Source organism: Perca fluviatilis, chromosome 20 (genome assembly GCF_010015445.1).
Source record: "Perca fluviatilis chromosome 20, GENO_Pfluv_1.0, whole genome shotgun sequence".
NCBI lineage: Eukaryota > Metazoa > Chordata > Actinopteri > Perciformes > Percidae > Perca > Perca fluviatilis.
The window spans coordinates 2,050,221-2,122,309 of record NC_053131.1 but is presented as its reverse complement, the minus strand read 5'-3'; the positions used below and the strand labels follow the sequence as shown (position 1 = coordinate 2,122,309).

Genomic DNA, 72,089 nt, shown 5'->3' with positions numbered 1-72,089 from the left:
TGGATGTGGTGAGCGTGCTGCACAGGGGATTTTGTGATCTCTGTATGTATTAAAATCTCGACTTGTTTCCTGTTGTCATCACTGCTTGTGAGTCTGTTGTTTTTGTTAATGTCTCCTCTGAAAGAGTCTGTCCGTTTTCTGTGTCAGGCAGAGATGGGAGTAAGTCACACATGGGCAAGTCGCAAGCAAGTCTCAAGTCTTAACCTTCAAGTCTCAAGCAAGTCCAAGTCATTTTTTGTGACAATCAAGCAAGTCAAGTCAAGTCATAGCTTTGGTCAAGCAAGTCACAAGTCAAGTCATACAAAAGTTTCCATTTTTAAACAAGCTAAAGACAGTGATTATGAACTGCTGGAGTTTTATTTGCATTTTTTACTCAAAAGACATTGCGTCCACATACATTGAAGAGTTTAAATTAACACAGATAAAAAAAATCACAGCCTAAAACTGATATTAGGCCAACAATAAATCAACATTGTTCAATATGCCTCAAACATGACATTAAATCATGAAATTCCTTCAAACAATTAAAGTATAATGGTTCCTAAGTCAAATAATATTCTTCAAACATGGCTCACTTTTATGAGACGAAACACATCCTTTAACCTTTCCTTCTCTTAAGAACAAAACATATTCTTTAGGAGTAGCTGAATCCCACCACCTTTGCTTATCACATGGAATGGAAAGTATATGGTGATATTTGTCAGTGTATTTGTGAGTGAATGTGTGCGTGTTTGAGAAAGAGAGAGTGAAAAGTTATTAATATTGGTGAGTGAATGTGCGTGTGTGAGAATGCAGAGTGCGTTGCATGTGTGCCTAGCTTTAATTATTCACATACTTACGTCTGCATGTGTGTGTGTTTATGAGAGAGAGAGAGAGAGAGAGAGAGAGAGAGAGAGAGAGAGAGAGAGCAGTTTGTGTTGTGTGTGTGTATGTGTGCCTAGTTTTATTCGCTCAACAAAGAGGGGAGGGTGTGCTTATTCATGGCCAAAAACTGAAGGGACTTCTGTCCATCACAAACGTCCAAATAGTGGTTCAGCTGAATATGGGGACTGGAACCCGAATCTCTCCCGATTTGAAGTGTCTGATGAAATTCGACGTCGGAAATAAGTACTGCAGACCTCGCAAACTGCCATATGTTTTCTCTTTGCCTGGTCAGATGTGTAATCCTTATAGCCAAACTTTATTATTTTCTGTGCAGAGGGATAGGCGCCGATTTATGGTTTCTCCCGTGGTGTCTGACACGCCGCACACCCTTTACAAAAAAAGTGTTGCATTTCAGAACCTTACGGACAGCGGCCGACACAAACACACACACCGTAATAAAGCCAGGACAGCGCCACTTCTCACAAATACAGATAGGATTGGAGATAAAAAGTTTAACTGGCACGTAACCGCGATCAGCTTCGTGGGAAATGCCACCGACATAACCAATCACACTATGACAGACGCTCCACAACTGCAGTGTTTAATTTTAGATTAACGTAAAAATGAACTGGCAGTCTGGCACTCGTGGGCGGTCAGTATTTTCCGTGGGTGCTCCGGAGCTCGAGCACCCACGGTATCTGCGCCCATGAGAGGGATCCATGACGTTAAGTTAGCCTGCTAGCCATAGCCAGTGTTGTTTACTGACGGTCATATCAACGGTTCCTGCGCATGCAACAGCACTAAAATTGTAAAATTAACTCCTCCTCAATATCAGAAGGAAAAAATATTAAACAGAAAATCAAGTCATTTCAAGTCATTTGACTCAAGTCTAAGTCAAGTCTCAAGTCATGAATATCAAGTCAAAGTCAAGTCGAGTCTTTTATGAATGTTAATCAAGCAAGTCTCAAGTCCTAAAATTTGCGACTCGAGTCTAACTCGAGTCAAGTCATGTGACTCGAGTCCCCCATGTCTGGTGTCAGGGAATACAAGACTCTTGGAGACTGACGAGTTTCTGGAGAGGTGTCTGGAGCTGCAGGCAGCCAGCAAGCCACCAAACTGTTTTTTTTCACGGCTGGATTCATGCTGGATTTCATTAACTAATAACTAATTAATCTTCATTCAACTCTGCTGGCTTAACAGTAGCAATATTTTCTCTTCTACTGTTTTAAGGCCAAGAACAACCTGCCTGCTGAGCAGCGGACGATGGTGGCCACCTTGATGTGCAACAACACGGCCACAGCTGACTGCTTCTACGCCCTCAGCCTGAACGTGGCCCAGTCAAAGAGGATGAGTGGCATTTCCACCAGGCCGTCACCCACACCATGCCATCACCAGAGTCACCAGAAGCCTCCTCCTCCTCCTCCACCACCAGGAAGAGGTCCTGCAAGCCTGAGTCCTCCTCCAGTTCCAAGGACGAAACCCCTGTCCCCTACCAGGAGTCAGGGACCTCGGGACTGGAGGAGCAGAGGGAGTTAATGCGAGGCTGCAAAATGTAAGTAAAACTCTAAGATATGGACTTTAAAGACTCCATTTTATCTGTTACACCAGACCTCACTCTGTGTTTTGTGTTTTCCTCAACAGACACCAGAGAAGGCCCTCAGGACGAGCCAGTACGGCAGGCTTATGTTGCCGCTGGCTCCCCTAGAGGCTCAACCCCAAGGGCAGCATATCGCGTGGCACAACAGACTTGCAGCCCCCCCCACACACACACGTAAATAGTTGTTTTATTGTGTTTTTATAGATTGGTTAAGATTTATTTTGTATAATTAGATGTTCTATTTTAGTAAATGTTAAGATTAATTTTCTTTTAGTGTGTTTTTAAATGTTGTTCAATATTGGTATGTGTTTATACAAGTTCCTTTTTTACTTAAAATGACACAACTATAATACTGAGCACGGTTAGCCTAAACATGAAGCTATGAACACCAAATTGGTCAGGTATTCTTAACACAGGCTCACCTTTGAGTTTGAAAAGGTTCAAAGTATCTCGCTTTATTAAATTACATAGATATCCAGTGCAATACTTAACAACTGTCATAGAGTGAATGGGAACTTCCCCAGTTTCCTCACTGTCATTTCTTTTAGGGACAGACTACTACTATCTACTATCTGGAACCAGCTTGGTTTAGTAGAGCACTCTCCACTGTACAACACATCCAAATTTCATGTACTGAGAGCGGCTGAGAGCGTCTGCCACTATGTTCTTGGTTCCTGCAATGTGCTTTAGATTGAAGGTGTATGGAGCGAGCTTGGTGACCCAGCGCTGTTCGCAGGCATCAAGCTTGGGCTTGGTCATTATACAGTACAGGCCAAAAGTTTGGACACACCTTCTCATTCAATGCGTTTCCTTTATTTTCATGACTATTTACATTGTAGATTCTCACTGAAGGCATCAAAACTATGAATGAACACGTGGAATTATGTACTTAACAAAAAAGTGTGAAATAACTGAAATCATGTCTTATATTCTAGTTTCTTCAAAGTAGCCACCCTTTGCTCGGATTACTGCTTTGCACACTCTTGGCATTCTCTTGAGCTTCAAGAGGTAGTCACCTGAAATGGTTTTCCAACAGTCTTGAAGGAGTTCCCAGAGATGCTTAGCACTTTTTGGCCCTTTTACCTTCACTCTGCGGTCCAGCTCACCCCAAACCATCTCGATTGGGTTCAGGTCCGGTGACTGTGGAGGCCAGGTCATCTGGCGCAGCACTCCATCACTCTCCTTCTTGGTCAAATAGCCCTTACACAGCCTGGAGGTGTGTTTGGGGTCATTTTCCTGTTGAAAAATAAATGATGGTCCAACTAAACGCAAACCGGATGGGATGGCATGTCGCTGCTAGATGCTGTGGTAGCCATGCTGGTTCAGTATGCCTTCAATTTTGAATAAATCCCCAACAGTGTCACTAGCAAGCAAAGCCCCCCACACCATCACACCTCCTCCTCCATGTTCACGCTGGAAACCAGCGCGTAGAATCCATCCGTTCACCTTTTCTGCGTCGCACAAAGACACAGCGGTTGGAACCAAAGATCTCAAATTTGGACTCATCAGACCAAAGCACAGATTTCCCCTGGTCTAATGTCCATTCCTTGTGTTTCTTGGCCCAAACAAATCTCTTCTGCTTGTTGCCTCTCCTTAGCAGTGGTTTCCTAGCAGCTACTTGACCATGAAGGCCTGATTCGCGCAGTCTCCTTTAACAGTTCTAGAGATGTGTCTGCTGCTAGAACTCTGTGTGGCATTCATCTGGTCTCTAATCTGAGCTGCTGTTAACTTGCAATTTCTGAGGCTGGTGACTCGGATGAACTTATCCTCAGCAGCAGAGGTGACTCTTGGTCTTCCTTTCCTGGGGCGGTCCTCATGTGAACCAGTTTCGTTGTAGCGCTTGGTGGTTTTTGCGACTGCACTTGGGGACACATTCAAAGTTTTCTCGTTTCTCTTTACTTAGCTGATTGGTTCTTGCCATAGTATGAATTCTAACAGTTGTCCAATAGGGCTGTCGGCTGTGTATCAACCTGAATTCTGCACAACACAACTGATGGTCCCAACCCCATTAATAAGGGGGAAAATTCCACTAATTAACCCTGACAAGGCACACCTGTGAAGTGAAAACCATTTCATGTGACTACCTCACGAAGCTCATTGAGAGAACACCAAGGGTTTGCAGCGCTGCCGCTATCAAAAAAGCAAAGGGTGGCTACTTTGAGGAATCTAAAATATAAGACATGTTTTCAGTTATTTCACACTTTTTTGTTAAGTACATAATTCCATATGTGTTCATTCATAGTTTTGATGCCTTCGGTGAGAATCTACAATGTAAATAGTCATGAAAATAAATAAAACGCATTGAATGAGAAGGTGTGTCCAAACTTTTGGCCTGTACTGTATATGTGAGTGGATTGTTGTCTGTCCACACTGTGAACGAGTTGCCCTTCAGCCAATGACTGAACTTTTTATACACACTCCACTTTAACGCCAAGAACTCAAGCCTGTGTGCTGGATACCTCTTTTGTGAACCGCTCAAGGTCTTACTTGCAATGGGTCGTACCTTACCCTCACCAACTGGTATCTGTGATAAGACTCCTCCAAGCCCATCCAAGGAAGCATCTATTGACAGGATCAGTGGACGTGAAAAACAGTTCAGTAGACTCTCTATCAGACTGACAAGGGCTTCGTCACATGCTGGACTCCAGTCATCAGATTTAAGTTTCCTGTATATCCCTGCATTTTCCTTTACTTTCACTTTTCCTCTTCTCTTCTGTCCAGCAAAGAGTGGTTTAGTGATGGAAGAGCAGTTGGGGATAAAGTGCTGATAGTAGAAGATCATCCCCAAAAAGGATTTAATCCTCCGCACCGAGGGCGTACATCCATCATTTTCCATGAGATCAGTTTTGGACATTTTGGATATGACTTTGACCTTTGCCGGATCCACAGCCAACCCACTGCCATCGATGATATGGCCTAAAAACTTGACAGACGCTTGCATCAAATGGCACTTCTTAGGACTTAACTTGAGATTGTGGTCTCGCAGTCGTTGAAAAACAATCTCCAGCCTCTGTAAGGCCTCCTCTTTAGTTCGTGCGAAAACGAGCAGGTCATCCAAGTAGCATAACAAGCTGCTGAAGTTAAGATCACCAAATATACTCAACATCATGCGCATGAATGATGCAGGACTATTGCACAGTCCCTGCGGCATCTGGTTATACTCATGTAGGCCTAGTGGCGTAGTGAATGCTGTGTATTTCTTGTCCTCTTCAGCCAAGGGGACATTATAGAAGCCGGATGTCAAATCCATCGTGCTGAAAAAGGTGTTTCCCCCCAAAGCAGCCAAACAGTCTGATTGGTGTGGAGCGGGTGGCGGCCTTGAGCCGTTCGCATTCAGCCAACGGAAATCTGTGCAGATCCTCAAACTTCCATCTTTCTTCCATACCAACACCAATGGTGAGGCATAGTCACTCACAGACTTCCGTATTATCCCTTGTTCCTCCATTTCTGTCAGGGTTTGTCGTAGTTTCTGAGCAGGTGGAACTCTCCGATAAGGAAGGCGGAATGGACGATCATCGGTAAGTTGGATGCGATGGACAAAGCCCTTTGTCTCGCCACAGTCCAATGCATGCTTTGAGAAAACATCATTATAGCACTCAATCAACTGCACTAACTTTTCTGTCCCCTTGTGGTCAGTGTGACAAGATTTTAGGTCAAGGTCACTGAGGCCAACATCTCGCAGTCTCTGTTCAAGTTCTGAAAGGTTGGTGGGTGTGGCATGTTCCTCAGGAATAGTTTTCTCAACCTCACAAGAGCCTTGGAAGATCTCAAAATCCTCTATAGCCAAGCAGGGGGATACATCAGCCAGTTTACAGTTCCTTTTCAGCGTAATGGGTTTATCAGACAGATTAGTGACCTTCATGGGGACCCACCTGTCACCCCACAGCGGTGTCACTACACGGCCAACCATTATGTTACGCAGCATTGACTTAGATGAGGTAGGTTCAACAATGGCTGTACTTCCTGGTGACATGGGTGCATTTTTAGGAAGCTTACCCCATACAAGATGTTGTTGTCTGGCCAGGAGAGTGGCAGCCTGCCTGAGCTTGACTGTGCCGATTTTGGTTGGTAGCTCGCCACCCCTCCAACAGGATGTATTCGCCATAAGGTCCAAAAACTGCTCACACTCCGGAGAGGAAGAGAAACTGTCATTAGTGATGAGCCGCCAATAATCGGGCAGTGGTGGCCTAAAGGTTAGAGAAGCGAGCTTGTGACCGGGAGGTCGTCGATTCAATCCCCAGACCGAATCTGGGTGGGTAAAGTGAAAGAGCAGCGCTTGTCCCTCCCTCATTACCACCACTGAGGTGCCCTTGATCAAGGCCCTCCAACCGCTCCAGTGGAGCTGCTCAGTGGCCAGCAGATCAGACTGTGGTTGAACCGTGCGGCTTCCAGGTATGAATGTGGAACTGTGTGAATGTGATCAGGGTGTTCCTGCAAAAGAGAGGCTGCCTCTCAGTGAACCTTCCCTGAATAAATAAAGGTTAAAAAAAAAAAAGATCATCAATGCTTTTAAACTGGTGCATGAGAAACTTAATCACATTTGTGCCAATGATTAGGTCATCTCGTTGACCTGGTACCACAAGGACTGGAACAATGCAACTCTCCCTATACACCTTCAGTTCAACCTCATAAATGCACTTTGGTTTTGTGAGTTTCCCTCCACACCCCACTAAAACCACTTCTTCATCCATTTGTTTTCGGTGAAAGTGAAGGCCATGGAGCCTGAATCGAGCATTCCTCTCAACTGATATTTGTTATTCACACTGACCGGAGCATAGAACAGTTCATCGTATGGTTCAACTCTTTGTGTGTTCTGTGCTATTACTTTCACCCCAACTGGTCATTTTTGAGGGTTTGTTTATCATCACCCACACATCCCCTCCCCGAATGCAGGTCTATTAGTTTAAAGGCTGCTGCTCTGGGGGTGAGTTTGTAGCCAGATGCTCTTGTCTGAAATTGTTATTCGGACAGTTTCTCTTGATGTGACCAGGCTTGAAGCAAGACAAGCACAAGCGCTCATGTCTACAGTGAGCCAGGGTGGAGTGTTCAACAGACTTGCAAACCTTTTTTGCTAAATTTTCAAAATCTGATGACACCAGTGTGTTCACCATCCCAAAAAAACCTAGTGTGTATCCAGAATTCTACACTGCCAACCTTTACTTACAAAAAAAATATACCAAGGTATTTTTCAAACTACAACTCCCATTAGAGACCCGCCACAGAACATGTTACAATGCTAGTATACTTTATAAGAACTCTTTCAGGGTGGGTGAGTGGACTCGTTTGCCTCCTGGTCTGTCATGGATAGACATCATTCCATTTCAGATTGCCGCCCAACAATCTGAATCATATAGGCCTACAGTAGCCTACATAATACAAATATATGAAACTGTATTTTTATGATTATCCTTATTGTATAAACCCTCACACCCAATGTGTGACCAAAGCAAAAATATTACGTAGCATACATTGTTTTCTTTTGGAATTAGGACGATATGCTGTTTCCCATGCCCAGGACATTGCCTCAACTTTCTACCAGATGGCAAAAGGATGGATGAGATCGACCTGCGTGTCTCCGTGTCTATGACACACGCACACAATGTGTGAGGAGGTTCTTTAAAATGATACCAGAAATTAACTTTCCACTGACAGTAATGGACCAGGACCACTTCAAGATTTTAAATTTACACTATTTATGATAAACTACGAAAAAAAAGAAAAACAGTTATCAGGATTTTAAAAAAGTAATAAGAAAGCCGACCGGTTTCAGTCCTAGCTCCAACCACGATTTCAAAGCCCATACGGCGTCAGTCTGTTCGGTAAGCAGGTAGCGAGAGGGAGGGCTGATTGGGGCAGCTTGGGCTTCTCTTCCCCAACGCCGTTCCGCGATGCGATACCAGCACTGGAGGCACTGAGGAGGAATAAGGCTTTCTCACACACCCGGAGTGGGACTGAATTGCAGGTTAGCAATCCTCCAGCCGTCTGCTCGTCTCAGTGTCCTTTGCCCTCCGATGCGCCTGCTTCTCTGCTGTACTCTGTCAGTGCTGCTTCTCCTCTGTGTTCCCCCATCCGTCGCTTTACTCTGTGTCCGTGTTGCTGTCCGGTCTTTCGGTGCCCCCTCCGCTCTGCAGTGGCTAGGCTAGACTACCCCTCGCTGTCTGACCGCCTTCCCCTTCTTCCTGGTTTCTGTTCCGCTGTCGACCACACGTCTCACTGCAGAACATCCTGCTGCACGCCCATAGAGCGTCTCCGCAGGTCTCGCAGTTCTCGACCGTCCTCTCGTCCAGCCTCACCTCCGGTCTTGTCCTCGGTCCTATCCGCCACCAGTCCCGTGACACCTGAGGCCCCCATTTTACCACTCCAGTGTTTCCTCTATGTTGATTGGCAAGTGGCGGTCCGCCACGGTTAGATTTCTCCCGCCACGGTATCAGAAATATATATACAAAAAGCCGTCTATCAGCAGTGATTGTAAAGAGCGCGTCGACGGAGAATAGCGCAAACACGCGCTTCACAACGCAAGTGGGCACGCGCGCCACTCGGAGAAAAGGGAGAAAGAAAAAAGAGACAGGCTGTCCGGAGGACCCGGTTGAGATGGCACGTTTGCATTCTTGACAACTGTAAGTCGTATAACTTATATTGTCAGTTCATTTAAGCCTGTATTAGTCTATAGTTCTCGCACATTTTAGTTTCACCTTCACCTGCTAGCTAAATTGCACGTGGCTGTTGATTCAATACAACGCCCTTGATATATCATGGCATAGGCCTAGTAGGCTAAACCGTGATTATTTCATACATTCATGAAACATATTGGGGGAAATTCATTCAACATAATTCACAGCCAAATAACAATTAAAAGTATGCTATTTGAACATTTATAACCTAACCTAACCTGGCAGGCATGCCTCTGATTTGGTGTCTGCTGCGGTGCGCAGCGCAGCTCGGACTCTCAGCTGTGTGCAATGATTTCAGCCAGTTGTAGCATACAGCTACCGTCTACGTGTAGGCCTACTGCGCCTTTCACAGAGCAATCGCCCGGTGCTTTTCTTCTGATTCAGAACCATCCACGCCGTAGCCTACGTTACCGACTCTGGCTTTGCCTTCGGCCCATCGGTGATGTATTGCCCACACTTGTTACTCGAGACCGCTAGTTACGTTTCTCTGACAGAGGCTATGATTATTACTAGGCAACCAAGATTCATCTTCAACCACGCAAAAGATTAAAAACAAAACCGCGAAAATCCGAGCGGTCAATATGACAGCGTATGGCCAAAATAGGTCAAAGTGATTGTATTTTCTATGCCTTTTGTGTAATGTACAGTATATAAAAACTATTTAAAATGAAAATACAGACTCTTTTAGGAAAAGTCAGACCAGCAGGATTGTATTTTTTTATTAAGCAAAGTTATTACACATATAAATTTCAAAACAGTTCAAAATGACCGTCCTGGCCGTTCTAGTGTAACCCAGCCTTGGAGTTATTTTTCCAAAAGCCAAGAAAAATCAAATGCACACTTCAAGGCTGCCAACTTTGCCACTGAGGCAAATATGCAATTAGTTTCATTATGAATGGTTTCATACTATAGCCTACTTTGGGTTTTGGTTTCCCTATGAAGAAGTTCTTGTAAAACAGACAGATCTGCCCCCACTGCTAAAAAAAAATCCTAGAGGAAACACTGCACTCCTGCCCTCGCTCCTCGCTTCCTCCCTCTTTCGCTGCTCTCTCCTTTGTGTTCTCCCTCTGGGTTCTCATTTGTCCCTTTTTCACTGCTCCCAAGTTCCTGCCACACCTGTCTTTCATCAGTTCATTACTCTAGGCATGGTTTTGCGCACCTGTCTTTGATCAGCCTATCAGTCCAGGCCGTGTATGACTGAGCTTGCATAAAATCAAGTGGTGTCTTCAGTGAATAAATGTAGTTTTTTTACACTGTGAAGAGGACAAATTCATGCTATGGCCGGCTATTTTCATAAACGGACATTTCAACGTTCGTTTATATGTACCCGTGTATATATGCCGTCAATGCAGTCAAGAGCATGCCAAACCTGTAGGTGGCAGTGTAACGAGAAGCTCAAGCCCACGTTAGCCAATCAGAATCCCGACAATAGCAACAACAGCAACCAATTACGTCCTCTTTCTCTCTCTCGGCTGTCTAAACCTCTGTTTGTCTCAGTTTACATGCAAACGTGCAAACGAAGATTTCCAAAATCTCCACTTTGGCCGGAGTTTTTAGAAATAATCATTTTCTGTGATAAAAACGGGGTTTTCGTGTAAATGAGAGGCCAAACTGCAGGAAAATATCTGCGTCTTCCCTTTGTGTAAACAGGGCCTCAGATATTCACACACTTTGTGATCAATGACAGGTTGTTTCTTCATCCTAAATAGATTTGGCATTCACAACTCAATTATAGTAAGCTGCTTTATTTTAGGGGTTTAGTGAAGGTGGGTAATTTTCAACCCGGAGGACAAGGGTTTTATACACAAAAGGGAAGACAATACCAGGGTTAACAAGCAATTAAGCTGCCTGCAACCGTTTTTTTTAATTGTGTGTGGTTTAATGGGATGGAGTATAACCTAGGTATCTTGACTTGAATGTAGGTATCTTGAGGCCCTGGAGTATTATCTAAAAGGCCACACTAAGGAAGCACTCCTACCCAGTACATTTATTTTTGCTGCATTGGTATTTAAACTGAACTACTTCTTCTTCATTGGAGATTTCTTCCTAAAATGTAAAGGAACATCAATGGGTTGTGCTTTTGAGCCGGAATATACTAATTTATGTTTTTATTTTTACAGTTATGTTTTTAACACTAATAGAAAGACGTTCCTTCTTAAATTCCTCAAACGGCTTACATATTATATAATTTGCATTTTCCAAGTGACTAGCAATCATATATACATACATATCAAGGGGCAAGTATGGCTTCTATTGGAATTTCTCACAGTACATTCAGTACTTAAAAACCTTAATTCCTCGGAAGTGGATGTGTTATTTGTGTTGTTACTGCCAGTGATTGGAATGTGATTGATTGGTTATTTCTGCCTGCCTATCCAATGTTGAGATGTATGCTCCGATGTGAGAATATCGCTTTTGTCTGTCGGAGCCTCTTAGAGAAGGTGCTCCGCTGTTGGACCAGGTGCAGGGTGGTAAGGATTATCCAAGATAGATAACAGTTTGTTCAGTGCCCTCCTCTCCACCACAGCTTCAAATGTTGCTTCACATTAAACTTTTATATTTAGCTACAATGTAAGTTAATGTAACAATTATAAAAGCCTATAATAATTGTTCAATCCTCCCAAATTATAGTCCCAGTTCACTGGAAACAACACACAATGGCCCTCATTTATCATTCTTGCGTAGAAACGGGCGTATATATCGGCGTAAGATTATGCTTACACTCCTCTCACCGCCTGATTTATGAAGCTGTGCGTACCTTTGAAATCCAGGTGTACGCAATACTTGCCCTTGATAAATGCCACGGCTGAAAACGATCGTCATTAGAATAACACGCCCCAATATATTCTCGGTTTTGAGGCCTCGCCCCTACAATTTACGACATGGCGAGACGTAATCCGGCTGAGAAGCGGCACTTTTCAGAGGTGGAGATTGAAACCCTGATATCTCCGGTTCATTTGCACTAACGTGTGTACTATTTGGCAGCCTGAAAACTGTTATTAAAGGCTTTAGAAAGAATGCGGAATGGAAGGAGATCACTGATGCGGTCAACAGTGTTGCCGTAGTAAATCGGACTCCAGCTGAAGTTTAGCCTATTTAATTTATAAATCCTTGACACATTTTTCTATAGTCCTAATAGTAATATACAGGCTTCTATTGCAATCTCTTAGGCCTACATGTAGGTGTACTTATATTTAAATAAACACACGGTAGCGGAGTTTATGTGCTGGACCCGGTCTCTTGACAGCAGAGGGGCTGGAAAAACAAGCCGAAATAACTCTGTCAATGGCAGAAATAAATCATTCACTTGAAAGAGAAACAAAAACCTGAGGAATAAATAAAAATGTTGTGCATCGTCATGTTTCCTGTATTGAATATCATTGCCAAACATAACACTATAGGCTACCTTTTAAAAGCGAGGAATAATATCCTGTCTCCTTTGTATAGCCCCCAGTTGGGGCTGTTCTGGACACTGCTCTCCGGGCATCGGGTCATCTGGCTCCATCGCTACATTTATGGCACCGTGTTTTCCTGCGCGATGTTGTACAGAACCCCCCCAGGCTAAAACAATGTTGCAGACCGGCGCATAGAGGTCTTCTTTTAGTTTGTCAGTGCGTTTTGTGGTGTTAGGAATTGTTTTTCTGCGCATTTCCGCACTAACTCAAAACGTGCGTACATGTACACCACCTCCTGAGCTGGCGTAGGATTTGAGCGTGCCGTACGCCAACGTCCATATTGATAAATCTCAAAGTCACCGTGGTTTTGGGTGTACGCTAGGTGTACGCTGGAAATTTGGTGTACGCACTTTTGATAAATGAGGGCCATTGTGTGCTAAGAATGCCAAAAACAATGCACATGGAAGAGGAACATACATGTTCCTTTGTTAAAGAATACTAAACAACAACAATCAACTAAAATAATTAAAGGTGTATTTGTCCCTGACCAGTCTGCCATTGTTAGAACCACTAACATGTGTATAGCACTTTATATATTGGCCTTCATCACTGACTTCATTTAAATCAGTCTTTTCTAATTATCTTGGTAATATATTCACCAAACTTCTAACAAGCAGTTTTCATACAGCAATATAACAATAATAATGACACATGTATAATTATAAAAATAATGGTCAACTTTAAATAATAACTGAACAGCAACATGCACCTGTTGTATTTCAAAGCAGGCTGATAACAATAAGGTAAAAACCACTGCTGAGTTAACAGAAAAGGCCCCAGGATTAATACATCCTGGCTGTTAGCCTGGTCAGGAGTAGGCTATCTGTACAGAATAAATCTCCATAGTAACTTAGGTGCCTCTACTTTTGTGCAACCAAGTCAAGGCTAAATTCATCCAGGATAACTGAGATATCCCAGCTTAATCCCTTATCCTGGTTTTGTGCAACCCTCTGGACCAATTGCAAAGATTGTTGTTCCCATCAGCCACTTACACACAAAAAACATAGGAAAATAGGGTCCACTTTAATAAAGTCTATCTAACTATCTATCTATAGTCTATCTATACTTGCTACAAAACATTTATTTGTCATAGTATGTACACACTAGCCAATTGCAAATATATAACAAAAGCTTGTACAGAAAAAAGACTGTCTACGTGTGAAAAATCAATGTGTTGTTTACATGTTGTTTACGTGTGAAAAATCATGTGTATTTGAACAGTCTGGCTTTCCATAGACGCGTGCATGCTAGAAATAGAACCGGCGCCTATTCTTCACGACACGCAAGCGTGTTGGAAGCATTTCCAGGCAAAATACAATAGGAAAAGATGTGATTTTGACACAAATACATATTAATAAATGACATTTTGATGTTTGAAAGTCTCTAGGTTTTGACATAAATGCAGATATAAATGTAATAAAAAAAAAACGATTTTCAAATATTGCATAAAACGAAATATTCTGTAGCCTATTTTGCCGTCAATACTGCAGACGTTGTCTTTGCTGTAATCAAATCAGTATATATATATATATATATATATATATATATATATATATATATATATATATAGTTTGGCCTCTAGCAGAAAGGGGGGGAGGGACTGAGAAGTTGTTGATGTTCAAATTCTTTGGCTAAGTCCTGGATCTTCACAATCCTACCTACAGCACCTTTAAGCTTCACACACAGGGAGAGTTCAACAATTCCCGCTTATGTCCCTTACAGGACACCGTAGCTTTCCAATTTGGCCCGTGTAGGGTTCTGTACATTTTCTACATCCATGCATGTAGGTAGGTCTAACTTATTTTGGACTAAGGTTACTCCATAAGGAGAAGCAGTTTAATTGACGGGCCACTAAACACTACTACTTTCAGTAATGTATAGGTCTACATAAAAAATATGTCTATAGTTATAGTTGTTTATTCACCAACAAATAAGCTATCCACATTAAGTTTTTTCCAGGTGTTCACACTATCTGTACAATAAAAACCTAAACCAAACATAACATTTGGTTGAAGACAAAGAAACATTCCAATAAATTACAAAAGCAGTAATAGCAAAGTATACAAAAATAGAAAAGGCATGAAAGCAAAAAATTATTAAACTGGTGTAACATGAAATGCCTCTCAGGTCTCAATACTACAAGTGAGCACCAGAGGTCAGCACAGCATCATGTTACTGCTGGGCTGGTGGTTTGATATGGGATTAGTTTTGTGACTTTAATTCCAAGCAAAACTTCTCAAGTATCAAACAAAAAACACTAACTCAAGCAAAAAAAATTTCACCTTAAAGGTAAAACTTAAAATGTGCAAACAAAACATTTGTGTAGTTGTAAACTATTGGTCTTTTATTTGTTTGATATTATGTCCTTTTGTTTACAGTTCCCTCTGCTTCTTTCTCAATGATCAGTCTTTTGCTCTCTCCATCACGTTTGCAGTCATGCTCCCAGCTTTCTCCTTTGCGCTCCCTGAGTTTTTGCTTGCGATTCTGACACAAACATCTCGCGTGGGCGGGTCTTACAGGGGTGCGTCCCCATTGGCTAATGAGTGTTAAGGGAAAGTTTGAGTGACAGCTATATATATATATATATATATATATATATATATTATCTGTGATCTACGTTGCAAGTATGGTTACTAGACATTTGTTGTTTCATTGTGTTAAGTTACTAGCTAGCTAGTAAAGCTGTTTCAGTTAGCATTTAATGTTAGCTATACTGCTAACGTTATCTAAAACTTGTAGCCACCGGCTACCTTACTGACCTAATTTACCATGGGAATCATGTATTCTTCGTGAGGCCTCAATGGAGCTGTATTAATTATCGTCTTCTCTCTGTAGAGACCTGCAGAATATATTACATTCCAGCTTCTACATTGTACAACTTAACCAATACCCTAGCATTGTGTATTATCAGGCCATTATACCATGGTCTGGGTGAATACTCGATTCTGATTGGCTGCAGGGTGTCCATTAAAAAGTGATGTAGGACACCTACTAAAGGAGTTCGGTGAAACTGACTGTTTACTGTTCTATATGAATGCGCTACATTAAATCAAAAAGGAAATGTGGATTTATTATTTCCAAATCGTCCTCTGAACACCACAGGATGGCGCTAAAACACACAGGCTGCAAGAAGTAAGTTATACTGGCCCTCTGGACTGACTCAGTTTCACAGCGAATAACGTTATCTCACATCCCGTTCACTGTTCAGCTCGCTGCTTCAGGCTGCGCCGCTGCAGCCGACAGTAACGTTACACATCGCGGATCAAATTCTTCGTAAAAGTCGTTATATTGTTTTGGGGACAATGACATGGCTGGATAGCTAGCTTGTCTTGTTGTTCAACATACTGTCAAATAATTTTTACTGATTGCCAACTGTACACAATGTTATTGACTTTGGATCTTGCTAGCATAGCGTTAGCTTTCTGTCTCGTAGCTAAACTGAAGGGTTCTATCAGCTGAGCGGACTATATAAATATCTCCGGTTGCTAAGGGAGGCAAGTCGTATCTAAGGTTCTTCCTAATTCCTGGTGGAGAGAACAACGTTTGCATTGCATAAGAACCTGATGGATGGGAATGATTGTTCCAGGTATTAGTCAAACCATCAGGCGTAACCAGGGAAACTGAGTTATTGTTTGGATAAACTTTAGATTTTGATTGTAAAACTAATTAAAATATGAACTAATGTTTTAAAAATATGTTATTTGGCAAGTGACCATGGTATAAGCGGGTTAATGCCCTTCGAGGTGTCCATTGTCAGGTATTAATGGACTTCGGCGGAGGCCGAAGTCCATTAATCGGACGGTTCACGCCTCGCTGTCGTCCATTAATACCTGACAATGGACACCTCATCGGGCATTAACCCTTACATAGCAACCACAACAATTAGTAGTTAACTGGATAATAATTTTTCCTAATAGACCATAAAATAGCTACGTTAGTAACCTAAGGTTACCTGGGAGAGCATCGAAGCTCTGCTCAGGTCCTGCAGGTCTCTACAGAGAGAAGACGATAATTAATACAGCTCCATTGAGTAAGGCCTCACAAAGAATACATGATTCCCATGGTAAATTTGCTCAGTAAGGTAGCCGGTGGCTACAAGTTTTAGATAACGTTAGCAGTATAGCTAACATTAAATGCTAACTTAAAAAAGCTTTACTAGCTAGCTAGCTAGTAACTTAACACAACAAAACAACAAATGTCTAGTAACCATACTTGCAACGTAGATCACAGATAATATATATATGATCAATACTTACACTTTATTAATCTTGTAGTAATCCCCTGTGGAGTGGCTTGTGCATCCTCCAGACTCTGAGTCTCTAACCTTAGTTTACCTGCACTGAGGCTGAGCTGTCACTCAAACTTTCCCTTAACTTTCCTTAACACTCATTAGCCAATGGGGACTGTCGTGGAAGTTTCCTTTGCAGCAGGGGGTAGAGTTTGAGAGTTTAGTAAATTGAAACAAATAAGACAGACTGAGACTAAAACCAAGTTGGGTTTTTGTATTTTATTAAAAAAGATATATTTGCAAATATAGGATCAACATGATTTCACAAAAGGCCGCAGCCCAGTGTGGAGTCAGTGTCTCAAATGAGTGAACAAGAACACCAGGCTTATATGCATCTTCAGGTGACAGCACATACGCACTTGGATTATTATGACGCTACAATTTTGACAGGCAATCTGATACACATGAAGACAATCAGAGGAATACAAGAGACATCTTGGAGTCATCTCACCTCCTCCTCCCTGTACGACTTTCACCCCCCAGTTACATCTTAACTGGCATGGGAAAACATGAGATAGTTTTAGGGTGACCTTGTACCTTTATCGGTTCAGGCTAACAGTGCTCACATAATGTTCCAGACTGCATGTCTCACAAAGTTTAGAATCAAAATCTGCATGTGGGAATGAGATAGACTCTTTCAGCATTTATGAGAGAATTAAAGTAGAAATAAAACATAAAAATATAAGGAATTGTGCTTAAATGTAATTTTCCCATTACATTCCACCCTTTTGATTACAACCTAATCACAATACACAAATTACTTTATATTACTATATTTTTTGCAAATAGCGTCTTCCATGTCCATGTCTTCTATTGTCAGAGGTTGCTAGCACTTGACAAATCGTTGGAAACAATCTTTACCATTGTTTCGGGTGTGTGTGTGTCAGTGTGTGTGTGTGTGTGTGTGGTGTGTGTGTAGTCTCCTTCTTGGCTGTTTTGAGCCTCTGTAAGAAGGAGCATTTAAACACACTGCTTTTCAAAGTTTGATCTATGTCATCATTGATTCAAAAATATTGCTTAAATGGGGTTAGTCAATTAAACAAGGTTCATACAGATAGTTATAGTAAACATTTTCTGTTACCACCAATATTCCATTAAAAATATGTACTTAAAGTACAAAAAAACATTTTTTGAAACTAGAAACGATCAAAGCAGTTTTTCTGTCAATCACTTAATTGATTTAGCAACTAATCATTTCAGTTGGACTTGTAGGCCTATATATTGGTCGGGCAGTTTGATGACAATAAAACATTATATTTCATAAACATATGTTTTGTGTACAAAAATCCTAATTCTTTTTAACCCAAATATGTCAGATTACAAATAGCATCTGTAAGCATTTGTCAAAATTCTGATACTAACTTTTTTGTCTTTGAAATCCAAATTAGTTATTCCTAAAAATGACATAATTTGTCTTTGAAATCAAAAAACAACTGTTTGTTTATCACCTATATGACATAAAGATTTCATTTAGCCCCCACTGGGGGAAATTCCCTCAAATAAAAGCAAGAAGTAGATCAAATATAATTGACTTCCGATTGAAAGTAACTGTTAAATTTAACTCCGATACAATCCATTAATAGGAAACCTATTGTCCTAATTCAAAAGTACTTTTAGCTCTCTGGTACCAGCAGGAACTGGCCTGAAAGGCAACTTCTTGTTTTTTCTAAACTTTTAGGCATTTGAGTCAATTCAAGTTTTTATGTTGGTGTGCTGAAAGCTCAGAGACAGAAGGTCTTGTGGCAGACTCCTCCTCGCTGGACACGCCTGCTGTAACCTGAACCAGTCTCTCATAGACTGTCATCCAGTGCACTTCTCTCTAAAGCTCTTGTTTCCTCTAAGCTTTTCCTGACTGAATTGTTATCCCTTCTATTTATAAAGTATACTAGTATATTATATATTATTATCTTTATGGTATAAAAGTATTATGTTTTACTGTTTATAAGAGTTATCTTTAACTTATATTTTACTTTTCGTGTAAACATATAAATATGAGAGTAAATATTAAATGAATATGTGTATACCATTGTTTTAGTACATTACTCATAATGTACATCATTAAGCAGTCACATCAACATTAAACATTTTCATTTAGATATTTAGTCTTAATCATATCTCCAAGTTGTTGATACATTTAATCATCATGGTTTCAAACCCCATCTCAGCACTTACCCAAACCTTACACAACTTACACAGGACACCAGGAAAGATGCAGCAAGTGCAAGAGTCTAGAAAAATACAAATTAAGGTATTCCCCTTTTCAAACCATGTTTCTAGGAAGTCTTTGAATGGATCATTTATGCCTGTATTTACCCAAAAATAGTTTACGGATGTTTTATGTCAGACTTTACCTAAAGCCAAAGTTATTTCTATCAAATTTTCATCAATCCAATTCAGATTCGAACAATGAAACGTACTTTAAACATTTCTTGACACATCAACTAAATACTTATCTTAAAAGTAAAAATAAGTACTTCTAATTATCTTCTCCTAATAGTGTTTGTATGTACTTGGAAACATGTCTGCTTATTTTAATGAATATCAATCTCTCTTATCTCTGACTATGTGTGTGTGTTGCTATGGCCTTGCTGCTCTGTAAGCTTAGTCTACAGTGAGGGTTAACCAATCACCTCACTGAGTGACTCTACTGCTCTCATTGTGTTTGTTAGCATGTCATCAGGAATTTGTGCCTTTTGCAGTGAGCCATAATACGTTACCAGTTGGTCCTCACACAGTGGTGTATCTGGTGGGTGTCCTCTTTACCCTAGTCCAATGTGTGGAGGTGCTGTAAACAAAATCTCAAAAGGGTGACAGGTTAAGTCGCTTGCGCGTGCACATTCTATACCTCAGTACAATAAGCAGAGCTTTTGTCAAATGTAGGCATGTTGCATTTTGAATGCAAACCACTATACTTGAGATTTTGGTAGGAATTTGTCCATTTTGGAATTATTTCAGTGAGTAGGGCTTTGGCTCCTACACTGCCTGACAGTAGTCTTGATCCAAAAAAGAAATCATTTGTGAACCAATGTTGCTTCACCATTGTGAAACAACTGTTTTTCCCTCAATTGTATTTCCATCATACTAATCATCCCCCCATTTTACACATGGTTTTTAACCCATGTGTCAACTTTGCAAATTTAGGAAAGAAAAAGCTGGATAGCCTTCTGTTAGGAAGAATGAGCTCTACTGCTTGTACTGAGAGATGAGATGGCAGTGGTACAAATCGGATAGCATCAGAAACACCTACAACAGAGAAGCCCACTCGGTTAGGCCACTGCTAGAGTCTCTGGAAGAACTGTTAACCTAAAAAAAAAAATGAAATCAGGGTTAGTGAGAGGTCTGTCAGAGAGGTCAGGTCATGGTATTCAGACCACCTTTAGCTCTGCAACACCATTGTTTCTCTCTGTCAACTGGTGTGTGTGGAGAAAATCTGGGTTAAAATACAGTGCATCTGTTAGAGTGACATTTTGCAATATAATAGAGTAGTAATATCTAAGGTACCTGGCCAAAGATAAATAGAGTTTTTTCATTCTGTTCCCACAAAATGTGTGACACAGAATGTGGAACAGGGCGTATTTAATGCTTCAAGTGGCAGAATCAAGTTTAGCAGAGAAATTTGCAACCGGACGGAGTTTTGTCGTCGTGGTGTTGCAGCAACACAGAGTCACGCAGCTCTTGTGCTCATCAACGGTCTGCATAAACTGTTTTTAGGGGTCGGGGAAGCCAGTTTCATATTCACGAATGCTTCATTAGCTTCGGCAGCAAAAAGTCTTACAGTGACCTCAGGAACATGTACAGACATTTTTACGTGACAGGCTCAAGTAAAAAAAATCCTAATCATTAACACTAAAACTGAAAAAGCTGCTATTCTGTTCATTTTACATGAAAACAGCACTGTACCAAAAAACTTTCTTTCGAGGACGGAAAAAGCAGATGCAGCCTTGAGAGATGTAGAAAAAACACAAGCTGGGCACTTAAAAAAACTATATTGGTTGTCAGTCAAGCATGCAGCTATAACACAGTCAGTATCAGTCCAAATCAGATGTGAGGTTGTCAAACTGTCATTATGTCTCTAAAGAACCGTTTTGAGCATTCTTCATCAGGCCCTCTATTAACATGAGCTGTGTAGTGCAGGTTGTCAGGTTTCATGCAGTCAGAGGCAGGGCTGATTACAGACGCTGCCTCAGTGAGGTCATTTCAGCCACACTGATTAACAAATGTGGTTTTGTTAGATGCATCATTATGAGAAATTCTCAATCCATCAGGTGTTGAGGTTAAGCCAATGTTAAAAGTGCACATTAAATCACTACCTGAGCAAAATAAGTGGACATAAATCAGACACCAAAAAAGTTTCCCATGTATATGAGAAAGGAACAGAAAATTGTTCTTTTACTGTTTAACCTGTATTCCCAATTGACCAAATAGAATGACCACTGCACTTCAGTGTCAAATCTTTAGCTCTAATAATCAAGTTATGTGAGTGGAACCCCTTTAACTTTACACTCAGTAGTAGGCATTTTCTTCTAGGTTTCAGAAGATAACATACTATAATGGTTTAACTGATTAGATTCTTTTTTCAGTACTTTCTAACCTATCAATTGTCCCTAATAGCAAAAACAAAAAAAACAGTGTATCAGTGCCAAGCATTTCTTCATTGCATGAAGCAAGTGTGTGTGTGTCAGCACTACCTTCCTTATCAGCTTTTGGACTCAGTCAAACAGAGGGACAAGTGTTGTTCTCTGTCTGAGGTGTTTTTTGCTTTTTCTTCGGGCAATTACATACCCAATGTCCAAAGTCCTTGCAGTACCAACACTGGTCTGGTTCGTTGGGCTCATCATTTTGCCCACGGTACCCGCCTCGGCCTCTTCTGGCTCGACCACGTCCTTCGTGGAGCGGCCTTTTCGGTCCCGGCTCCATATGTTGCCCACCAGCCTGTTGTAACATGCAGACAAACGCTTCAAACATGGTTTTCTCGAATGCATCGTTCTTTAGTTGAGTCTGTGTCCTCTTCGTCCTCCGTCTTCTCCAACTTGTCTTTCTGAACTGATGAAGAGGTTATTGGTGTATGTGTGTTTTTTGCAATCTCTCCCTGAATCATACCTTTAGTTTTTCCTGTACTCAGTAGCTTTAAATCCTCTTAATTTTGTCTTTTTCATTAGTTTTTTCTCTTGTTCTCCTAATTCCTGTTTGAATATTTTCAATTTGCCCCAATTTAAAGAAAAAAACTAAAATTTTCGACCAATACGGCAGACACTCCAGGCTTTTTTTTTTTTAGCCGTATTCTCGCACCATGTCACCCACCACGGTTCCCCTAGGGACGTGTGACCCGGATCCGCTCGACCCGTTACCCATTACACTGGGAAGAAGTACATCTATCCTACTTACAATCGTCACTGTAAGGCCCGGTTTCTATCTTATTTCGGAAAAACCAAACACAAAAAAACCTAACAGTTTCTGAAAAACTGTTTATTAGATTTACTTCAAAACCTAATTAGATTTGTCCCCCGAAAATCTACAAAGCAAAGTCACACCTGTGCGTGGATCAGTTTTATGGTGCAAAAACACTGCTGGAGTGATCACAATTATGTATCTATACCACCTTAAAAATACCAACAAAATCTATACAAACAAACCCCAATGTTTATCCTATCTCAGTGTCCAAAGTCAGTATTTGTTTCTGGAAGTTTTACTTCAGCCAATTCAAATTACTCTTAATTCAATTTAAATTAGAGTGTGATCTTACCCTGCTGCGTGGAATTGCTTCCGTCTTAATAGATCAGTGTTGGGTCATTAGAGTCCTCCGTGGTTTCTGATCCTCTCTCTCTGAATGCTTTTTGGGCGAGGTAGAGGCGAAGATCGTTGGATCTCGGATCGCGAGTCCTCAGTCAACCACGGAGTCTCTTTTATCTGACCCCTGCACATGATCTCCCATCTCGTCGCCATGTATGTCGTGGAAGTTTCCTTTGCAGCAGGGGGTAGAGTTTGAGAGGTGTAATCTCTCAATCTGCAGTGCAAAAAGCATAGCGTTTGTCTGTACAATAGGCTGGTGGGCAACATATGGAGCGCGGACCGGAAAAAGGCCGCGCCCCACATGTTGCCCACCAGCCTGTTGTAACATGCAGACAAACGCTTCAAACATGGTTTTCTACGTACTGCTCTTTAGTTGAGTCTGTGTCCTTCTCGCCTCCGTTTCTCCAACTTGTCTTTCTGAACTGATGAAGAGGTTATTGCTGTATGTGTGTTTTTTTTGCAATCTCTCCCTGAATCATACCTTTAGTTTTTCCTGTACTCAGTAGCTTTAAATCCTCTTAATTTTGTCTTTTCATTAGTTTTTTCTCTTGTTCTCCTAATTCCTGTTTGAATATTTTCAATTTGCCCCAATTTAAAGAAAAAACTAAAATTTTCACCAATAAGGCAGACACTCCAGGCTTTTTTTAGTCGTATTCTCGCACCATGTCACCCACCACGGTTCCCCTAGGGACGTGTGACCCGGATCCGCCGACCGTTACCCATTACACTGGGAAGAAGTACATCTATCCTACTTACAATCGTACCGTAAGGCCCGGTTTCTATCTTATTTCGGGAAAAACCAAACACAAAAAAACCTAACAGTTTCTGAAAAACTGTTTATTAGATTTACTTCAAAACCTAATTAGATTTGTCCCCCGAAAATCTACAAAGCAAAGTCACACCTGTGCGTGGATCAGTTTTATGGTGCAAAAACACTGCTGGAGTGATCACAATTATGTATCTATACCACCTTAAAAATACCAACAAAATCTATACAAACAAACCCCAATGTTTATCCTATCTCAGTGTCCAAAGTCAGTATTTGTTTCTGGAAGTTTTACTTCAGCCAATTCAAATTACTCTTAATTCAATTTAAATTAGAGTGTGATCTTACCCTGCTGCGTGGAATTGCTTCCGTCTTAATAGATCAGTGTTGGGTCATTAGAGTCCTCCGTGGTTTCTGATCCTCTCTCTCTGAATGCTTTTTGGGCGAGGTAGAGGCGAAGATCGTTGGATCTCGGATCGCGAGTCCTCAGTCAACCACGGAGTCTCTTTTATCTGACCCCTGCACATGATCTCCCATCTCGTCGCCATGTATGTCGTGGAAGTTTCCTTTGCAGCAGGGGGTAGAGTTTGAGAGTTTAGTAACTCAACTAAAGAACGAGTACGTGAGAAAACCATGTTTGAAGCGTTTGTCTGCATGTTACAACAGGCTGGTGGGCAACATATGGAGCGCGGACCCGAAAAAGGCCGCTCCCACATGTTGCCCACCAGCCTGTTGTAACATGCAGACAAACGCTTCAAACATGGTTTTCTCACGTACTCGTTCTTTAGTTGAGTCTGTGTCCTCTTCGTCCCTCCGTTTCTCCAACTTGTCTTTCTGAACTGATGAAGAGGTTATTGGTGTATGTGTGTTTTTTGCAATCTCTCCCTGAATCATACCTTTAGTTTTTCCTGTACTCAGTAGCTTTAAATCCTCTTAATTTTGTCTTTTTCATTAGTTTTTTCTCTTGTTCTCCTAATTCCTGTTTGAATATTTTCAATTTGCCCCAATTTAAAGAAAAAAACTAAAATTTTCGACCAATACGGCAGACACTCCAGGCTTTTTTTTTTTTAGCCGTATTCTCGCACCATGTCACCCACCACGGTTCCCCTAGGGACGTGTGACCCGGATCCGCTCGACCCGTTACCCATTACACTGGGAAGAAGTACATCTATCCTACTTACAATCGTCACTGTAAGGCCCGGTTTCTATCTTATTTCGGAAAAACCAAACACAAAAAAACCTAACAGTTTCTGAAAAACTGTTTATTAGATTTACTTCAAAACCTAATTAGATTTGTCCCCCGAAAATCTACAAAGCAAAGTCACACCTGTGCGTGGATCAGTTTTATGGTGCAAAAACACTGCGGCGTGATGACAATTATGTATCTATACCACCTTAAAAATACCAACAAAATCTATACAAACAAACCCCAATGTTTATCCTATCTCAGTGTCCAAAGTCAGTATTTGTTTCTGGAAGTTTTACTTCAGCCAATTCAAATTACTCTTAATTCAATTTAAATTAGAGTGTGATCTTACCCTGCTGCGTGGAATTGCTTCCGTCTTAATAGATCAGTGTTGGGTCATTAGAGTCCTCCGTGGTTTCTGATCCTCTCTCTCTGAATGCTTTTTGGGCGAGGTAGAGGCGAAGATCGTTGGATCTCGGATCGCGAGTCCTCAGTCAACCACGGAGTCTCTTTTATCTGACCCCTGCACATGATCTCCCATCTCGTCGCCATGTATGTCGTGGAAGTTTCCTTTGCAGCAGGGGGTAGAGTTTGAGAGTTTAGTAAATTGAAACAAATAAGACAGACTGAGACTAAAACCAAGTTGGGTTTTTGTATTTTATTAAAAAAGATATATTTGCAAATATAGGATCAACATGATTTCACAAAAGGCCGCAGCCCAGTGTGGAGTCAGTGTCTCAAATGAGTGAACAAGAACACCAGGCTTATATGCATCTTCAGGTGACAGCACATACGCACTTGGATTATTATGACGCTACAATTTTGACAGGCAATCTGATACACATGAAGACAATCAGAGGAATACAAGAGACATCTTGGAGTCATCTCACCTCCTCCTCCCTGTACGACTTTCACCCCCCAGTTACATCTTAACTGGCATGGGAAAACATGAGATAGTTTTAGGGTGACCTTGTACCTTTATCGGTTCAGGCTAACAGTGCTCACATAATGTTCCAGACTGCATGTCTCACAAAGTTTAGAATCAAAATCTGCATGTGGGAATGAGATAGACTCTTTCAGCATTTATGAGAGAATTAAAGTAGAAATCAAACATAAAAATATAAGGAATTGTGCTTAAATGTAATTTTCCCATTACAGGACGCACCCCTGTAAGACCTGCCCAAGCGAGATGTTTGTGTCAGAATCGCAAGCAAAAACTCAGGGAGCGCAAAGGAGAAAGCTGGGAGCATGACTGCAAACGTGATGGAGAGAGCAAAAGACTGATCATTGAGAAAGAAGCAGAGGGAACTGTAAACAAAAGGACATAATATCAAACAAATAAAAGACCAATAGTTTACAACTACACAAATGTTTTGTTTGCAAGTTATAAGTTTTACCTTTGAGGTGACAATTTTTTTGCTTGAGTTAGTGTTTTTTGTTTGATACTTGAGAAGTTTTGCTTGGAATTAAAGTCACAAAACTAATCCCATAGTATGACGTCTGGAAAGTTGACACAACAGTTATGATCTCTTGTTTGTCAACATTCAGTTTCATTATGAGCTGTTTAGTATACCCACCATTTTCCACTGCAGCCCAGTGAGAACCTCTACTGGGGCAGTTGGGGGTGAAGTGGCTTGTCCAAAGGTACCTCAGTGGCAGTGGTTTTTCATGTATTTTTCCTAGTAAACATGGATGAGAACTATACCGTGGCCTTTCGGGGGAGCCCACTTTTTTTTCCACGGGGTCGTGCGCTTGCGACTTACAATGACTTAAAAAGATACATAAAAGTGTATGCACTATACAGGATTTACCCTATTATGCTATACTATATCGACAGGAAAAGATAGGTCAAACAAAGTTAAAGTTAACTCAGGCTACCGAAGAATACCATAATTTCTCCGTTCAATTAGACCTTAGCGACGCACCCCAAGCTTCCATCCTTAACAAACAGCCATGTATATGGGCTCTTCCAGTCTCTCCACTGCTGGCTGTTCCAATTTAATGGGAGAGATGAGCGAGAGGGGTTAGGATCATCTTCAGCCAGAGAGGACATTATTTCTTCAGCTTCTTCTTGCGTTGTAACCCCGGTGGGAGATGTGCTAACAGGGCTTGCAGCAGGTGAATTGGTCGTGCTATTAAAGTCATCACTACACAATTTCTTAGTAAAACTAAAATTAATTAAACTGCCTTGTTTTCTTTTTGCCATGGCTATATGATGCTAACTGCGGAATGGATTTCAAGGACTTTGCGTGCCGATTAATGGCCTCCAACATTTATATTTTTCCTGCGAATCTTTGAGTTAACAAGTACTAAACATGAGTTGAATTTGCACCGCAGCGCCACCACGCCTTGATGCTCATGACAACAATAGCATGTATAGTTATCTTTATTGAAGTGAATTAGGTTTAAATCGCCGTCATGCATGAATGAATATTTTTGCAATTTTACACATAATAATCCACGATGATCACATTACACAAAACTGAAATTGCAAGTAAAAATGACACATTGTCAGTATTTTTAGAGACCCCCCCAAAATTTCACAAATCACGTTTTCAGGGGAGCCCATGTCTTATTAAGGGGAGCTGAGCTCCCCCTAGCTCCCCCGTAGTTCGCAACCTGAAGTGGACCTTGAGAGGAGAGAGAGGTTTTTTTGTCCACTGCTGCCTCCATGGTCAAGAATAAATGAAAGCACATTATTGAAGCTGTTATTGTGCTTCTGAAGGACCAACATCTTACTATGACACATGTTGTTTTTTATCCTTTAAAATCAACAAGCTCCAGGGGTCACAGTTTGGCTTTGGTGGAGTTTTACATGCACTCTGTATTTATTTATTTTTTGCGCATTTTTGGCCTTTATTTAGACAAGACATGAAAGGGGAGAGAGAGGGGGGAATGACATGCAGCAAAGGGCTGCAGGTCGGAGTCGAACCCAGGCCCGCTGCGTCAAGGAGTAAACCTCTACCCGCTCTACCAACTGAGCTATCCAGGCGCCCAGCATGCTCTCTGTATTTTAACAGGATCTTCTCACACTAAAATAAATGCATGTTGGCTGAAGTATTAGGAATCCTGTCATTGCCCTTATGCACTGGCCTCAGAACTGGAGCTGGTTCTTTTAAAATAGCCAGGATGGGTTAAATTAAGCAGAAGAATTTCCCCAATAAAAGTTAATGAAGTCTGACAAAAAAAAAATAACTTAAAAAGAATCTTTCATTTGAAAGCTGTGAATAATTGCACAAGAGCAGGATTGTTGAAATCCAGGTTCACTGGATTACAATTTGGATTGTAATTATCCAACTACATGCATTCTGTTATTCCACATCCTGCACATTGTCCATTAATGGCCTCCAGATGGGTAATTCTTCCTGATAGTGAGTGTCTGAGAAGAGTGTGAACCTGTCCTGCTCATCCTCCTCAATATTTTCTCTAATGTAACTTTAATTGCTTGGCCTTTACTTTTAAAGATTAATTTCCTGAACTACTTGAGAGCAGTTTTCTGCTTGGCTGGCTCTACACGCTGCCCGCAGGGCCACTGACGATGTAATTTCTCGATGAAGTGCTTACTCACCCAAATCAATTCTTCCCCTTTCTTCACGTCTCCTTTCTCCACCTCCATTGTCTCCTGCGAGGGTTGACGCATCCTCCGGCATGCATCCGTTCTGCCTTAAGTGAAGCTTTACCACCATAACAAAAAAGACATAATGAAAAGTGTGAGACAAAGTGGCAGAATAAAGCAGCAGTGATGGAGCTCTGCGGTGAAGTCATAACAGTCGGCATGTGAGAACAGGAGCAGGCTCTGTCTCTGGAGCCAGCTAATTAAGCTCGGATGACTAAGAGTAGAACATAGGTAGGCACTGTGTTTGAGTGTGTTGTTACCTGTCTTCCGTGTGGATGACTATGAACAAAAGGGCAGACTCTTTTCCCTAATCAAGCTAATGGAGTGGGTGAGCTAGATGGGCAGCGACAGGTAGAAGGGCCTCCAGGGGATTTAGGGAGTCAAGGAAAGAGAGAGACTGAGGTGAGGATTTCAGCCTTTGATTGGCAGGACACAGGATAATAAAAAACCCTGGCTTGTGGTGTCAGAGCCATTAGCTCAGGTCTGAGGAGCATACAGTGACAAGTACTGCAGTTCATGTTAGCCAGTCAAAGTTACTTTAGTCAGAGCTGATACTACAGGCCTGTGTGCTACAGCTGTGAGAACATCAGCAACAACCTGCTTAAACTTTAGTGTCTCATTGTATTTTAGCACATAACCAATAGTCAACCCATTTGTGAGTCACGGCCAAGATGATCCTGCAACAGAAGAAATCAAATTGGTGAGTGAATTCAGCTTTACTGTTATATATGGAGTCCTGTTGTTCCCCTGTTGTTCCCCTGTTCTTCATCAGCAGAGGGAGTTTGCCTAGTTGAAGTGGGATTTTACTGTGATGTACACATTTCCATTATATTTCTGAGAAATGTGATGTGATCAAAAGATCAGAACAGCCACTAAATGAACCTTTTGGTGAGATTGTTTTCCCAACTGCTGTTAAGAATGGACCTTACATCTTTTTTTTTTTTTTGAAAAAAATGGAAAGTTGAACATTTATTGGGCAAACTCCATCTATGAATGAAGATCCATATGTTGACAGGACCAAAAGCGCCAGAATGGCCATTGTGATGAGATTTCAGTTTACATTTGAAAACATGTTGAAGAGTCTCATCTCAGACCTGTCTCGCTGATAGATAGTGGCAGCCTAACACTGCTGACTTCTTTTGACTTCAGTGATTACCAGCTGCTGACTTGCGATATGGGTCGGTGGTGGAACCCACCCAAACACTTCTGTCGGTATGGAGGGCAATGTGACGACCACTACTCATGCAATTACTTCTGTCCAAAGTGGTGTCAATACTAGTCATTTGCAGAAGCCTGTCAATCTCTGTGTGGTCTTATAAAGACTGGGTTGTCGTGAAACATGCAGATGTAAAAGTATTATTAACGTCCACTGACTTTTTAATGTTCAGCAATGGTGGAATGTAACTAAGTACATTTACTCAAGTACTGTACTAATTTGAGGTACCTGTACTTTACTTGAGTCTTTTCTTTTCATGCCACTTTCTACTTCTACTCAGTTACATTTCAGAGATAAATATAGCTTTTTACTGCACTACATTTATCTGACAGTTTTAGTTACTATTTACTTTACAAATTAAGATGTTTGCACACAAAACACATTTTATAAACTAAACTAGCCAACAATATAACGACCTACAAGTCCAGCTGAAATTATTAGACTATTAAACACATCCTTTCCAGTTTCTAAAATGTGAGGATTTTTCTGCATTGAGTACTTTTACTTTTAATACTTTAAGTACATTGATGCAAGTATCATCAGTAAGTATCTGATGATACTTACATACTTTTACTTAAGTAACATTTTCAATGCATGACTTTTGCTTGTAACAGACTACTTTTACAGTGTGGTATTAGTACTTTTACATAAATAATGCATCTGAATATTTCTTCCACCACTGATGTACACTAATGCACAGCCGTTGAGGAAAGATAAGCCCAGAAGGGAATGAATTCAACTTCAATGAGTTCATTTCACTCAAACTAACACTTTATTTGGTTTTAAATACACAATCTGTCACGCCAAGAATTATTATTAAAAAGCAATACACCTTTATAATTATATTTCAATAAAAGTTAAACTGGATGATTGGAATTGAATTACATTTTTTTAAAATATGAAATATTACTGATTCTTGCAAGAAAAAAAAGCTACTCCTTTTCTTTTTAGTCCCATTCCTTAAGCCGGTTGGAATTCAGTCGCTGCCATGCTTTAGTGTCCTTGAGCAAGTCATTGACACTTTTCCAGCCTCTTCTACATCGGTTCTTTTTACCTGAAGCATCTCATATGAAGACACAATGTTGTGTTGCATCTCTTCTTCTCAGTGGGCCTGGCCTGGCCCTGTGCTGCTTTCTGCTCTGGATCTCTCTGCAGCCAGACTCCCTCCACCGGGTGTCAGCCGTCAACCTGCGGCGCTTCATTGGTTGTGCCGTGCGGGAGTTCACCTTCCTGGCCAGGAAGCCCGGCTGCGGGGGCCTGCACATCACCACTGACGCCTGCTGGGGGCGCTGTGAGACCTGGGAGGTGAGCAGCTGCGAGGCAGCTACTGTCCTGTATACACAGAGAGGAGACAAGTGTAAATGTGATTACATTGAGAGGTGACATAAGCAACGCTGACAACTTTACACAAAGGACATTAGTTTTCTGTTTCCATCAGTAGCATATAAAGAAAGAGAGAAAATAAGAAGATGGATTAGATGCAGATTCAGCCAGTCACACAGACAAATACACAGAGACAGACGAGACAGCGAGACAAGTAGATACAGAGACAAAGAGATGAGTGATCCCCATGGAGAACATTTGTTTTCACTTTCCCCCCTCCACAGGGAGGTTAGTGCAAGGTTGGCTGTGAGTGCCGGCAGGGAGTCAACTGCGAGACAGTAGATGGACAAATATTAGAACAGATATATATATACAGTATAGACAGTATGTCAGATGTCTGAGAAAAATATATTCTGTGTTTCCAATCACTGACTAAGATCTTATTTTTGTCACATAGTAATGAGGTGGTGGAATGTAACTAAGTACATTTACAAGTACTGTACTCAAGTAATGTAATGTACTTGTACTTTACTTGAGTGTTTTTCTTTTAATGCTACTTTCTACTAGTTACTTTACATATTAAGATGTTTGCACACAAAACACATGTAGTTTATAAAAAAATCTGTTTTTGTTTGGGTTTTTTTTACAGACAAATGCACAAACAATACACAAACAGCAGCGCTGTCCTCAGTTGTCCATCATATTATCTATCCATTCAAGTCTAGATTATAGTCCCTTCCCAAAAGTTCCAGTGGCCTCTTCCACTTATAGAGAAAAATATGAGTCCTTTTCTTGATGTAGTGTCCAAGTTTTTCCAAAGTCACAACCTCTGAAATAAGAGATTTCCACATGGAAACAGTAGAGGGTCATCACTTTCACGTCGAAGAAAAAGTAATAGACCTGGTAATTTAATGAAATACGGAGGCGAGTGTAGGAGCTCAGTTTCTTGCAAGCATAGCGGCCGCTGGTCACGTACTTCTCCGAGACGTATCTCTTCTGAGGTGTCAAATATGTCCTATGGCATATGTTGAAGTGGATCTGCTGGTGATTTAGGTTTTTGGGACAGTGGGAAATGTTGTCCCAAACTGTCTCCCAATTAATTACGTTCCCCTCCGAGTTCAACTCTCGCTCCCATTTCTTTAGTATTGGGAGTTTGTTTTTCATACAACAGCAGTGACCAGTGCTAGTTTGTGTCTTTTAGCTCATAGCTTTAGCAGCAGACTGTTTGACGTCCCGCTGTTGGAATCCTGTCACACTACACCGTTTAGCTGTCAGTATTTTAGCCGTGTTTAATCCAGTTACTACTATAGCTAACGGTAGGCTAACGTTACCTGCTGTGTAACGTGTTATTAGTGTTTACTGTAACTAGCTAATGGTAGGCTAACGTTACCTGCTGTGTAACGTGTTATTAGTGTTTACTAGCTTGACATGCAGCGATGTTTATGTTGCCTCTAACATGGGTTTCAGAGCATCAGAGCGCAACGCAGACATGTAATGGCGTTTTTCCATTACATGGTACCTGCTCGACTCGCCTCGACTCTACTCGCCTTGACTCAACTCGACGCACTGTGCTTCCGCTTTCCATTGCAGATTTTAGTACCGCCTCAGCGTGGCTGGTCCTTAAAGCGACTGCCGTGGGCGTGGCTTGGTAGTGTTGCATTTCCCACCCTCCCCCGACTCATTTCCTGGTTCTCCTTCTCCATAAACAACATGAAATCAAGGAGAGGGATAACTTTTACTGCTCCAGATTTCCCACCGTGGTCAGAAAGAACAGGAGAGACACCCCCACTAACACAGAACGTTTAGGGAACCTTGGGGAACGTTAGTTTTTGGTTCTCTAAAGGTTAGTTCGAACCAAACCAAAAACTAACATTTAGGGAACGTTCCCTCATGGTTATAACGTTCCCTAAACGTTAGGGGAACCAACCAACGGGAACCAGTGTACAAATCCTACCGTTACACCCCCACGCCAGTAGGGGAAGACAGTAGCTATGTTTCCATCGACCCGTTTTTATCCGAATTAAGTGATATCGAATGAAAAATGCCTTATGGAAACAGTAAAATCCGACTGAATTTCATGAATATCGACTCGTTCGGTCTCATCGGATTTTCTCTTGATCGATATACGGCTTATGCGATAAACGCCGATGGAAACGTTATTTGCCGAATAAATAATGAATTGCGATTAAGTTTTAGGTCATTTTATGGTTGCAACCCGCAATAAAACGAAGAAGAAGTTTCAGTTAATTTCCGCCCAGTATTTCCACTCTGTTTGCAAAACAAAAACAGATGTAAGTGGACAAACGAGGAGACGAGATACTTTTTTTATTTAATTTACCAGAAAAATATAACAGCTATTTTAGATAGCAAAAATCTAAGAAACGCCATCATTTATCAGGAGCTCGCGAAGGAAATGACCAACAGTTACGACAGGGACATTAAACGCTCAACTTGAAAAAGCTTAACGTGGTTTAATGTATCACCAGATTTATCATGGTTATATCTTGTCATGAACACTTAAGCCTGTCAAAAAAACAAAATCGAAATCCAACGATTATAGAAGTTCTCACGTTAATATTTTCTTCATCAGTGGCCGTATTAATATTATTAATATGGCGAGGAAAAAGCTTAACGTGGTTTAATGTACCTAAACAATGATCAATCATCACCAAATTTCTCTCTCATATTACCCATCATAACCACGGAAAACTGTCAAATAATCTAACCCAAAGTCCAACTATTATGGACGTTATCTGACAAAGCGTTTCTGCTTCAGGGCAGCGGAGCGGCTGGGGGTTGACTCTCCACGGTTCGCATTGGCTTTATAAGTCCTAATGTGAAAAAGCTTAACATGGTTTCATGTATCTAAACAACGATCAATCATCACCAAAACATCCTCTTCTATATTGCTCATCATAACCACTTAAAACGGTCAAATCTAACCCAATGTCCAAATATTACGTTATCTGACACATTAACGTGAGATAACTTATAATCGTTGGATTTCGAGTTAGTTTTTTTGACAGGCTTAAGTGTTCATGACAAGATATGACCATGATACATCTGGTGATGACTGATCGTTGTTTAGATATTAAACCATGTTAAGCTTTTTCACGTTAAGCGTTTTAGAATGTCCCTTACGACAAGCCGTGGGACGTCCTGCGGAGTAAATGGAAGGCGCTCAAACAGCGATACACGGCTCAAAAAAGAGAGTTCTCTCGCAGCGGTGCCGGAGGGAAAATATAAGGCAAGTTCCACCTTTTTGATGAGCTGGATCATATCCTCAGCCAAAGGTCCATCGGAGCTTAGGCTATAGCTTGGCTTCTAATATTAACAACTACTTTTGTCTAGCAAAACTTTGTTCGCAAAAGTTCGCTTGAATCTTGTGCGATTCAGTTCAGAAATGAATGGAAACACCATAAAATGTCTCAAATCAATTCGATATACCAATTTAATCGCAAAACAGCATGTGACGTCATTACGCACAGGTTTTTATTCGCTTTAAAGCTGTTGGATGGAAACACTTTCACCAGCTTTATTCGCATGAGTTTTTTTACCGAACTTCAGATAATTCGATTGACAAGTGGATGGAAACTTAGCTAGTGCCTCTGCTCTCAGGTGACCGATTCAAGTCCTGTCCTGACTTCCGTTTACAACACCGGTACACACACCTGGCTAACAGGACAGACAAAAGATCCGTTCGCTTGGTCCCAAATTCGAACTGAAATACTGCCATTGACTAAAACCTATGCTGACTACACTTCACCGACGGTGTTATAACGCAAGGTAGGACGAAGATACCAAGAAAGACATTGTCGGCTGTCAACAGTAAAGACTTTCCTCCGCTCAAGACTGCTAGCCCGTATGCTAACGCGGGAAACAAGTTAGCTTTCCACAGCTAGCTAAGCTGCTAGCCCTAGTATGGAGGATACATCAAAGTTGGCCACAGAGACTGAACCTTCCCTCGGTGATGTTTTAACCACCATAAGGAACCTGGACAACAAGGTGAGAGATTTTGGTAAACAACTTAAAGAAAGCTCCGACATGGTTGCCAGCATTATACAGCGTCAGCAAGTCGAGCTGAACTCAGTCGGACTCACTGAATGCACGTCCAAATTGGAGGCTGTAACTTCACCATGTGTTCTATTAATGCATCCATGGTATTATCTTAGGATACATCTGAGGGATGGATGCTGTAAAGCCCGTTACATGGATTTAACATCATTAGCGTTTCCCAAAACTGCCGGGGCTATCAAGCTAAACAATGGAGTTAGTTAACTAGCTAGGTAGCTAGTTAACGTTAACGTAATATCTTACATGTCCCTAAGAGCCGATGTGGGTTTAGGTTTAAACACTTATCTTACGATACATCCGAGGGCTGTATGCTGTAAAGCCTGTAACGTGGATGAGAGATAAAGCCATGGATGTATTAACAGAAGCTCTGTTCACAAAACTGCAGGCTAACCTAGCATAACATAATGATTACACCTCCTTGGTTGTCTAAATACATCCATCGTTTATTTAGATAATCATGGTAAGACCTTAAGTACAGACTACATTATTTACACTTCATATATTCTTTTTGCAATCAGTACAAATTGTATGGTCTTTTATTTCAGATGAATCCATTCCACAAGCAAGAAAGCATTTCAGGACAGAGTGTAAGTTAACATTTATGCATGCATTTAAGAAACCAGTCATATTTCCTACCATGGAACTACTGAAATTCAACCTGGTGCATATCACGTGACTGTTATAATGTATAACAACTAAAACCATTAATTATTCCATAGCCATGAGGACCTCCATTACCCACATGGCACAGCAGATGGACACATTTGAGGAAAAGATGGATGAGCTGCTCATGCTCTTAAGGAGCTCCCAGTCACCTCCCTCTGCTCCAGTCGATGACGTGTTGCTGTCGGCTTGCTCAACAGTCATCGAGCTGCAGGAGTTCAACAGGAGAGGAGGAACAAAATGGTAATTAAGTGGCCCTACCTTGCCCTAAGATAACACTATATAATTGCATAAATTAAAATATCATTATAACTGAACTGACTTCTCTTACAAAATGAGATTGTACAAGCTCTCCACTTTGTTCTACATGTGTAATTTGTATATCTATATTTGTTTTACAGCAACTTTTTCTGACAACCTTTCAACCAATGACGTTGTAAAACCGTATAGCCTGCAGGGCAGAAAGACAAAGGCCTTCCAGGACCTGACAATCTGCAGGGTTATAACAGGCAGGTGTTATTTTATTGTTCACATCAGTATTATGTGTAGCTTGGCTGATAAGGGGTTTTAATTTGACTTGTAACTTTGCTTCTTCTTGCTACTCTAGCGGCCTCTCAGAAAAACTTCCCCGCGCTGACTGCATCAGACGTGGAGGACCCCCCAGTGCTCCCCCTCACAATATCCAACAGCCTAGTGTCAAAGGTCAACTCATTCAAGTTTCTGGGCTCTATCATTTCCCAGGACCTGAAGAGGGAGTCCAACATCCTTAAAAAGGCTCTGCAGAGGATGTACTTCCTACGGCAACTGCGGAAGCATGGCCTACCGCAAGAGCTATTGGCCATCTTCTACACTGCTGCCATCCTCCTGCCTCCTCCCCTCTGGCAGGTGCTACAGATCCCTGCACACGAACAACCAGACACAAGAACAGCTTCTTTCCCTCTGCCATCACTCTCCTGAACTGCTGATAAGTGGGGTCATCCCCATTTTGGCCATTCACCTACACATTCCATACTTTATCATTCCAATATGCATCTTGCACACTACATTTCTGCCCTGCAAAGGCAAAAGACCTTAACTTGCTAGTGTGAAACTGAGAAAAATGACTTTAAAGTTTCTGTTTTGTCCAGACAAAAGTATTATAGGTAAAACTCCCAAAATTTGACAACTAGTTGCTATAATTAAGAAATGTTTGTATGCAAAAAATCTTGAGCTCAAAATTGACCTTTGATCCTTGTTTGGCAGTTCCTGTACTCTTCCTTTGTAGCATGTGCCAAAAACAAGGAGTCATGCAAAGGCAAAAGGCAGTAACTGACATATAATCAATATTTGCTTGCTGTTCACCATACTTGCATCCATTATAAGAACACCTAACCAAGGTCTAGTCATCATGGTATTTGTTTTAAATTATATAGAAAACCTTTGCTTGTTCCTATTTACTGCTATAATGATCAGGATAGTGTGGCAACACTAACACAGTTTAACAGTATGACAGATAAGTAACTTTGCAGTACAGTATGAAAAAATACAAGTATTTTCTCAATAAAGATAATTTAATTATAATTGAAATTGAATAATATGAATTGTATATTTATTGTTTAACAATAAATATATAATGTTTAACACTAAGGGCCACCAAACTGCTTAAGATGCACCGTCAACAAGCTCGACTTGGATTACTACTTTTTAATTCTGAGATAACATTTAGGTTAGCATACTTTGTACGGACGTTAGCAATAACTAGCTTAGTGCTTTTATGGATTTATGGATGTGAGATTTGACATGAACACCTGCAAGAAGGAAATATAGCTCAAACACGTATGGATTGTTGTGGATACAGCAGATGACGTGCATTGCTATGGAATATATCTTCCATGGATTATATCGGATTGCATGGAAAGGTAGGATGCCAGCTGTGTATTTAATAACTGGTTTTCAGCGTCTGATGTGAGGCTCCGCCAAGTGAGGAGGTGTGTAAGCATCAACGTTAGCGCTGTAGCTAGCAATGTAGCTAGCTCCGGGCTGTCACTGACAGAATAGGAATCATCACTTTATTTGATATGTCATGTGTATGTTACGTGGTTTGGTGACTATTAAAAGCTGCAAAGTAGGCTATGACGAGGCTAGAGTGCAGTAAGATCACGGCGGTACAGTAACCTCTCTCTTGATGCCTGGCTAAACAAAGTCCGAACACTCAACTTCAGCGTGCAGAGATCCGTAACAGCTGTTACGGCGTTCTGCTGTGGTTTCTAATATGGTTTTGGATGTTATGGTTGTCTTTATTTTCTTGTTAAAACAATGAAATTGACTCACGATATTTATTCACATGATAAAGGATGTCTCAAATACCCCAAAAGTGACATTAACTCATTTTTGCCCAAACATGTTTTTCCTTTGTAGGGCAGATTTGCATTTATACAATATATTGTGTTAATGTGCCTATATGTATGTTGTCTCTCTTGTGCAGTATGTGTCTATATGGCAAATAAAACGGATTCTTATATAAAAATGGTTTTTTTTATTTTTTGGTACCAAGTCATGGTTTTTTAAAGGTTATGGGATTGTAAAAAATAATGTTAGAGGAACGTTCCATAAAGTTTGCAACGGTGGGGGAACGTTATCTCAAGGTTGGAACGTTAGGGGAACGTTCTCTAAAGGTTACAACGTTAGGGGAACGTTCTCTAAAGGTTCTCGTTCGGAGAACGTTCGATGTAACCAAAAACGAACGTTCCCAGAATGTTCAACCAACTTTCCATAATAACCAAAACAGAACCCAAACCTAACCTTCAGGGAACGTTTGCGCAACCAAAACCGAACGTTCCCAGAACGTTCTGGGAACCAAAAATTGTTAGCTGGGACTATGTTTCTCTCACTATATGACTCTATAGTCACTACTCGCTCCGGAGCTAATCGCCGTCACTCTCTCACTGATCCCTCGCTCTATCACCCACTCCCCACACACACGCAGGCTCGTCGCACACACCAGCGGAGAAGTAAACATCAGGCCACTTGTATGCTACGGAGAAAGCTCTGCGTGGAGCCTCCGCAGGACCAAGAAAAACTTTCTTTCAAAAGAAGCTGGAGGCAGCAAACAACCACAGCTGGCTAAACTATTTAAAAATGCTGGGTTTGTTCAGGACACCCCGTCTGTCGCTAGCAATGATGACGCAGTGATCAGTGATGATTCTTTCCGACCAGTCTGTAGTCTGCAGGTTTTTACGTCACCTTTTAGTATTGCCTCAGCTCGCTTGGAACCTCGACTGAGGTGGTACTAAAAAAAGTACCCGTTAGCAGGTACCAGGTACTTTTTTTCGTAATGGAAAACCAAAAAAGGCGAGTAGAGTCGAGGCGAGTCGAGCCAGTACCATGTAATGGAAAAGCACCATAAGTAGCAGTGTAATGAGCCACCGAAATCAACATTGCTATTTCGTCAGGTAGATACTTTACGGCAAATGTGCATGTATGGAAAGCGGTCGCACAACAGCTGAAATGGCATACTCCTTCACAGTATCCTTCAATAAAGGAGGAATGTAGCACAATATGGATGTATTAGCAGGAATGTAGCACAATATGGGTGTAAAAGCAGTTATAATTAGCCTATGTGACAATAACATTTGATTGGTTAAAATCAACAAATAATCGTGATAATTAATCGTGATCTCAATATTGATCAAAATAATCGTGATTATCATTTTGGTCATATTCGTGCAGCCCTAGTCGACCTATAACGTTAGAGGAACTTAAATCTGCATTAAAAACAGTTAAAAAAGGGAAAACACCGGGGTTGGATGGAATTCCATCAGAGCTTCTTCTACAGTATTTTGACATATTAGAACCTACCATTTTACAAGCTTTAACTTCAGCCATAGAGAAAGGTACTTTCCACCAACAAACCAGCACTGTGCTGATCTCGGTTATGCCAAAGAAGGGCAAAGATCCTACGGATTGTTCAAATTACAGGTCCATCAGCCTTATCGGGACTGATATTAAATTTTATTCCAAAGTCCTGGCTCTCCGCTTAGAGCGCTTTATCGAGAAGCTAGTCCACCACGACCAATCAGGTTTTATACCCAAGCGTCATGCTACAGACAATGTATGCAGATTATTTCATGTAATAGAAGAAGCCAAAAACCTCCCAACAACAGCAGAAGTTTTATCACTGGACGCGGAAAAGGCTTTTGACCGCCTAGAGTGGAATTACTTGTGGCAAGTAATTGAGAGGCTTGGTTTGGGGGCCAAATTCATCGACATGGTACGTACTTTATATGCGAATCCCACGGCCATAATCTCAACCAACGGCTTGCACTCTCAGCCATTTCCCATCGAGCGGGGCTCGCGCCGGGATGTTGTTTGCAATCGCTTTTGGACCATTAGCCCAAGGCAAAATAAAATATGTAATGTCCAGATTAAATCCAATAGCAGCTCAATATCATTATTTGCGGACGATATTTTGTTGTACATTTCTGATATTGAGGACTCTATTCCAAAAATTTGGCTCAATCTCCGGCTATAAAATTTAAATATTTACACACCATACACGCATCCCTACAGCGAGTTAAACTATGAAACCTCCCCAACCTTAAAGTGTACCACAGAGCCTTTCAGCTATGGGCCCTCAGAGTGTGGCTGGACCCCTCATCTACAGTTCCATGGAGAGAAATATAGCAAAACCTCACTGGAAGTCTAAGACTGCAAGACCTTGCCTTTACAGGTGTGTGTCAAAAAAGTATATGCTAGCCTATGTCCCTATTATCACCAACACATTGACCAACTTTAAACAGGTCGAGGAGCAACCACGCTACTACAATAAGTGGCATTTGAACGCCCCAATTTGGCACAACATACACTTAATGTCTGGAAACAAACGTTTTGTTTATAACCAGTGGAGTGACAGAGGTATTTATACTCTAGACTATTCAATGACGAAGGTATGTTAAGTTTTGAAGACCTGAGAGCTAGCTTTGACCCAGTTCTTCTGCCTCCTCTGGGTCAAGAAGAGGCAGATTTTGCTCTTTTAGAAACTCATGGCACTGTGTCGGATCTGAGTTGCAGGTGGACTCATACAACTTTGAGTAAAAGGCTTGAAAAGTGACGCTGATATCCTTAAGATTTGTTGAGATACCTCGGTCTGTGCGGATGCTGTTGATAATAGCTGTGGATTCGCTTTGTTTTAATTTCAGAGCTAGCTATTTGCTTGATTTACAGCTGTTAAAATAGTAATTTTGCCTCACTCTGTGCATTATGAATTCAGCTCTCCTTCTTAGCAAATCATTTAGCTCTGCTCGATTTGTGACTAGAAGAGTATGTGTAGATTTAGAAAAACACGTCTTAAGAGATTGCTCTAACGATTTACAGCGTTCTTCCAACTCCGCAATCCTTGCCTCTCTTTTCCTCTTAAAGTTGACTGCGAAGGAGGACGTGAAATCCCTAATAAACCCTTTAGTTGCTTGCCATGTATATGCGGGATCAGGAACTGAGTCGGTATTAATTGATATAAATTCAGCCAGTTTAGTTCTAAATTCTGTATCAAAAGCTGTGTTCTGGAGAAAGGAATTATTAAATTGCCATCTCCTAGATCTTTCTCCTAACATATTACATATGATTGATCGGTCGGTTTAGCCCCCTGATGTTAACTGAAAGGATTGAGCCATATTCAAAATTTACACACATACATGTCTCGAGTACCCTACCATAATTTGCTGAAAGGGTGAACTGTTAGCTCTGAGCAAGGTGTGACAAAAACATAAACTCCTCCCCTATTTGTAAGTGTGACCACATCAAACGCAGTTTGCGCAAAACTCCAGCTAAAAACTACACCTCAAAACTACACCTCCTGTCTTAAGTCACAGGTCAATTGAAACAGGTCTAGTGAATTCTTATGTTAAACATGAACAATATTATAAACACCTTCAAACAATTTCTGGACTAACCCCACTAACACAGAACGTTTAGGGAACGTTGGGGAACGTTAGTTTTTGGTTCTCTAAAGGTTAGTTCGAACCAAACCAAAAACTAACGTTTAGGGAACGTTCCCTCATGGTTATAACGTTCCCTAAACGTTAGGGGAACCAACCAACTGAAACGTTCTCCTGTGGTTGCACTGTTACCTCCACACAACGTTCCCGTTTGGTTGTTTTTGGTTATTTTTGGTTGTTCTGAGTGCGGTTTTGAAATGTTTATTCAAACCAGCTCCATTTAAGTTTTTGAAGTAGCATATAAAAGGTTTGCAGTCACTTGATTTAGATTTACTCAAAAATGATTGGTCTTATAAAATCTAAGTAAGATAAACAACATAGCAAGATAATATATTTACTTTTAGGCTGAAATAAATTTTGCTAAAAACTATACTTTTGTGCTTGATTTCGTTTTTTTAACTGTATTAAATGAAAATACTTAAAACAAGAATCTATCAATTTTCACAACTAAGACAATTCACTTCTTCCATTTTACTTCTAACAAGTGGCTCAATCAGTGTTTAAATCCAACCGTTACACCGCCAGTAGGGGAAGACTGTGCCTCTGCTCTCAGGTGACCGATTCAAGTCCTGTCCTCCGGACTTCCGTTTGCGTTTGATACGATACACCAACGGACAAAGAAAGAAGATTTTATTTGCTTCGCCAAACGATCTCACGAAAAAGTAAGTGAAATACATTACAGTTTCATGATGTTATGCTTGTAATCCAACGGTTTAGGGTTTAACCGTAAGCCCTTTCGGTCCGTGTACTTGGCGGCCAACGGATTTTAGTTTTGAAAGGAAAAAAACAAAAACGAAAAACGGCCAGTTTCCCAATTACCATTAGTAAATAGGAAAACAGAAAACGAAAAACTATCTCGTTATCCGATTTTCTTTGATGTGTTTGTAGATGGAACTCGGAAATTAAAATGTGTGTATAAATCTTATTCCTCATTCATTTTTTTCGTGACCCGGAAGCGATCGTAGGTAGTAAGCGGCTGCATACCCGGAAATCATTTGCACATCAATGAGACCATGGACAGTTAGAATCATAGACATAATATGGTTAGAATGATACGGACGTAAAAATGTTTTTAGACGAATATGCTAGTTTTATATTAGAAAACCGAAAGAATGGGATGTCTTGTGGGGATATAGCAGCTGCGTTGGGTTCACAGTTTGGAACGATACGGGGGTTTTCTGAGAGGAGTGTGCGGAGGTGGTGTGCTCAGCAGGGACTTGTGGCAAAACACAAGTTGACTTTTATTATGAAGTGGTCACAGGAGATTAGCGCTGACTGCTCTCATTCATCAAAAATGAGTCTACACAACAAGACAACCATCATAGTCTAATAATAATAATAATGAAGCGAAAACATTTTCAAAATTTCTCATTTTCATTGCCATTGCTTTGGCAAATATCTCTCAAACAAACTAAAATCGAAACCATGATATGGCTTTCCCTTATCAAATCGCAAAAGACTCCGATTTAATACAACAATATCTGTCAAACAAACAGGGCTATAATTAGTATAAATAAGATATAAAATCAATATAAATGTGATTTTTGGAGGTTAAAAAAGTAACTACCTAAGTAACTTACTCAGTAGGCCTACATTTTAAATGAGCTACTTTTACTAGTAATTTTACTTGTACTTGAATAAACAACAAAGTAACAGTACTTTTACTTAAGTAGAAAATTTTTTTACTCTTTTCACTTCTGCTGATTTATTTAAATCTAAAAATTGCATAGACCTAGCCCTAGTCTGCATATCGGCATATCGGGTCAGCTTTTTATTTACTTTAAGAGTAGTATTCATTTGTATGTTTAACAAAAGCGGTAAACGGCGATTGATAAAAAAATAAAATAAAAAAAAACTTGCCTCAGCAATACCTTCAGCGATTTCAACTTCAAGTTGGCCATCAGGACAGAAGTCCCTGACAAGTCCCTGCTGAGCACACCACCTCCGCACATTATTATTATTATTATTAGACTATGAGGGTTGTCTTGTTGTGTAGACTCATTTTTGATGAATGAGAGTGGTCAGCGCTAATCTCCTGTGACCACTTCATAATAAAAGTCGACTTGTGTTTCGCCAGTGAAATGATTTTAATATTTGCATATTAAAAGCAATATGCAGACCAGGGCTAGGTCTATGCAATTTTTAGATTTAAATAAATCGGCAGAAGTGAAAAGAGTAAAGAAAATGTTCTACTTAAGTAAAAGTACTGTTACTTTGTTGTTTACTCAAGTACAAGTAAAATTACTAGTAAAAGTAGCTCATTTAAAATGTAGAGTTACGTAGTTACTTTTTTAACCTCCAAAAATCACATTTATATTGATTTTATATCTTATTTATACTAATTATAGCCCTATTTGTTTGACAGATATTGTTGTATTAAATCGGAGTCTTTTGCGATTTGATAAGGGAAAGCCATATCATGGTTTCGATTTTAGTTTGTTTGACAGATATTTGCCAAAGCAATGGCGCAAAACAACATTAGAGACCTTTTATGTGAAAATGAGAAATTTTGAAAATGTTTTCGCTTCATTATTATTATTATTATTATTATTAGACTATGATGGTTGTCTTGTTGTGTAGACTCATTTTTGATGAATGAGAGGGACAGGGAGACGTTGCACAGATGAAAGCAAGTGAGATAGCGGAGAGAAGAGAGTATCTAAGGCGAATTGTTGCGGTCACTTCCATGTTAGGGAGACAGGGAATCCCCTTTTGTGGCAATAATGAAGTAACAGAAGAAGTGAGTGCAAAGATTTTGAAAAACGCAAGTTACAAATACCCTGGGGGCTAATCACCTCCTGTCTTTAAATCCTAGTGAGGTCTCTGCTCCGGACGTGTCGCACTGTGAATGCAACATTGAACATTTAGCATGTTTAATAATGCAAAAACCAGTCCTGCAGGATTATGACAGGAAAGGACTTTTTAGTAAAGCTATCAAAGCATGAGAGTTGGAGTTTATTCATCTTTGATGCTGACGGACTGGTTCAGCTGCAGCAGCTGTTTCACTTCACTTTGTATTTCCTTGATCGATTTGATAAGGGAAAGCCATATCATGGTTTCGATTTTAGTTTGTTTGAGAGATATTTGCCAAAGCAATGGCAATGAAAATGAGAAATTTTGAAAATGTTTTCGCTTCATTATTATTATTATTATTAGACTATGATGGTTGTCTTGTTGTGTAGACTCATTTTTGATGAATGAGAGCAGTTAGCGCTAATCTCCTGTGACCACTTTATAATAAAAGTCAACTTGTGTTTCGCCACAAGTCCCTGCTGAGCACACCACCTCCGCACACTCCTCTCAGAAAACCCCCGTATCGTTCCAAACTGTGAACCCAACGCAGCTGCTATATCCCCACAAGACATCCCATTCTTTCGGTTTTCTAATATAAAACTAGCATATTCGTCTAAAAACATTTTTACGTCCGTATCATTCTAACTGTCCATGGTCTCATTGATGTCCAAATGATTTCCGGGTATGCAGCCGCTTACTACCTACGATCGCTTCCGGGTCAGGAAAAAAATGAATGAGAAATAAGATTTATACACAAATTTTAATTTCCGAGTTCCATCTACAAACACAAAGAAAATCGGATAACGAGATAGTTTTTAATTTTCCGTTTTTTAATATCAAAACAAAAAAACAATAATGGGTTGTTTTTTGTTTTCCTATTTACTAATGGTAATTGGGAAACTGGCCGTTTTTTGTTTTTGTTTTTTTCCTTTCAAAACAAAAATCCGTTGGCCGCCAAGTACACGGACCCCTTTCCCTCGTAGTGCTTTGTTATATTCCGGTTTTAATCAGGTTGACCAAAAAAGGTTCAACAACTCACTTCAGCATTTGTTTTTCCCCTCGTCGCCATCTTGCCAGTCAAGCAGCGACTTCTTCAAAACTTTTTATTTTTGGTAAACTCTTTGTGCACAAACAATGTTCTCAATGCTCGAGTTCATGTGTAAATCCCCTGGTGAGACTTAGTGCAAAGTTTCATGTTGTGTCGAGCCTTCTTAGTGTTTTACATATAGTGATTTTGATGCGATAAAAGTAGCCTCTACTTCTCCCATTCAAAAGGCCATTTGACCAGAAAACGATAATACGATCAGTCTTAAAAGTGGCGTTTCCGTCCTAATTTTGCTTTTAAACGAAATTTGACTCTGGTACATTCACAAAAAGATCCAAGGTTGCATTGTGGCGAGAGTTACGCTTTAAATGGACTGCATATTGCGCTTTGCATATATATTGCACTTTGTTTGCTGCTGTGCACGACATGTATGCTTTGCCGCATTGTATGTTTGGTGTCATCGTGTTAACCAGAGGCCCGTTCCAGGAAGGAGGTTTAACAAACTCTGAGTCTAACCCTGATGTCTGAGTTGATTTACCCTGAGATGGGAAACTCAGAGTTTTCGGTTCCAGAACAGCTGATTTGAGTTGGTTCAATCAACTCGGAGTATGTTCACTCAGGGTTACGCGCGTGCACACAAGGCAGTATGAATGGAGCCATGATTCTACGATTCACCATGGTAACAACCACAAACAAATGGGTCGGCGGAAATACTTATGCGCACAAACAGCGAGTTTGAACATGCATTTCGTTAAAAAAGCAAGACAGCGGCTGCTGCTGCAAAAGAGAGAGAATTGGTGTGGGAGAAAATTGCTGCTCGAGTCAATGCGTATGCATTAACAGTGTATTAACTTCATATTTAATCACAGTTAACTTATAATATTAGGCTACTGGTGAAAACTGGAATTGTAGGCTACACCTATAATTTTATTCAGGTGCAATCCTGCGGGCGAAAAAGTAAACTATTCTATTCCCATTCTGAGGCTGCAGCACCATGATCATTAAAGGGATACTTCACCGATTTAGCATTCAGCTTTGTATCAGTAGAAACCCGATAGTATTTCTGAATGACCGTGCCTCCCTCCCTCATGTCCCCCTGAGACGAGAGATCTCTGCATTTGGGGCCTGAAAAAAATCTTCCGATGACGTAAAATGACGATTTTTGCGTCATCGGAAGATTTTTGGGCCAGAGGCAAGGACTACAGCCAGTAGTAGGATCTACTTCTGTATGTTTTCAACACGACCACAGGGGGTTGGACTGCCGAGTCTGGCCGAGGTATTCCGAATGAAAACAACTGTCAGCCATCTTGAATCTTCGCTAAACAGGCTCTCGGTTTTCAGCAGAAAACATTTACAACAATTATCTGCATTCAAACTACCGGACGTGTGTACCACCGGGATACATCGGTACAGATCGGAGAATATGGAGGAAACGTTATTACAGACGCAATACCGGGCACTACTACGGCCGGCCTGCACGGAGACCAGCGGTACGCTCAATGCCGCTAGCCGGCTAGGGGACATCCTCATCGGCTAGGTGGAAAGCTAACGCTAGCTGTCCACCTGTCCCATCCATCCTGCTTGCAAGTGTCTGCTCATTAAACAACAAGCTGGACTACATCCTCCTTCAACAAAACTCCTGCTGTGTTTTGTTGTTGTGGAAACATGCCTGAACAACAGTGTACCGGAACCGGACTATCCAGCTACCAGGCTGCCCCGGCCCGTGGAGGTGGGCTGTGTTAAACGGACTGGTGTAGAAATAAAATCCAACTAGCTACTGCTAACTGCTGGTGGAGCTTGTGACTGTTAAATGCCGACCATTCGACATTCCACGCTTTACTCACTGTGTTTATACTCCGTGTTTAGCTACACCAATGCTAGTATGCGTTAGCTGAACTTTACGGATCCTGCTTGCAAGTGTCCGCTCATTTAGACCACAAACTGGACTACATCCAACTTCAATGAAACTCCCAACGTGAGTTGAGAGACTGCCGTGTTTTTGTTGTGGAAACCTGCCTGAATAGTGTACTGGACTGTCCAGCTACCAGGCCTGCTAGCCCTCCGAGCTAGAGATGCTCTGTCGCCAGGTAAAAGAGGTGGGCTGTGTTAACACCGAGTGGCGCAGAAATGTGGTGATTTGTATCCATTTAACTGCTAACTGCTGGTGGAGTTTGTGACTGTTAAATGCCGACCATTCTACATTGCACGCTAATTCACGGCTGTGTTTATGCTCGGTGTTTACAGTCCACCAAGCGCTAATGCTAGTATGTGTTAGCTGAACTTTACGGAGCCTATAAAAGTGTGTGTACTAAATGTAGCCTGTTTTGTATGTCGTTTTTATATAATGTCGTTGAGTCATGATGAAACGTTGTTTCATGTATATGGTTGAAATAAAACACGCTTGAGTTGAGTTGAATGCCTCGGTCTGTCTGTGAAGCAGTAGGCGTGGCTTAGGAGTGGACTCAAAGCAACGAAGCAGGTGCATTCTGGGATTTGGTGTTTTTCATCCATATAAGACCAAAACACATTTTCTGGCTTTTCTCGGCCTAGAAGTCACCAATTTAAATTTTTTTTTCACATTTCTACTACATAAGTGACCCAATTTAAAGATATATTCAGCTTTCCAGCGGTGAAATATTCCTTTAACAGAACTATAGGCTAATGTATAATCATTTATTTCTTTTTAATGGCTCTCACTGGTGTGTGTCCAGGGAACACGTTTAAAAAACGTTTCAGAGCGATCACACTTTTCTGACGGCTATACTATTACAGTATGATCCGCTGCTGTTATAAAGAAAACTGCTGTTTGCAAAAAACGTAATGCGACACAAAGAATCTGCTGGGATGTTAAAGCCTGTCCACGATTTTGAACTAGTGGAAGGATAAGGTATCTACATATCTAATAGACTGTGATAAAAAACACCTCTTAAATCGGTTATGTGGAAATGAAAAAAAATCTAGTCGGGACTCAATATCATCTCCCGACGTAAACTCTCTGAATTAATAAGTCGACAAAAGGACATGATATGTTTGAGAAAAAAAACATTTTATAGTCTGCCTAACATAAACCAATAACTTTTTTTATTAATGCAGATAAACTGCATTAAAATGCGCCTGATACAGACTGAATGAATGAGGAAATGAGTTTCTCCTTCCTCTCAGAGGGAGGAGACAGAGAAACTCGAGGTTTCTTGAAGAAAACCTGCTCCCGACCAGGTTAGGTTCACAGGCTCAGTTACCATAGTAACTGACTCCGGGGTTAAGTTACCTCTCTTTCTGGAACGGAAAACCCAGAGTTTCCCTCATCTCAGGGTTAACCAACTCAGAGTTTTCACTAAACCTGCTTTCTGGAATGGGCCTCTGCTTGCGTTGTTGTTGTTACAAATAAGACATACCAGTTCTTTCAATTAGTTTTAGTGTACAGTACATACATGATAGCCAGTACAATCAGTCATTTTAGGCAAGCCACCTTGCAACGTACTTTGGGCAGTTATTGGCAAGCTATTTTCCTATTTAAGTGAATAGGGAAGCATACAGGAAGAGACGGAATATATTTAGGCTACACAGCTGGCATACTGGCTTTACAAACTAACCCTATGCATTTCTATGGATGCTGTGTCTCCCCATTAGAAAGTCTCTGGGCTACAATGCAAAAGTCCTGAGAAATACCGTCACATACAATGTTTATTTGTATGTATGTTTACACTGTATACATTCAAATATTATTTTTGCTATCAGTACAAATTGTATGGTCTTTTATTTCAGATGACTCTGGTCCACAAGCAAGAAAGCATTCCAGGACGGAGCGTGTGTCTGGAATCCCTGTCCGTAAGTTAACATTTATACATGCATTTAAGAAACCAGAGTCATATTCCTACCATGGAACTACTGACACTCAACCTGGTGCTTATCATGTGACTGTTCTGATGTGTTTGTCTCTTCCTGCCTTTTTTCAGGTCAGTAGACATCACTGCCACCACCATCTGCATGTAAGTTTTTTTTTTTTGCAATTGCCTAATGTAACATAGTAGTTATGCAATGGAATTTGCAAGAAACCTACCATAAATGAACTGACCAATATTCATATCTACTTTCTTTTTAGATGAGTCAACACCACACAGGAAACCAGCCGGTCGCCCAGAGCTGGATGGGTGTATTCTAACGCAAGCTCGGCCTGCCACTTCATCTTGGGACCCAGTTGAAGGTACAGTGGCTTTTGCATAACTTAAATTATAACAGAACTGACTTACAAAATTAGATTGTAAAAGCTCTCCACTTTGTTCCACGTGTATAATTTGTATTTCTATGTTTTACAGCAACTTTTCCTGACAAGCCCGGAGGTTCGACCGGAGGTACTGCCATCCGTCACATGCTATGGGGAGTGGCAACTAATGATGTTCTAAAACTGTATATCCTGTGGGGCAGAAAAGGAAAGAAGGCCTTCCAGGACCTGATGATCTGCAGGTTTATAACAGGCAGGTGTTACTTTATTGTTCACATCAGTATTATGCTTAGCTTGGCTAATAAAAAGTTTTAATTTGACTTGTAACGTTGCTTCATTTTGACTTCTACTCTAGCGGTCTCCCAGAAAAACTTCCCCGCGCTGACTGCAGCAGACGCGGAGGACTTGATTGGTGCTGAAGTTTGCCCCACACAGATGGTAAATTTAAATTCTTCTGTGATGTTAATGATAATCATAATAATCAAAAACTATCAATATTCAGCCCGGTCTCATGGAAGTTCGTGTAAATGTTATTTGAATCTATTGATACGTGTTCACGGAGACGTTTTTGTCGTTTTTTACGTGGTGGACAACACGAAAATGTGAAGTAATGTATTTCAATGGGAAGCATATTTCGTGGCCACAGAACGAAATTGTAGGGAGTAATAAAAGCCGAAAATCCGCGTAGGGAGGTTGGTCGGGGTGGTGGATGGGTCAAACAACACAGGACTTTCACCCGGGCGAGCGGGAATCGCGTACCGTTTGCGGTGCTTTGTTTCCCGGGGAAGGCGTCCCTGCGTGTGGCGTTTTGTCCCGCGTGTTACTGTGGCGCGTCTCCCGGCGTTTAAGGCGCCCTTTCCCCGGCGTTTAAGGCGCCCTTTCTCCGGCATTTAAGGTGCCCTTTCCCCGTCGTTTAAGGCGCCCTTTCTCCGGTGTTTAAGGCGCCCTTTCCCCGTAAGTTTTTTCCTAAACCCAACCTCCGCCATCCCGTTATTGTGGGCGCGTCTCGCGGCCGTCTCGCGGCCGTCTCGCGGCCGTCTCGCGGCCGTCTCGCGGGCGCCTCGCGGGCGCCTCCCGGCTTATGGAGCGTCCTTTCCCCGAGAAAATAATGTGACATTTACACGTAAAAAATAACGTGACAGTTACACGTAAAAAAACGAGAAAAATGTCTCCGTGAACACGTATCAATAGATTAAGAATAACGTGGACATTTACACGAACTGCCGTGAGACCGGGTTGCAATATTTGTGATCAGAATCAAAATAGGGTTGTTAGTCAGGCAATTTGTCAATGTGTTTATTCTTAGTATGACATATCAAACTTTTGTTTCTGTCTTTTTAGGTCAGCTGATAAGGACTGAGCCTTCAAAACCATGGAGTTCTATTTATTTTTTATTTTTTGCAGAAGCAAGAGCTGTTGGCCATCTTCTACACTGCTGCCATCCTCCTGCCTCTTCCCCTCTGGCTGGCGCTACAGATCCCTGCACACAAAAACAACCAGACACAAGAACAGCTTCTTTCCCACTGCCATCACTCTCCTGAACTGCTGATAAGTGGGCTCATCCCCACTTTGGCCATTCACCTACACATTACATACTTTATCATTCCAATATGCATCTTGCACAATACATTTGCACTATTACTTTGCACTCTACATCCTTATCTATTTTGTATTTTGTTTATTCATCTTTGTATATTGTAAATTAAAGTTTTAAATCCATCAAGTTTGCCTGTTCATTCATTCCTGCTAATATATAATAATTCATTCCTGCTCATGCAGACGGTTTAAAGTAATAATAAAATTAGTATCATTGTTGTTAAAGTTTGTTAAAGGTTAGGGGAATGTAAAAAAGAACGTTAGGGGAACGTTCCCTGAAGGTTGCAACATTAGGGGAACGTTAGGGCAACCAAAAACGAACGTTCCCAGAACGTTCTGGGAACCAAAAATTGTTAGCTGGGAAGCTGTGTGAAAAACAGACCAATCTAGTTGGAACAATAAGCAGACTATGAACTGAACAGACCGTATCCCTCATGTTCTTCAGTCTAGCTTTAAAGGAGAATTCCGGCCAATTTTTACATTAATCTTGATCGCTATAGCTACGCGAGTACTTTCGATAGAAAAAAACCCGACCCGAATCAGTGCAGGTAACACGGAGAAGCTGCAGCTACGTACTACAAGCGTCCCCTGAGCTAAAACGGCAGTGCTCGGGGCAAGTTTTAGAGTGCCTTTGTGCCTCTTAACAGACACAAAATGCAATTAAAGCTGCGAGCAGCGATGGACGGGCCCTCGCGCCTCTGCGCGCGTCAGGGTTACCGGCGGACGCCGCTCCTTGCAACCGTGCATTTGCACGGCACTCAGACTCCGCAAACCATCACCACTGAAAAGGGAACTCCCCGCCGAGTTCAACGATAGCTCACACAAGACTCTACGTCATACGGTTCATTAGCTGTGAAAGGGGGCGTGGCTAAAGCATAGGGGGCGGGTCCACCCATCACCAATAAAAAAGGAAGTCTCTGCTGAGTTCAATGATACCTCACACAAGGGTCTATCTTAAACGGTTCAAATTTTAAGGAAGGGGTCGTGGCTTAAACATAGGGGGCGGGCCAAACCATCACCAATGAAGAAGGAAGTCTCTGCTGAGTTCATTGATACCTCACACAAGGGTATACCTTAAACGGTTCAAATTGTATGAAAGGGGGCGGGGCTTAAGCATAAGGGGCGGGTCAAACCATCACCAATTAAAAATGAAGTCTCTACTGAGTTCAATGACACCTCACACAAGACCATACCTTAAACGGTTCAAATGTTATGAAAGGGGGCGTGGCCTGAGTAAGTGGGCGTGGTCATATTATAGGGGCTGGCTCAGTTTCACATGTAGACCACATATTATAAGTTTCATGTAAATCGGATGATGTTTGTCATATAAGGCAGATTTCCTGTGGCCAGGGGGGGGCGCTATGACCAAAAGTCAATTTTGGCCTGTAGGTGTCCTCAGGCCTGGACACTTGTCCATCGTGACAAATTTCGGGCAGATACGACAACGTACACTCAAGTTACAACAACTTCTTTGGTCATCGCTAAACACTCAAAATGGCCGCCACGCCACGCCCACACCGTCTGACGAAAAGTTTTTCTTTTAATAACTTTTCATCTTTAAGGTGTTGGGATGGTACAGACCAAGTTTGAAGTCCATCGGATGAAATCTCTAGGAGGAGTTCGTTAAAGTATAGCACCTTGACTTTTAGGCCTACTTCCTGTTGCCACTAGGGGGCGCTATGACTTTAAGTAAATATCGGCCTTTATTTGTCCTCAGGGTCGGACTCTTATGAATCCTGAAAAGTTTCGAGGTAATCGGACAATGTACACTCGAGTTACACCCACTTCCTGTTTCGGCGGCGAAACGCACAAAATGGCCGCCCTGCCACGGCCACGTCCTATGACGAAAAGTTTTTCTTTTAACAACTTTTCATCTTTAACATCTTAAGATGGTACAGACCGAGTTTGAAGTTGATCAGATGAAATCTCTAGGAGGAGTTCGTTAAAGTACGACATGTGGAAATGGCCAAAATCGCACTAATTTCGAACTTTGAAATCAAAATGGCGGACTTCCTGTTGGGTTTAGGGTATGGCTCTAATGAAGTTTTTTGTACGTCTTGACATGTTACATATGTGTACCAAGTTTCGTGAGTCTACGTTAAACGCACTGGAGGGGCTCAATTTTCTTAACTTTGTAGGGGGCGCCAGCGAGCCATTTTTGTGCGCCTATTCCCGAAACCCTTAAAATACGTAAATTTTCACCAGACTTGATGCGACCGCCAAATTTGGTGAATTTTTGAATATATTAAGCCCCTCAAAAAGCCAATTCATTTGACGGGAAAATAATAGAAGAAAGAAAGAATAATTCCTTCAGTTTCAATAGGGCCTTCGCCGCTGTCGGCGCTCGGGCCCTAATTAATATGTCTGTGCCACGTGAACAGGGCCCTTACGTGTCAACAAGATGCGTTTTCAACTAAGACATTGTTTAAATTCACCTACCCTGGTCCCTGTCTCGATCCTGCCGGTAGCTAGCTTGCCCTGCTAGCTGATAGCTGTTAGCTGCTAGCTGCCGTCCGGTGAGTGTATTCAGACAGGCTTCTGTGATAATCATCCCAATAACAATCCACGGAGCGGTGGTGGTGTGGCTATGTCCTCCAGAGGACAGGTCATGTCACGTCTTGAAGTGTATTCCCCCTCTAAAAAAAACAGTAGTGCGGTAGTAGCTGCTAGCTGCCCTCCGGTGAGTGTGTACAGCCAGATAGCTGTTAGCCGTTAGCTGCTAGCTGCCGTCCGGAGAGTGTATTCAGCCAGGCATCTGTGATAATCATCCCAATAAAAATCCACGGAGCGCCCGGTGGGCTGGTGGATGTCCTGCATAGGACAGATCATGCCTTCGCAGCGAAAGGTTTAGATTATTTCCCCCTCAAAATAGGTAATTGAGCACTGTAGTGGTTATGACCATATCAGTGACTATGTAACTACATGGAAACGGGATAAACGATGTCTGTGGCTTGCACAGTAATAGCGTTACTGAAGCTTAGCTGTTGCATCGCGCTGTCTCCTGGGAATTCAGTTGTAGCAGAAAATGGTAAACAGTAGCTAGTGTGCAGATTGGAGCGTAGTGTGTGAAGAGTGAAAAGCGGAGTTGTTTATAAGGGAAGAAGCTTGGAGTATGAAGAATATAGCAGATATACAACACACGGAAGAGCCTTTTGAGTTTGATGGTCGTCCTTATTTATTAGAACCCGAGTATACAGACGAAGAACTAGCCTCAAGAGTTGGAAAGAACGAGACTGACAGACAGAGGGGAACCAGGCAGATGAACTTGCTGCTCCAAGCACAAGCTAAAGCTAGCCTTCAGTAACTGGGGGACATAGCCACACCACCGGGCGGATTTTTATTGGGATAATTATCACAGATGCCTGGCTGAATACACTCACCGGACGGCAGCTAACAGCTACTACCGCACTACTGTTTTTTTTTAGGGGGGAATACACTTCAAGACGTGACATGACCTGTCCTCTGGAGGACATAGCCACACCACCACCACTCCGTGGATTGTTATTGGGATGATTAAGCCTGTCTGAATACACTCACCGGACGGCAGCTAGCAGCTAACGGCTATCAGCTAGCAGGGCAAGCTAGCTACCAGCAGGATCGAGACAGGGACCAGGGTAGGTGAATTTAAACAATGTCTGAGATGAAAACGCATCTTGTTGACACGTAAGGGCCCTGTTCATGTGGCACAAACATATTCATTGCATTTTGTCTCTGTTAAGAGGCACAAAGGCACTCTAAAACTTGCCCCGAGCACTGCCGTTTTAGCTCAGGGGACGCTTGTAGTACGTAGCTGCAGCTTCTCCGTGTTACCTGCACTGATTTGGGTCAGGGTTTTTTCTATCAAAAGTACTCGCGTAGCTATAGCGATCAATATGTAATATTTGTACTGTAATAAATCCAAAAATGACACCAATGCCTCATCAGATATTAAGGAAACATGTTAAGCTGAAATACTATCTTTTCTGACAACAATGCTAATGTCAGTATTTTTTCTTTTTGAAATTTACATTCCGTGACGGAATTTCTGTTTATGTTTTGATCTGTGTGTTGTTATTAACGGCCCAGTTTGACAGGCAGGCCAGGTTGCCAGATATACCTGTAAAAACGTAAACCCAGCGTGCTACAGCTATAACGGTAGTACAGCCATGAAAGCAGCAAACAAACGAACAGGATAAATGGAGATAGATTCTACCCGACCTAACAAACAGTTGCGTGACCAGAGACGTAACAACCCCCTGGGAAATATTGGAGATGTATTTGAAAGATGGAGACAGCTTAGATCCCAAAAGGACGCAGAATTGGCTTATTTCCTCCTGAACAGGTAAGCATAGCTTCAGGCTAATTTATCACAGCCACTAGGGATGGGCATTTTAGGTCATTTCAACATTTGTGTACTCACATTGAATTATATAGCTAGAGTACCCGAGTTGGTTACTCGCAAAAACAATTGAGACATAGCCAGTAAAGTGATCCCGACTGGTCCTGGCTAACGCCGCCATGCTAACCCTGCTAACGTCGCCATGCTAACCCTGCTAACCCTGCTAACCCTGCTAACGTTACCGGGAGGACCAGGCAAGCAGGCCATGGCTGTTTACAACGTGTAGTTCCAACCCGGTCTCACGGCAGTTCGTGTAAATATCAACGTTATTCGTAATCTATTGATACGTGTTCACGGAGACGTTTTTCTCGTTTTTTCCTTGTAAATGTCACGTTATTTTCTCGGGGAAAGGACGCCAAATGTCACGTTATTTTCTCGGGGAAAGGACGCCGGGAGGCGGCCGAAAAGGAAGCTCCATAAGCCGGGAGGCGCCCGCGAGGCGGCCTGCTGGGGACACGCTGGATGAGGCGGCCGGGAAGCGGCCGATTTGTGTTGTCCTCCACGTAAAGACCAACAAAAACGTCTCCATGAACACGTATCAATAGATTAAAATAACATCACATTTACACGAACTGCCACCGGGCTGTTCAGTCGGCATGGTGGTGGTATTTTTAGCGGTTCCTATTGTAATTCTAAGCCGAGGAAGTGTGCCTGACTGGCGTGTGGAGAGGACAGTGAGGCTGTTGTGTTTTTAGTGGTTCATACTGTAATTTTAAGCCGAAAAAGTGTGTCTGTCAGTTGCTTACAGAGCTCCGCGTGAGCACGGGCTTTTATGACTGTCAATATAGCCAGCATCTAACGTTAGCTACTCCGCTGTGCTGTGGAGTAATGTCTGGCTATGTGAGACTAGCATCTAACGTTAGCTACTCTGCTGTGCTGTGAAGTAATGTCTGGCTATGTGAGACTAGTATCTAACGTTAGCTACTCTGCTGTCGTATATATCTATGCTCTGCTGTGCTGTGGAGTAATCAGGGTTCTAAATTAGCACCGTTTACCAGCCAAATGCTGGTGAAATATGCAAGTGGCTGGTAGATTTGCTTCACTCACCAGCCAAAAAACCCAATGGTAATCTATTGAATGGCTGGTAATATTTGAACATTCATTAGCCATTTGGCTGGTAGACGAAAATGTTAATTTTGAAGCCTGGGAGTAATGTCTGGCTATGTGAGAAAAGCGTCTAGCAACATTGTTGTGAATGCTGCGGTCTCAGCCTGGCAACCCCCGTGAACTTCGAGTCTGGGCAGGAGGGGGCGGTGGAAACGACTCTCCAGTATTTTGAATTGGTAGTGCAGTAACTATTTTAACCGCTAGCTGCCAGTATTACATACAATATTACATATTGCACCTTTAACGTAAAAATTGGCCGGAATTCTCCTTTAATGTTAACAAACATAGACTGCAAACTGACCGTACTACAGTGTTCATTTTAGGACAGACTCAGGTGTCAGACTCAAACAAAACGGCCTCAGCGTCAGAAAAACCTCTGTCATCCTCAGAAAAAACGTTGTCAGAAAAACCTTTGTCAGCCTCACAAAAAAACATTTTCAGAAAGAAAGGTGTCAGAGATAACGTTGCCCAGATGAGGGATGTTGACTAGCTTTCTGAATTAGCTAAAGTAGCTAGCAGCTTTTACAGTGAATACACAGCAGTTCGTGTTTTTTTTTTTTTAATCAAGCTTTATTGAAAGGAGTGGATATACAGCAGGAAACAACAGTCTATGTTCATAAACAAGCCAGGGGGTTACTAAAGGAAAAAACAAAACAAAAAACTTCATATCAATATTTTGTAAAGCTTACTGAGGTCATATGATCCAACAACTTTTTTGTTTGTACATTCAGATATGGAAAACATATTACAACATTGGAAACCAGCTCCAAAAAGCTTGGCTTCTTTTTCAAAAATGTTGACTTATGTAAATAAAATTTGGTTAAAATAATTATTAAATGTATCACACTCTGAATAAAACTTTCTATCATATTGAGTGAATCCAAACAATACATTTTCCCAAAATAATGTGAATTGAGGGTAAATATGAACAGCAATAAAATGTGACAATCTGCTCCAAAGTTTCTTGGTATATACCAAGAAACTATTGGCAGACCAAAATAAATGTACCAGTGTTTCATTTAGTTCTCCACAAAAAGTACAGCTGATATCAATGTCTTTTTTCATTTTCTGCAGGTAATGGTTAGTTGGGTAAAATCTGTGGAGCATTTTGAACGAGATCTCTTTAACTTTGTTGGTTTAAAAAAAACTTGTGTGGCAATTGCCAAACCTTTTCCCAACAAATCTCTTCAACATATGAAGACCAGTATGATAAAGCAGCGGGTGTACTCTTAACGTCTTGTTGAGTTAGAGTTATTTTGGTCTTGCCGATATATCAAGAAACTTTGGAGCAGATTATCACATTTTATTGCTGTTCATATTTACTCAATTCACATTACTTTACATTACTATGTATTGTTTGGATTCACTCAATATGATAGAAAGTTTTATTATGCGATACTTTTAATAATTATTTTAACCAAATTTTATTTACATAAGTCAAGGTTTTTGAAAAAGAAGCCTTTTGGAGCTGGTTTCCAATATTAAACAATACATGTTTTCCATATCTCAATGTACAAACAAAAAAGTTGTTGGATCATATGACCTCAGTAAGCTTTACAAAATATTGATATGAAGTTTTTTGTTTTGTTTTGATTTCTTTCCTTTAGCTGGCTCGTTTATGAACATAGACTGTTGTTTCCTGCATCTGTTGGCTCCTTCTACGAGCCAACAGGGAGGCAAAAGCAAACGCGTTTCTCTTATTAGTGGTCATTAAGACCTCACCAAAATACACCAAAAATGGCCAAAAATGGCCATTTCTGCATTCGGCCTCACATTCGTGTCAAATGCTTCGTTTTGCAAAAAGTTGACTCTAAAACGTTGAAAATCTATTAACTTTGGACAAGTCCAAAACATATAAGCCATATCGGCTGAAGTAGAATTACAGCAGTCACACCTGTCATCAATGTCTGGGTATATCTTGACAGTTTTGATTTGGTATAATAAATTTGGTGAAAGACTTTAAACTGTATCAAGTTAAGGTGGGCACAGGAGGCACAGTGTGTTCAGGCTTTTTGCCCACTCTGTGCGACCTCTCCAAAGTTGTAGCAGAGTCAAACACCTCCCAGAGGTTTTTCTGACACTGAGGCTGTTTTGTTTGAGTTTTTCAGCCCGATTAAGTGTTCTCGTAAATAAAGATTGTAGACCGAGTAGCCAGCATTCATAATTCCTTGGTGTCCCTCCAACGGTTGGTTTCAAAACTTACACACAGCGTCCTCCAGTCAAACTCGGTACAGTGGCCCAAATACCATTAATCCACAGGTGCTGAGTCCTCCAGTCGCGGCCTCCGGTATCAAGTCCCACAGTCGCTCTCCGGTTCCTTCATCACCCACGTGGAAAGGGCCATAGGAAGACTGAAGTGTTACAGAATTTTGCGGAACATCCTGCCAGTCAGTCATCAAACGGATAAACGATAACAGTCTTTGCACAATAGACAGAATATTGACAGTTTGTGCAGAGCTTTCAAATCTGGGGAAACCACTGGTACCAAAATAAAGCAGGACTGATTATTACGTTCGTTACTACAACAAATTCTTAATGCTCTTAATCCGATTTAGCTCACGCTTCATCCAAAGTAAGCTAAGTTACCGTAATCAACACTTGAAATGCAACGATGCATCTGTAACTTTTTCTCTTATTGTACATGAATATTTTCTGTCTGAGCAAAACATTCATCGCTACTATATGACCTCCCGGTAATACTAACTCAGTAATACAGTATAGCTTCAGTAATGAACACCAACAACTAGCAATAAATAATTTATTGACTGATGAATTTCAGAAAAAAAAACAGGCCCTGGCCCTTCTACCCTGCCATGTTGGACTGATTCTAGAGGTAGTTTAATTTTATTTCTGTGTCATGCCAAACATTTTGGCCCATCACCATGGGATTACATGACACCACAAACTTGTAAAAGGGTTGAACCACCAACCTTCTCATTGGCCCCGACTGCACTACCATCTGAACCACCTCACCCGACCTTTTGTCTGTTTATATTTCCAGAAGCCGGTCCTGGACCCTCCCTTCATTGAGTCCTACCAGCGCGTTTGTACCTACAACGAGACCCGTCTAATCTCTGTGAAACTGCCCAACTGCCTGCCAAACGTTGACTCCACCTACACCTACCCTGTGGCCCTGAGATGTGACTGTGGTGTCTGTCTGACCAGCACCACTGAATGTATAACATCTGTCTAACACAAACTATATACTTTTTTAAAATATACACTGTGTAAATAAACAATTTTTGTTTGTTTAATTGGAAAAACAAGGCCAAAAAAAAATCTGGTTTTCTAAATATTATTTCTAATATCTAATATTAAAAAAATGCTTTGGATTCATCATTTATACTGTTAAGATACCATGACATGATAGCCTGGTGCTACAAGACTCTCATACATTTCATTTGTACAGAGAGTCTGGCCACTCTCCATTGACAAGTGTTAACTTCCTTGAAGGCGGGTACTCTGTTGAAGTTTAAAACTATTGGATCTGCCCAGAGCCACCATAACCAATCGCTAACGTTTGGTCGTGACGTATGTCATGCGCATGTGCAACAAGAGGGTAGACCGACAACAACTATCGGCTTATATTTAGCATTAGCATCGCTAGCGTTAGCCTTAGCCAACTCCTTCACCACTAATTGACTAACTGCGAGCTGGAAAATCTAATTTTTCCCGAACCCCGTAGGGGAGGAGCCACAACATCATGGCCACCAACACAACTCAGCAATATTGTTCTTGCTCGGGCTTTAACTTCTGGATATTCGGCAGTGTTGCCACAATGGACCGAATGGCATTGCTCGCATCTTTCTAGCAAACGTCTTCAACGTCATCGTTCTCAGCCACTCCCTCTGTTCGCTGATTGGACTGCGAAATATTTGGCTAGAGAAAACCCAAGAATATAGACCCTTTGCAAACACGTGACCACGACCACGTGACGACGCCATGACGGACGGCAGAATCACCGGAAGCACAAGCTAAATAGTGTATTAGACGAGCAGAAAGTTTCATTAGTTTCAAATAAATAACACTAAATAAAATGTAATAATAATAATAATAATAATAATAATAATAATAATAATAATAATAATACTATCTTCTTCTTCATGGCTTCTTCAGACATTGTTTAAATTCACCTACCCTGGTCCCTGTCTCGATCCTTCCGGTAGCTAGCTTGCCCCGCTAGCCGTTAGCCGTTAGCTGCCGTCCGGTGAGTGTAGTCAGCCATGCTTCTGTGATAATCATCCCAATAACAATCCATGGAGCGGTGGTGGTGTGGCTATAAGGACGACCATATAACTCAAAAGGCTCTTCCCTGTGTTGTATATCTGCTATATTCTCCATAGTTACGTTACTCCAAGCTTCTTCCCTTGTAAACAAATCTGCTCTTCACACACTACGCTCCGATCGGCACACTACTGTTTACCTTTTCTTGCTACAACTAGCAGCTACTACCGCACTACTGGTTTTTTTTAGGGGGGAATACACTTCAATACGTGACATGACCTGTCCTCTGGAGGACATAGCCACACCACCGTGGATTGTTATTGGGATGATTATCACAGAAGCCTGTCTGAATACACTCACAGGACGGCAGCTAGCAGCTAACGGCTATCAGCTAGCAGGGCAAGCTAGCTACAGGCACATAGGCTACCGTTGTTCATTGGCTGAGCCGATGCAACTCTCTAATGGATGCCTGAACGCATCCCAGCTCTGGGAAATAATTCATCACACGTTAATCCATGCAGTAAATCACGGAGCGTCTATGATCACTATTAACCACACATAATGTAACATCTAGCTATCTTCTTATCTGTGATTATATTCGCTGTTGAACGGTGGATATTTCGACAGCTAGCTAGTTGGCTATTTTTTGTATGCGTGTTAGGTTAAATGATCAAGGGAACGGCTTACTTTTTGGGATATGTAGGTCAGTGAATAACGGATGATAGTTATGTGGGACCTGTTAGCAGGAACAGCTGGTTAGCACGGCAGCTAGCTGGGTGAGGAAGTTCTATTATTATTATGTATCAGTCATTTAAAACAGAAAGGCAATACATGCTTGTGTTGGTGAGGATTACTCTGCAGATTGTGTATGTGACTCGTGAGAACAAGAACAGCAAACCATACACAGTATATAGCTAAGCAGCGAACACGTTCTCGTTTGACTTGCCGTCCCTCTACAGAATAGCTCTTCCGCCGTCCGTCATGGCGTTCATAATTCGCGGGAGTATAGTGGACGTCACGTGCAAAGGGTCTATATCGCAAACCCAGACGGAGTATTGAAGGAAAATGAAAATTGAGCGGAAGTACGTAGGAGGGCGGAGCCAGGCTAATGACATGAATGACTGATTGAATGTACTGGTCATGTATTGGACTTCTGTATTATGATGCTGATGTTTAAGTAGAAAATAAGACATTCCCCTGTAACTGTGTTAAGGCGTAAGCAAATCAGATTTACATAAGATGATGTTATATTATACAAGCATGATATAGCTAGGTATATGATACTATGTCACATGTAATGATGTGTTTGCAATATTTGCTATAATCCGATGGGTTGGTGGCTTGAGAGGAGAACCGAAGGCAACCTAAACAACCAATCCTTTAAAGAAGTGTGAGCTTGTGAGTACTGATTGACAACTGTACTTCAGAGAGAGAGTGGTTAAATCTTTCCTAGTCTTGCTTTGCCAGACCCTCCTCCAAAGCACGCTGGAGGAGAGTCAGGCTACTCCACATATTTGGGGATGGGAGGAAAACGTGCTCTGGTTTATTGGCATTTCTTTAAACCAATCACAATCGTCTTGGGCGGTGCCCTTGCAAAATAGGCTCGGAAGAAACTTGTTTTGGTGGAACGTTTACGTTTAAAAGTTGTTTCAGTCATGCAACAGAAAACTCAAATTGGACAGATAGTATAGCTAGCTGTCTGGATTTACCTTGCAGAGATCTGAGAAAAAGTTAACCATAGTCCTCATAAATCCACCAGAGTTTAAAATGCCAACACAAAGGACGCCCAAGGCAACGGATCGTCAAGAATATGGACCAAATCTTTTCTGACTTCTGTACCTGCGTAAATCATCTGCCTCTGGCATGCAATGTACATTGTATTTCTTCATTATCTTATTGCTTTAAACTGGTTTAAATTGCTTTGTGTGTTTCATTTCTGAGTGCTTATAAAGTAGGACGCATAGGTGAACTTTAACAACAGTATGAACAATGCAAACAGGAACAGGGTGAGACGGTACCTAATAAGGCCTTGGGCTCCTGCTAGCAGCTGAGAAATCAATCAATGCCAAGTTATCGAAAGCTGCTAGTTAGCACTGCGGGTCAAAGTTTTAAATATATATTATTCTTAATATATAATATTAATATTATATTATTAAACTGCCACAGAGGCAGACTACAGTTATTTGGTACCGACTGATTCAGATTGCTCTTTAAAAGCTTCTGTGACAAAAAAAAGAAATATGCTGAAAAAAGACAAGCAGATGTGTTGTCTCGTATATCTTTTCAACTAGATTAGACAGTTTTTATGTTTACTTTGAGGTGTGATCATTCTTTATTTACCTATTAAAGCTATTTTTTGGTAAATGTAATTTGGAATCCATTAACCACTGTAGAAAAGGTTCCTGCCCTGCTTATGATATAAACCAGAAACCCTTTTATGCATCAAGTTGTAGACTATATTACAGTTAATTAGGTAACTTACTTTTTGTTTTTGTTTCAATCAACAAAGTCCGCCCAAGGTGTCAGGTCTTAATTAAAATAAGGAGAACACTATCAATACTGTTTTGATTTACTGAATCTTTAAATAAATGATATAATGTAATAACCTGAGTAGTTTTACATTAAATTGAGCCAGTTTTTTTTTTTTTTTTTTTATAGACTATCTGTCCAACCTCAGTTTTCTGTTGCACGACTAAAACAACTTTTGAACATGTTCCACCAAAACAAGTTCCTTCTCGAGGCTATTTTGCAGCAGCACCGTTGCTCCGTCTGGTGCTTAGCGCCGCCCATGACGATTGGTTTAAAACAATGGCAATAAACCAGAGCACGTTTTTCCTCTCATCCCAGAATGCTGTGTGGAGTAGCCAGACCCTCCTCCGCAGCACTGTGGAGGAAGGTCTGGCAATGCGATACTTGTGTTACAGTGATTGTTTTAATTGACATAATTAGTAGTTAACCTCTGAAAGAACAATCAGTCATTGATGGGTGCCTGTTAATGATGTGAATACTCATTAGCACTTCATTAACTGACACCTGAGCTCAGAGGCCAAACTGGTTAGTCATCAGTACCAGGCAGACAGAGTCCTCACAAAGTGTTACCCAAGGAGAACAGGGTTTATGTAAGCGCTGAGTGCTCACATGTCACTGAGAAACTGCCGGGCTGCGTTTGAGCCCCAGCGCTCAGAGGGACCCATACTCTCTCTCACTGACTCTGTTTGGCTTTGTTATACTTTAGCTCTGAACTGCTTGCCAACATCTGATTTCATTCACATATGTACTCATCTTATTCTCTGTCTATACTTTTCACACAAGAAATAAACATCTGAGAGTTTGAGTTTATTTTGAATAATTAAAATTTAGTGACAATTTAGTAAAAATTCAGTATTAAAGTATTTAACTTTGGCGCATAATAAGCAGCTAATGTTTTATTTTTATGTATATTAAGGAAACTATTTCTGAGCTTTCCTCATTACAAAAATTTGTTAATATAATTTGTGCTAAATGTTTTTTTTTTTAAGATCAAATTTGTATTGTTTATATTTTTGAACATACAGAACGGAAACACAATTGAACAAAAACAACAACCCTGTCTCACCCCCACCCTCTGCGGTCTCGAGGAAAGAAAAAGCAAATAAACAAAAAAATGATGTTGAGGTCATTAGGACTGATACTTGTGCTCTGCACCTTTCCATAGGTCTATAGTCGATGACTTAATCCTTGCTGTAGAGACCTCAAGCATAACTATGTCCAGAAAATACACCAACCACTGTTTTATACAAAGCGAGTGGGGGGGGAGCCAGCGCTGAGCTATCATTTTCTTCTTCGCGGTTGATCCAGCTAGCCAAATTTTATTCTGTCTCCCAAGTAGGTGTAAGTTAGAGTCATCATTAAGTAACAAAACAATCTGGTCAGTAGGAATTTGACATCCTATCACATCAGATATTATTGATGTTTTATTCCAAAGCTCAGCCATCCTAAAAATTAAAACTCATACGTGTCTCGAGTTACCCTACCAGATTTTGCTGACAAATCTGTAGCAAAAGTTGAACAGAAGTGTCCCTTTAAAGCTAGGCTCCGAAACTTACATACAGTATCCTTAGTGTGGCGAGTGGGACTCTTTTGGTGTGGAGCGCCTTTTTGGCCCACTCAACACCCAGACCCAAGGAAGACACCGGCAACGCCACCCGGGGAATTTCACCCCGAGAATAGGATTTGACTAGTAAAATAGTTAAACCACCAAAATACAGAAAGCACACAGATTCAATTTATGCATGAAGCCAGAGACGTAGTTCCGTCAAAAACAATGATTTTATTAATACAATTACTAAAACATCAAATATAAAATACTATTTAAAATACCAGACACACTAAAAATGTTGGAAATAGTGCTGGGGCTTTAGCCCGGTGGAGGGACAGGGTCAAAGGGTGTGGATCAAGCAAGGACACACACACACACACACACACACACACACACACACACACACACACACACACACACACACACACACACACACACACACACACACACACACACACACACACAGAACATTCAGTTATTTGGGGGAGGGAAAATGAATCAAACCAAAAATAAATGAAAAACAACTTCAATCTAAGGCAAATCTAGTCAGCAAAGGTGTCTAAATAGCTGCCTAGAGCCTAACAAATAACCAAAATTAACAAGTTATCACAACTTAAATAGAAATAACCAAAGATCACTTAATCCTAGCTGCCTGGAGCCAAACAAAGGATTAACAGATAAATCATAAAGTTTCAACAGAAATGAGTCTTTTATCAGAACTTAAACAAAAACAAATATAAATTAACCAAAAATCACTTCATCATAATTTAACAAATAAACCCATAGACATAAACCCCAATCTCCACACACATTAGTAAGCACGGGCAAGCCAAAGAAAGGTAAAGCTATCGTCCGTGTCACGATCACTCAAATACAGCCCTGTCGGACAAAGGGGCAACAGATCCTGGCGCTGAAAGGCGCGTAGAGGCGTTCAAAGCCTGGCGTGAGCTCGTGTGGTTACAACCCGTTGACAGTGGTTAAAACAAAAGTCAGTTGAAACAAAACAGCAGCGTGGCAGGGAATGGAGGGGCTAGTGCAGATACCAGCGCAAGCGAAGCAATTTTACAACCCTGGCGTGCACAAACAAACCAAATTCAGTAACTGTTTATGATTAAAGAAAATACACGCGATGCCACTGGTATACATACATACCCGTCAAGGAGCTTTGCACCAATACACCAACAGTGTCGATAGTACAGCTACACAGAGCTTACAGTAAAACGGCCGATTACTTAAACACTCATTTATTGAAATATTCAAAGAGGAGAAAGATTTGTCCAACCTACCAGCAGCAACACTCAACCCGGTTCCGTTACAGGAAGGATCGGGTTTGTAACAGGGAGACACTGCAAAAGACAATACACGCTGTAATGCCCATCTTAACACAAACGAGGCCTTTAGGTAACAACCAAATAAGCACGCTGCATTACCTGTTGCAGCAGACGTTTCACTGAGTCAACGTGACAACAGACAAAACAATTTGGCGTAGAAGAAAAAGTAATAGACCTGGGGCCTCATTTATAAAACTGTGCGTAGATTCTATTCTGAAAGATTTCGTGCGCAAAAAAGTCAGAATTTTCGTACGCAAAAACAATATTCTGATTTATAACACCTTGCGGCGCACACCGGTACGCACTCTTCTCGTTATAAATACGGACGTGCGTTACCTTATGCGGTCCTGCACGAGCCTCACGCTCCTCCCAAGGTCGTCCCATATTTGTCCTAATAAGGTCCATGTTAATCAATCAATGAATATTCCAGACTTGAAAGGAGCCCTTGATCACCAATCACGAAACGGGAAAATGGGGAAAAAACACGATTCAGTGATTGTGAGATCGATGTGCTCCTAACAGAGGTAGAACAGCGAAACAAAATCTTGTTTGGAAGCCGTAACCCTAGTGTTCATATTGTTGTTACGCAGCCTTAATACTTAACAGATTTAGCTCAATTACCAATGATATATACATCATTTATGGTTCATATTTGCCATTTACCCCTGTGAGATCACATTTATGATCATATGATCATTTTCGTTTTTTGTGAGAAAGGAAATTCAGTTATTAAAAAGGTAAAAATAGAAACAAGATTTTGGATCATTATTGGTGCAAAACAGGTGAAAGTGCTTGAAATGTAACAATTTGGTAACTTGTATGATAACTGTTTGGGAATAGCAGGTGCAGAAAGACAACATTCCCACAAACAGACACCTACAATCAGACACGACCACATAAAGACGCACAGACACACACACACACACACACACACACACACACACACACACACACACACACACAGATACACATCAAATGAGGCAGGGGAGAGCAGCGGAGGAAAAGCGCATTTCCTCCGGCTGCCGCGGTGGAGGAGAGCCCCTGCCTCTCCCGTTGCTGGCAGCCCCTCGCCGGCGCCGCGACCGGCTCTGGGTCGGTTTAGCAAGAACAGGATTGTTGGGTTCAGGAAAACAAAAACTGGGTTAGGTTCGGAAAACGGGCATACCATCGGAGTTCACTAAAACGCAAAAAAGTTGCGTGAAGCAGGGTGAAATTTGTCGTGCAACATTCCTCGCAATAGTCGGGATTTATAAAGAATTTTTTCCATGCGTAAAAATGTTCACAATTTCCCAGCAACCTTTTGACCAGACGTGTGATCGTGCGTAATTCTCCCAAGGTTTTGTAGACTGCGTTTTAGTGAACTCCGATGGTATGCCCGTTTTCCGAACCTAACCCAGTTTTTGTTTTTCTGAATCCCGTTCTTGCTGGCAGCCCCTCGCCGGGCGCCGCGACCGGCGAGGGGCTGCCAGCAACGGGGAGAGGCAGGGGATCCTCCCGCTTTTCCTCCGCTGCTCTACCCTGCCTCTCCCCGTGAAATGCGTTTTTTTGTTTGATGTGTATCTGTGTGTGTGTGTGTGTGTGTGGAAATGTTGTCTTTCTGCACCTGCTATTCCCACACAAAGTTACCAAATTGTTACATTTCAAGCACTTTCACCTGTTTTGATTAAGAAGAAGAAATAAGCACCAATAATGATCCAAAATCTTTTCTATTTTTTACCTTTTTAATAATTGAATTTCCTTGTTTTCTCACAAAAAACGAAAATGATCATATGATCATAAATGTGATCTCACAGGGGTAAATGGCAAATATGAACCATAAATGTAAATGTATGTATCATTGGTAATTGAGCTAAATCTGTTACATTACATTATTAAGTTTGTGTAACAAAAATATGAACACTACACAAGGGTTAAGGATTTTGTTTCGACGTTCTACCTCTGTTAGGAGCACATCGATCACTGAATCGTGTTTTTTTCCCCATTTTTCTGTTACTTGACTAGTGATCAAGGGCTCCTTTCAAGGCTGGAATATTCATTGATTAATGAATATTCCAGCCTAATCAATCGATTAACATCAATCGATTAACATGGACAAATATGGGACGACTAGGAATTGATAATGGAAATAGGAATTGGCGACGCAGATGGTGAGGTGGTGAACTGAAGTCAGACTGCAGAAAGTAAATGGGAATAAGATTACTCGTAATATTTTCTAGTATTGATGCCTCACGCACATTCTTTCACTCCATATTATCCACGTTACATGAATATGAAATCCAGCGGTGTTCTTTGCGCTTGTACTGAGTAATACTGTACATACATAAGTAATACATAAACACCTCCAATTCAAATCTTAAATTACAATCGTTACCCTTAATGTCCTCATTATCAGTCCGAACTTTAATACTGTTTGTGACAAAACCTGCATGAAGAAAAGTGTGTTTGCCTACTACACTTTCGTCTTCAAATTGTATCTCGGGGTGGGGTATCTTCACTTGCATTAGTATCTGATCTGATGAAACAGGAAACTTTATTTTTTTATTGATCCCTAACCCTAGTTGATGCTGTGATTTTGACATTGTTGTAAACATATAAATACTGCGTAATGCTGCATGATGGCACTGCTGGCCCTGCAGGAGGACTACGCTAATGGAAGAATCAGGAGAAAAAGAGACTTCAGGGACCATGACGATGACTGGCTAAAATGCCGATTTAGATGTTCTATTTTATATACATATATATATATATATATATATATATATATATATATATATATATATATATATATATATATATGTATAAAAGTGTGTGCGTTACTTCACGCAGCACATGTAACTGACTGGAAACCGTACCGATGATTATTTACAGCCGCTGGCGCAGATGAACAATGCTACCGTTTATTGTAGGCTACCTACAATAAACCCTCCATGATTAAAAAGTAAATACTTGACAATACCCACCTACCTGTTCTACAGGCATAAACAGGCCTTCATACTACAACAGCGTTTCAGTAATCAAAGACTTTAACCATCACTCCTCAGTGAACTGTCCCCTAATCTGAGATAATTTTCTAGTTGTCTAGAAAAAATTCTAGACCTTGGTAAAAATTTAGTTGATGACCCCCCTTTAGCTTTACTGCTAAATCTTTTTTTATGTTGAGCCCTGCTATAGTGTTAGTCTGTTCAATTCAAAAATGCATAATGCAGCCTACCATTTGTTTTCCTGTATGCACGTCCATTTTTCTAAGTTTCAGGTTCACCTCTAACCATCTGTGGGCTTGTGAGCATGGTACAATAATAATTTGTAGATTTAATAAAAGCTTCCTATTTTCACTAGACTTACTTTTGTTTTTTACAGATTTTCATCTTATGACCACCTGATGCGGTATTGGCATTTGGTTGGTGACTCAGCAAGGCAAAGTACAGCCCCATGACACAGTCTATGCAGCCAGTAGATGAACTGTTCCTCTTCCTGAACTACCTTACCCTTGGACTGAAGCAGAAGGACGTGGCTGACTGGTATGGGGTACACCAGTCTACTGTTAGCAGGATCATTCACACCTGGAGTAATTTTTTGTTTTGTGTTCTCGGGTCACAGTGAATTTGGATACCCCAAAACAAAATGGATGAGCACTTGCCAGCAGAGTTCAAAGATTACCCAGACACTACAGTTATCCTGGACTGCACAGAGCTCAGATGGCAAACACCTTCCTGTCCTTTACTCCAGAGCGAAGTTTATTCCAGTTACAAGTCCCATTTGTACACTGAAGCCCTCTTTGCTGGCTCAGTCAGCGACAAGCAGATCCTTGTGGAGTCAGGACTATGTAAACTGCTCAGGCCGTATATAGCAATCATGGTGGACAGGCTTCCTGGTGGATGACTGTGTGCCTTATAAAGTGTACAGGCCTGCATTCCTAGCCGGAAGACCTCAAATGCCAGCAAACGAGGTCAGGGAGACCCAGTCTATCACACGCTTTAGGGTGCATGTTGATCGGCTAATTTGTCGGTTGAAGGAGCACAAATTCTTTGACACAGTTATCCCCCTAAGAATGTTTGGAAATAATAACCATAGCTGTATGTAGTCGCATGCCTCCTATTAAATTACCAGAATGGTCCACTTGTAAAAGCCTGGTCTAAGTAGAGGTGTCAATATGTTTGTGGCGTGGTACTGTGGAGGGCAGAGCATTCAAAGAATATAGTTATTGTTGTTTTTATACTGTTTATTGATGAAATTACAATTTACACTCTGTTTTTGAAATCACTACACACAGGCCTGAAATACCAACCCTGTCTCACGGCAGTTCGTGTAAATGTACACGTTATTCTTAATCTATTGATACGTGTTCACGGAGACGTTTTTATCGTTTTTTACGTGTAACTGTTACGTTATTTTCTCGGGGAAAGGACGCCGGGAGGCGGCCGAAAAGGTCGCTCGGTAAGCCGGGAGGCGGCCGGGGAAAGGACGCCGGGAGGCGGCCGAAAAGGTCGTCCAAAACAACGGCACAGGCCGCCACTCGCGATCGGGGAAATGAGGCGCCACACGCCGGCCAAAACAACGGCACGGGCCGCCACTCGCTCGGTAAGCAGGGAGGCGCCCGGGGAAAGGACGCCGGGAGGCGGCCGAAAAGGTCGGCCAAAACAACGGCACGGGCCGCCACTCGCGATCGGGGAAATGAGGCGCCACACGCCGGCTAAAACAACGGCATGGGCCGCCACTCGCGGGCCGCCACTCGCAGGACACGGGAAATGAAACGCCACAATAACGAGACGGTTGGGGTTAGGGAAAAAAAGAACGGGGAAAGGATCCGTCACACGCGGGACACGCCGACAAAGGAAATGCAACACGCGGGACAAAGGTACTGCCACACGCGGGGCGCGATCCCCGGTCTCCGGTGTGAAAATCCTGTGTTTTAACAGAACGGGGAAAGGATCCGTCACACGCGGGACACGCCGACAAAGGAACTGCAACATGCGGGACAAAGGTACTGCCACACGCGGGGCGCGATCCCCGGTCTCCGGTGTGAAAGTCCTGTGTTTTATGACCCATCCACCACCCCGACCAACCTCCCTACGCGGATTTTCGGCTTTTTATATTACTCCCTACAATTTCGTTCTGTGGCCACGTAATATGCTGCCCATTGAAATACATTGGTTCACATTTTCGTGTTGTCCACGACGTAAAAAACGACAAAAACGTCTCCGTGAACACGAATCAATAGATTAAGAATAACGTGTACATTTACACGAACTTCCATGAGACCGGGCTGGAAATACACACACACACACTCAGGACCTATTCATGCACAAATGGGAGAGATGTCAGAGTGAGTGGGCTGCTAGTGCTGGACCAGTGTGGTGCCTTGCTCAAGAGCACCTGGCAGTGCCCAGGAGGTGAACTGCCATCTCTCCAGCTACCAATCCACACTCTGTACTTTGGTCTGTACTGGGACTTGAACCGGCGACCCTCCAGTTCCCAACCCAAACCAACTCCCTACGGACTCAGCTACTGCCACCCCTTGTTGTTGTTATAGTTGTTAATGTTAACTGGACAGTGCAGGCCAGTTCTTCATTTTACTTATGGCTATTTAGGAATTTAATACACAATGGGATAAATTAGTTTTTGAAACGGATGATCAAATTAACACTAAAACCTAAAATCAATACTAAATGATTAAAACTGATTGAAACAAGTACTGTCAATGGCATGATTCTTTTGAAATTCACATGATTGTTCACTGAAAAATGATATAAAGAGCTTCTGGTAAGTTATTATTATAAAGTTGTTTTAGTGCTCATAACAACGTTTTCACATCACCAGAAGCTCTTAGAAAGGCC

At 41.4% G+C, this 72,089-nt stretch overlaps 1 protein-coding gene and 1 long non-coding RNA gene across 5 annotated transcripts; one reads left to right on the top strand and one right to left on the bottom strand.

Moving 5' to 3' along the window:
* The first annotated feature begins 28,712 nt into the window (after positions 1–28,712).
* gphb5 (glycoprotein hormone subunit beta 5) lies at positions 28,713–59,815 on the top strand. Of its 4 annotated transcripts, XM_039785021.1 has the most exons (5): positions 30,371–30,754; positions 49,085–49,147; positions 49,276–49,308; positions 49,422–49,523; positions 49,636–49,688. In XM_039785021.1, exons 1-4 carry the CDS (start codon positions 30,518–30,520, stop codon positions 49,479–49,481), a joined length of 393 nt encoding a protein of 130 aa, XP_039640955.1. In that variant the 5' UTR covers positions 30,371–30,517; the 3' UTR covers positions 49,482–49,523; positions 49,636–49,688. The 4 variants fall into 4 exon arrangements, 3 of the variants coding, with proteins under 3 accessions (XP_039640954.1, XP_039640955.1, XP_039640953.1); XM_039785020.1 differs by lacking the exons at positions 49,085–49,147; positions 49,276–49,308; positions 49,422–49,523; positions 49,636–49,688 and adding exons at positions 28,713–28,933; positions 59,624–59,815 and having other exon boundaries at positions 30,556–30,754; XR_005637234.1 differs by lacking the exons at positions 30,371–30,754; positions 49,085–49,147; positions 49,276–49,308 and adding an exon at positions 49,250–49,275.
* On the bottom strand, positions 30,648–66,470 carry LOC120548660. Its single transcript, XR_005637235.1, has 3 exons — positions 66,355–66,470; positions 66,211–66,270; positions 30,648–30,781 (listed from the first exon to the last, which is right to left on the bottom strand). It is a non-coding gene; the product is annotated as an uncharacterized LOC120548660 (long non-coding RNA).
* Between the last annotated feature and the right edge of the window lie 5,619 nt (positions 66,471–72,089).

Excerpts from the sequence above, each read along its gene's own strand:
- gphb5 (XM_039785019.1), top strand. The coding sequence starts at position 30,518 with ATGAAGACACAATGTTGTGTTGCATCTCTTCTTCTCAGTGGGCCTGGC. Across the intron at positions 30,755-59,623 it reads GGCGCTGTGAGACCTGGGAG|AAGCCGGTCCTGGACCCTCC; the intron begins GTGAGCAGCTGC and ends TTATATTTCCAG.